At 46.0% G+C, this 63,233-nt stretch overlaps 3 protein-coding genes, 1 non-coding gene and 1 pseudogene across 4 annotated transcripts; 2 read left to right on the forward strand and 3 right to left on the reverse strand.

The window, feature by feature from the left end:
• Positions 1-5,323: 5,323 nt before the first annotated feature.
• LOC136459238 (probable auxin efflux carrier component 9) lies at positions 5,324-8,184 on the reverse strand (annotated as a pseudogene).
• Positions 8,185-17,912: 9,728 nt separating this feature from the next.
• LOC136459239 (probable sugar phosphate/phosphate translocator At2g25520) lies at positions 17,913-19,890 on the reverse strand. The gene is made up of 2 exons (XM_066459117.1): positions 18,558-19,890; positions 17,913-18,120 (listed from the first exon to the last, which is right to left on the reverse strand). Exon 1 carries the CDS (start codon positions 19,679-19,681, stop codon positions 18,602-18,604), a length of 1,080 nt encoding a protein of 359 aa, XP_066315214.1. The 5' UTR covers positions 19,682-19,890; the 3' UTR covers positions 17,913-18,120; positions 18,558-18,601.
• Positions 19,891-39,263: 19,373 nt separating this feature from the next.
• Positions 39,264-41,559, forward strand: LOC136459240 (cystatin-1). The gene is made up of 3 exons (XM_066459118.1): positions 39,264-39,574; positions 40,369-40,564; positions 41,282-41,559. The coding sequence occupies exons 1-2, from the start codon at positions 39,380-39,382 to the stop codon at positions 40,561-40,563; spliced, it is 390 nt and encodes a 129-aa protein (XP_066315215.1). The 5' UTR covers positions 39,264-39,379; the 3' UTR covers position 40,564; positions 41,282-41,559.
• A 1,913-nt stretch (positions 41,560-43,472) lies between these two features.
• On the forward strand, positions 43,473-43,586 carry LOC136462021 (U5 spliceosomal RNA). Its single transcript, XR_010760549.1, has one exon. It is a non-coding gene; the product is annotated as a U5 spliceosomal RNA (small nuclear RNA).
• Positions 43,587-50,854: 7,268 nt separating this feature from the next.
• LOC136459241 (cytochrome P450 98A1-like) lies at positions 50,855-53,677 on the reverse strand. Its single transcript, XM_066459119.1, has 3 exons — positions 53,158-53,677; positions 51,900-52,285; positions 50,855-51,757 (listed from the first exon to the last, which is right to left on the reverse strand). Exons 1-3 carry the CDS (start codon positions 53,654-53,656, stop codon positions 51,110-51,112), a joined length of 1,533 nt encoding a protein of 510 aa, XP_066315216.1. The 5' UTR covers positions 53,657-53,677; the 3' UTR covers positions 50,855-51,109.
• Positions 53,678-63,233: the final 9,556 nt, after the last annotated feature.

Here is a 63,233-nt window from a genome sequence, read left to right on the forward strand (position 1 = left end):
ATACAAATGCATGCATGCGTTGCGCACGCACTGGGACTGGCTAGCTAGTTAATGGAAATTAGCTGGGTGCTGACGCCACTAGCAACTCAACAAAAGTGAGTTGTGCGTGCTCGTGCTGGGTACAGCGCTGTGCTACTTAGGAGTAAGTACGATCAGCTCGTACGTTTAAACTGGTGATCCAAATTTTGGACGAAGTTTTAACTGCTAAATTGAATGTCCAGCCGTCTAGGTCGATCTGATTCGCCGCGGTGTCCCGACTGCAGGGTCCGATCGAGCCTGACCAATATGATCCAGCCAGGCACATGCAGCATTGCAGCAGCATGCTGCGTGTTGAATCACATGCATGAGAATGCCAGTATCGCAGAAACAGTAGGCGAACACCTGTATCGACGGTTTCAATTCGCTAGTTTCCATCTCTGTGGTGTGGCCAGCTGGTGTGTTTTTATTCGTTTCTTCGCAGACAATCAGGAATGAGATGTCAATCAGCCGGTTCGCGGGTTGGTGGATGATAAATCCGGCTGATGCTAGTTTGTTGTGAAAGAAAAATACTATATCATAGTTGATAAGCTTTGACTGAAACCAACAAACGAACAGGCTAAATAGCTGCTAGCGGTCAAGCTCACCATGGCATGCGAGTTGGTTGCATTAATTGGCACCTCATTAATTCTTGAAATCTTGTGTTTGTATTCAATGTCACATCAGATGGTCGGATACTAATAATCAAACTAATTACAAAAGCTGTGACTAATTTGCGGGACGAATCTATTAAGCCTAATCAATACATTATTAACATATGTTTACTGTAGCATCATATTATTAAATCATGAACTAATTAGGTTTAATAGATTTGTCTCGTGAATTAGTGTCAATCTATACAGTTAATTTTATAATTAGTATATATTTAATATTTTAAATTAGTGTCCTACATCGATCCGATGTGATCGGAACTAAACTTTAAACTTTAGGAGTGAGAACTTATTATTCCACCGTGCCGTGCCGCCGTAATCCAAGCTCCGCTTCCCCGCCGCCCAACGTGACGGCTGGTGGTGTGAATACCGTATCACCGCACCAAGTGCTGGGAAAATTGACTCCAAACGTTGCGATGCACGCAACTAACCGTGGAATGTTATGCTCCTGTTGCAGAAATGCTAATGGTGTGATTTGTGGGTTGTTATCAACTGTTTTTTGGCCGTGCGATGTCCCGTCACGCCGCACCATCTGCGTGCACGTGTGCGCGGAAATAAAAGGCCCGGTTCCAAGGCCTTTTTCCATCTACCGCCAGCCAGCCGTAGCAAAACACACTAGGCACGCCACGGCACGCCGCCGGCCGTTTGTGATCTGGTCTCGTGGGTGCGCGCGGCTTGCTTGGCAACACACGTACGTACGGCACGGGTCGGATGCTTGCTTGGACTGGATTAATTGCATCCAAACTTCTCATCAATTTTGACGTGTCTGGACATGGGTCACGCGCCGGGTGCACGCCGAGACGGCGGCCATCCTCAGGTTCTGGGTCCGGTCCCCTCCGCGTCAATCTCCCCTCTCTCACCTCCTGGTGTGGATTTTGTTTTTTTTAATATCTGAAGAATTTATGAACAATTTGACATATATTTCTCTGATATATGAAATCCATAAAAATAATTTCTAAATTTTTTTAAAAATTTTTAGCATATATTTGTGTTATTCCCGAATTACAGCACCCCGTCTAATAAATTACGCTGAAGAAAATCATTGTAAATATAGTAATAAGGTAGTGTAAATATAGCTATAAGACAGTGTAAGTGTATGAAAAAATTTGGTTGATGGGAGGGGCAAAAACAACCCGTTGTTGGCTAGACATCTCCTTCTATTGACATACATCATGGTACTAAAGACAAAGGGACATCCAACCGCACATTTTGACATTTCTAGCCCTCCAAACTCACTACCTAGAATTTTGATCCGTTTGGCCTCCTGCCTTCCTCCTTTATTCAGCCCCACCTTTCTCTGTTGCCTCCATCTATTGAAACTCGACTGCACCGTCCCTGTCCTTATGCTAATGTCCCTCCAATCGTCTCTGTGACGATGGTTCTTACCGCCACGCTAGCCTGTGTCTTCCGAGGTTGTCATCGAGATATGTCAATCATGGCCCTAACCTTTTGCCTTCATATGCTACGTACCTTGCTCAGCGATGTGTCCATTATCTTGTTACCCCACCCACCAACTAGTGCTTCCATGGTCACACCGGCCTTCCCTCATCAACTGGAGGATAGAGAACATTTGCCGGTGTCCAACCTTCAAATCTAACCGCCAATTCTCGAATATCTAACCCTAAAGCTCACAAGAAAATAAGCTCCAATTATCGAATGTCTAACCCTAAAACTCACAAGAAAAGCTTTAGTGGTCAGAGGCGGAGAAGATAGGTGGAACTCGCCATAGACAAAGGATGTTGGTATAGTAGTGAAAATGAGAAGCTAGAGAAGGAAAATTGCTCAAGATTTTAACTTCCCTAGAAACAATGGTTTGAGTTTTTATCTGTTTGCCATCTGCTACTATATATTTTCTTCAATATGAGTTCTTTTGTGTTATATTATTACTTTTTAGATCAAAGGTATTCACCCAACTTTATTAGAAAGCGTAAAGAACACCCCGATCCGATGCTGGGACACCAGCTTACAATATGGTTCTTAGCGAGTTGCCAACTACCTCAAATGGCAAGAGTTTAACTCTAACTAACATCTCAACAAAAGCTTAGACCACCTCAACAGCAGTTTAACTACGGAGTAAAAGACAGACATCAAAATACGTGAAACTCCCAAGGGATTTTAATCAAGGCTGACTACATCGACGTCGTGGCATTAGCTGATAACAGATTGATCATGCCCTCCGCCATTGGTTTTAGCTTCGGTTTAAGCAGTGGGCGCCAGGACTTGGAAAGCATCAGGGTTTTGTAGATGAGCGCCACTGGACATGATAAGACCTTCATATATCTAGGGGTCTAATTGTAATTATACTGAGGTCCTTGCGACTATATATATATATATATATATATATATATATATATATATATATATATATATATATATATATATATATATATATATATATATATATATATATATATATGAAAGTCATCCCTCCTTAATAGAGTGATGTGTTCTCCCTATTTTTTTCTACATCGTATCAGCCGCCTAGGTTCTTTTCCTGCCTCTCCTCCCTACACCGCTGCTCCATGGCCGCGCATCCATTACACTCCACGGTCGCGCATCCATTACTCATTTTCAGCCCAGTCTATGCATCCGTGAACCTCTCACTATGACTGCAGAGGGGTGTTATGTATCTATATATCTACTAGGGGCCTAATTGTAATTATGCTGAGGTTCTTGCGACTATATATATGAAAGTCACTCCTTCCTAATGGAGTAAGGTGTTCTCCCTATTCCTTTCTACGTACATCGATATACAAATTTGGCCCTTCATTGAATCATCATGGAAATTAGTTCAAGAGCAAATTATAGTCATTTTATTAGCAAGGTATAAACCAAGTGCAAATCTTTTCGACTTATATTACAGCAGAGAGCCTAGTAATTCTTATCTACCAACCATAAGTTTAGATGCATCTAAAATCAAGTGTCAGAAAAGTTTGTTTATGGAGCACTGTCAAATTCGTAAATGCAAGCAAAAAAAAATTCACCGTTGCTAAAAACAAAACGAAAATGATCTGCTTAGTTTCATATATCAAAGACAAGCTTATTAGTTATTGTCCCAAAAAAAGACAAGCTTATTAGTTATAACATGTAGACAAAATATAAAATGACATCCAGATCTAGTACAATTTGCAAGGCAATTGAATCAGAACCTATTTGTAATAGATATCAAGCCTTCTGCTGGACTAATGGAGCTGATGGAGCAAGTGAACCAGAACCTATTTGCGCATAAATGATTGTGAGATTGTGTTCAGAAATGATCACGAGCAAAAATGATTGTTTTAGCATACTATCTAGCATCAACAAATTAGTTCTACCATCGTCTTCTATGAATAGCGTTGTACAAAGCTGAAAGTACCTTTTGCATACACACGACTGGGTCAACAACGTTTTTGAGATGGAGGTGGAAGGAGATGTGGGCATTGGGAGCGCGTCAAGAATCATGCACATCGAGCAACCCTAACCTGCGGTAGGTTGAGGGAGATGTGGGCATTGAGAACACGTCGGGAATCCCTACCAAGTGGCAAGGAGATGCAGGGCGGAGGTGGAGGTGCTGATGCCTGCAGCTAGGGCGACGGAGCACTGGCAACGACAGCGAAGACATGGCGGTGGCGGTGGAGAAGGAACGCGCACGAGCATCGCCACTCGTGAGCGCACGGTCCTTCCACCATCCCACGCCTTGTGTGGAGATTTTTCTCTCCCCCATGGGTGCCACTCGTGAGCGCACGGTCCTTCCACCGTCCCACGCCTGGAGATTTTTCTCTCCCCGTGGGTCGGAGTGGATCGGACCGTGATACACGGCGATACACGGACTGCCAAATGCACATTTCGGACGAACGGGGGAGCTATCCTCGTTCCATGGGAGGCTGGGTTTGAAGGCTATTCCACGTCAATACACGGGTTTTCAAACGAGCCCTAAAGATTCTTTCTCTATAATTTAAGACATTCCAACAGACTAGCTATATATCCAAGAGAAAAGAATAGAGTTTGGAGCAACGCAAACATGACACTAGCTGTCAGCCTCACATATACCAAGATAGCAAGGCACATCGGCTAACCAAAATTTGTTGACGAAGCTCAAGGGATAGCATGTCAAATAGGATATCAATTGTATTTGCTAGTTTGTTGGAGGCCAGTTTTCTAGATCTTTAGCTAAAAGAAAAAGCAATAGCAAGTTAGATATCAATTATCTTGGAGATGCTCTTATAGTATGTGTTTGCCAACGATTTATTCCTTCAATTTCAAGAGGAGCAGAATTGAGTATCGCCCTACAACTTAATTTTCTTATCTGGGAAAATATTCAGTAGAAGCCTTCTACTCGGTGCAATCATAAAACCCCTTAGAAATACATACATAGGAGTTTAAGAAAAATGAAACTTTGCACATCCACGGTGCATCTATGGATACACATTTTCTCAAAATTTGAGATTCAAAACCAATCTCTAGAAAAAATCATATAAAAATAACAAATTCCAGGTGCATATATTAGAAGTTTTTTTTTTGGAACATAAGCTCTGCAACACGTACGGAGGATTTGTTTCTGTTGCATGCCTGCTCTATATACATTGAGATGTTTTGGAACATGTATAAGGTACCATTCCTAAAAAGAACACGTGTAATTCAGCTAGTCATAGTAGTAAGCTACCGTCTACTGCTAGCTAGCAGACGGTGATCAAATCTTATTGAGTTTTGGTAGCATCATCAGGAGCATTTCCTTTGCACCGTCTCGCGTCCATGTGAGCTGTGTAGCCACCAATATAATTCATGTGCCCGCTTCAGATTTTGCACATGCGATGGGGACCTTTTCTTAACCAAATCAATCCATCACAAATTCAAAGGCCCAACAGTATGTAGTACACAATTGTGACGGGCAGCGAGATAAATATCCCCAGAATAACCCTGCGAGAGACGAGACCAGCAACAGCAAGGTTAATAATTCGATGGAATTCAGCAAATAAGACCAGTAAATAGAATGTGCATTATTATTAATCCCACAGAGTTTTGTTAACAGGACAGTAAGAAGTGAGCGGTGAAAGGTACAAACCCAGTGCTCATGATGTCGGCGTGGACCTTGTACTCCTCCGCATACACGAATGAGGTCACGGCCAGTGGGAGAGCCGCCTGCAATATATTTACACGCATGTGCAAAATGTGAGTTTTCAGATATGCATGCTGCAACAGCTACTCCTAGCAGTGAAATAAAAAAAAAGTTTTTTAAGTTAAAAGGCTTCCGTGTGCACGCTGTTTGTTGTTGTTATCCTGGAACTGGTGTAACTTTTGTTTCGCTCTGATTTTCGAATTATATTTATCCTATTCCTAGCAGTATTGATTTCCTGGTAGCTGTTCTTCTTCCGTACCCAAATAAACAAGGTAATAAGAATTGGTTATTAACTAGTTTCAGGTCAACCTTATTACATTATTCGTTCAGATGATCACCGAATGTGGACACGATGTTGTACGAGCAAGTACTTCTAGCTAGAGGCCTAGAGGTACAATTGGAGCTGGCTTTTGCTTGCCTACCATGGCTCCGTTGCTCTGTCACAAGCCCGGCGTAGTATCGTCGTCGTTACTAGCACTGGTTGGCGTCTGTAACGGCACCACATTTATTTGAGTATGCCTTTTCTGTCATGCAACGGAAAATCTCGGCTGGGCAGACGTCATCAACTTATATCAAGTAAGCACGTTTCCGTTTTAAAGATTTTTCCTGTTATGATGCGATACTATCGAAATTTGTTTTTGCTCTTCGCTAGCACTAGAAGTGCGCTGTGCTTTAAATTTTGAATTTTTTGTTTGTTTGAACAAAAATAAATACGGCAAGGGAAAAAAGAAGGTGTACAGTTCCTGTACGTATTGGCTGTTGGTGGCTCACCTGTACGACAGCAATGTGCAGAAGGGTGCCGTGCATTCCTATGGCCAGCGAGGCGAGCAGCATGATGACCGGGCCAATCAGGAACTTGAGGAGCATGGAGAGCGAGGCGATGGTGTACCCGCATGGCACGAACCGCGACTGCCGTGCTATGAACGTCCCTGAAAATGATCCGTACATATAGGTTGGTGTAAGTCTAAGCAAATCGAAATTAATGTGTACTCCCTCCGTTCCAAGAAAAATTAATGTGTACTCCCTCCGTTCTGAAATAAGCTAGTGACGTTTTTTTACTTTTAGACTTCTTGTTTGACCGTTCGTCTTATTTAATTTAAGATAAACGGTCAAATAAGAAGTCTAAAAGTCTAAAACGTCATTTATTTTGGTACGGAAAGAGTGAGTTTAAAAAAATCCAAAAATTAATTGTTGTTTAATTAAATCGTGACCAGATTTAGTTTTTAGTGAGATTGGGACCTGAAGCGAACATGCTCAGCCCAACTGCGGTTGTGTAGATGATGAACAGAGAGTCGCCAACAATTTTTGGCATCGAGAATCCAATCCTGCAGAGGAAACAGATTAGGGCAATCATTAGTGAGCACGATTGAGAAATTTAGATATACAGTAAAAATATGAAATGGCAATAAGATACTAAAAATATGATATGGTACTAGCTAGATTGAAGGGACCGGAGACGCACTTGAATGCCATGAGAGACCAGATGAGGCCAAGGAAGCTGGCATAGGTATTCGGAATCTGGAGAAGCTTCTTCGTGGCCATCCACACGACGTGCATCACCGACGGCACCTGCGGCTGGACCGGCGTTGGCGGCGGGAGATCCACGGCCACCTTGTTAGCATCTCCATCGTCCTCTGCGCCCAGCTCCTTCGCGGCCGCCGCGCCGTCGACTGGTGCCGGTGGTCGTCGACGCAACCGCCGCCGCCGCCGCCACCTCCGTGATCTCAATGTTGACGACCACCTGGTGATGGCTACTACGGTCGGCGGCATGACGATGAATACTGCTTCCGCCGCTTTCGTCGACCATACTACGGTCGTGATTCTCGTCCGCCGTTTTCGCCGGCACGGCGGGGCTGATCTTGGCGGTGCCGTCCCGCGCCGCCATGAACTCGTAGAGGAAGATGACGACGTTGTACCAGATGCAGAACTGCATGACGACGATCTGCTTCATGAGCCCGCCCGACACGGACCCGTACATGCCGTCCAGGAGCGGCACGCCCATGATGATGGTGTTGGGCAGCGACGCCACCGAGAAGTTGGTCACCACCCACTTGATCGGCGACGACGAGGAAGACGCTTCCTGCTTCCCGCCGTCGCGGCGGCGACGGGCGGCGCGGAAGTGGGACCAGAAGGCCCAGGCCGTGAGCGCGAGCAGCATGACGGCCTTCTGCAGAGTGTCGGCGGCGATGAGCCGCTCGTTCATGTGGTAGGGGTCGTTGGTGGAGACCATGTGGAAGATGAGCACGGGGACGGCGTAGAGCGCCACGAAGTGGTTGATCCCCGCGCACTGCTCGTCGGAGAAGGCCTTGAGCCACCGCACCGACGCGTAGCCCAGCACCGCCGCCGTGTACAGCGGCGCCATCGCCTCCACGACGTGGTACACCGCGGATCCCGGGATCATGGTTGTCGCCCTTCAAATCCAGCTGCAAACAATCTAGAGATCGACAACCAAGGAACCTCACTAAACCCTCGTCGATATATATAGCTAGACTAGACAGAACGAAGCAGTAGTGCTTGCTCTTGCTCTCTCGATCTTGTGACTGATCGATCGATGCAAAGTGTGTTGTGGTATGTAGTGCGGGATGCTAGGTTTTGGCTTGGACGTGTATATATAGTGGACGATTGGCAAGTGTGTCCGGGCTGAGTTGACGCGGAATTCGATCGGTGGTGCTTGACGGACGACTCTGCAACTGCAATCTGCATATGGTGGTGCCAGGTTCGCAGGTTCGCCGATGGTTTTGGATCGCGGAAACGGACGTCAGAAAACCAGCAAGTAAAAAGCCAGCTAGCATTCAGCAGGAGTATTAGTGGTTTGTCGTCTTTGCTGTTTCTAGAGCTTTTTTTCATTTTCTGCTTTTGTTCCTAGGTTTTTCGAGATGTTGCCCTTGAGGGCACCTAGTTGGGTCGCCGGCCGTGGTGGTGGTGAGCTTGTGCTCCCGTTGTGCTTTGTAAACTGTTTTTATCTTTTCTTTCGTCTAATAAAAATCCGACAAATCTCTTGCCGTCTTTAAAAAAAAAAAGCCAGCTAGCTGCAATTACAAATGCATCCATGCGCGCGCACTGGGCCGGACTAGCTAGCTAGTTAATGGAAATTAGCTGGGTGCTGACGCCACTAGCAACTCAACAAGCCTGTGTTCGCTTGGTTGACTATGGACTATAAGTTAGAATAATATTTTTCTCTTACACCAAACCAACCAACAATAATAATCAACGATCGTTTCAGGTGAACAAAAGTGAGTTGTGTGTGCTCCTGCTGGGTACAGGCGTACAGCGCTGTCCTACTTCAGTAGGAGTAAGTGCTATCACTTCGTACATTTTAACTGGTGATCCAATTTTGGACGAAATTTTAACTGCTAAATTGAATGTCTAGGTCGATTTGATTCGCAGGGTCCGAGGCTGACCAAAGATCCAACCAGGCACATGCAGCAGCATGATGCGTGTTGAATCACATGCATGAGAAAGCGAATATCGCAGAAACAGTAGGCGAACACCTATATCAACGGTTTCAATTCGCTAGTTTCCATCTCTGTGGTGTGGCAAGGTGTGTTTTTATTCGTTTCTTCGCAGACAGTCAGAAATTAGACGTCAATAGCTGCTAGCGGTCAACCCCACCACGCCATGTGTGTTGTTGCATTAATTGGTACTACCTCATGCTCTTTCCTTCGCAAAATAAATGGTGCTCTCTTTCCGGAAAGTCAAACGCTTTTAACTTTGATCAAATATATACAAGAAAATATTAATATTTATGGTAGTGTCTAGTTATCTATCGACAGATTTTATGTGACCAAATCTGTCAGATTTAATATAAATGTGACCAAGTAGACAGTTGTAGCACAAATCCTAAAGCACAATCAAACATATAGAAATCTGACAGATTTAGTAAAAAAATATGTCAACAGATAAATAGTAAAAGTCAATATTTATAGTACATAATTAATATTATTAGATAGAATTGTTGAATCTATTTTCATAATAAATTCATTTGAAGATAAAAATGTTGCTAATATTTTTTTTATAAATCTAGTCAAAGTTGAGAAAGTTTGACCGACATGAATATCATATCGACACTTATTTTGAGACGGAGGGAGTACACCTGTGGAGTCTTATACTGTGTCACCGCACCAAGTGTTGGAAAATTGACTCGAAATGATGCGATGCACGCAACTTGCCGTGGAATGTTATCCTTTTGTTAGGCCATTCTCAGAGTTTCATGTGGATTTTATTTGCATTAAATAGGTTGCCACATAGCTATTTTGATGATATGACAATGTATTTAAGAAGAGAGAGAAGAGAGTTTCATTTATATGAAATTCACTTGACACGATTATCAACTCTCTATGAGTCATGAAATTAAATGCCTATAAAACTATAAAATAAAACTTTGCATTCGAAGTTTCATTTCGGTCTATATGTCTTGGAAACAATGCCACGAAATAGTTCAAAGCTAATATTAGCTAAGTTTGGTCTAATCAATGGAATATTCAGCTAATAATCGGACTAGTTAAAATATTAACATGATATGTTTGGATTTAAGGAGCTAATTATTACTTTTTGGTTTTTAAGTAGAGCAGAAGAATGGATGGAAATTTGGAAAGTGGGGCAACACACAGATGCTCTAGCTGGCAGCTGCTACTCTGCTAGCGGTCAAGCTTGCACGAAGGCATGCGTGTTAGGTTGCAATAATGGGTACTCCCTCCATCCCAAATTGTAAGTCATTCCAAGAATCTTGGAGAGTCAAAGTATCTCAAGTTTGACCAAGTTTATATAATAAGATAATAACATTTATGATACCAACTAAGTACCAATAGATTCTTTGTTAATTATATTTTTATAGTATACATATTTGATGTCATAAATCTTTGTAATTTTTTTTATAATTTTGGTCAAACTTGAGAAGCTTTGACTCTCCAAGATTCTTGGAATGACTTACAATTTGAGATAGAGGGAGTACTTGTGGAGTCTAAAATTCTACATTTATGTTGGCATACATCATGGTACTAAAAATAAAAGGGTTAACCAACCGCATAATTTTAGCATTTCTAGGCCCCTTAGGCTCAGTACCTAGAATTTTGATCTATTGATCACCGATCCAACAACTCTAGTTTGTTCTTTCTTCGGCCTCCCGCCTTCCTCCTTTGTTCAGCCCTGCCCCTCCTATTGAAACTCGACCGCACCCTCCTCGTCCATATGTTGAAGTCCCTCCAATCGTCTCTCTGATGGTTCTCGCCACCACGCTTCCACGAGGTCGTCATCTAGATACGCCAATCATAACCCTAACCATTCGCCTTCCTATGGTACCTTGTTTGGCGATGCGTCCATTATCTTGTTACCCCGCACACTAAATACTGCATCCATTGTCACACCGGCCTTCCCTCATTGTCGTTGCTCAACCTTCAAATCTAACCGCCAATTCTCGAAAATCTAACCCTAAAACTCACATCAAGACTTTAACTTCCTTAGAAACAACGGTTTGATTTTTTTATATGTTTGTCATCCGTTACTACTCCATTCGTCTCCAAATAAATCAATTCCTAGATTTCGACTCTATAGAAAAGAGTAACAACATCTATGACATAAAATAAGCACCCTATGAAAATATATTCTATGGTAAATCTAATGATACTAATTTGATACCATAAGTCTTAACCTTTTTTAAGAAGTTCAGTTCAAAGTTTAAAAAGTTTGACTTAATTAAGACAACTCTAGCAATCTATTTATTCAGGGACAGGAGGGAGTATATATTTTAGAAGATAAGAGTCTGTTGTGTTATATTATTAGATTAGTATAGGAGAATAATAAACCAGACGAACATTAAAGAAGAGGGCTTGTCAAGAGCAAACGACGCCACTGTTCATTCCCTACAAACAGGACTCCTGTACTGTTACACTTACAGGAGCGAACAAAGCCGGTACGTCACCTACCAAAAAAATGCGTTGTCCAAATTTTTCCCCACAAAACCCTACAGGTTATGCGTTTTACTGTGTGTCCCAGGCTCCCGGCCATTGCGAGTGCATCGCCGTTCCAAAAGTTAAATCAAAAGCAAGCGCCTAGAACTTCAATTTTGTGTACTCCAGTTTGTAATCATTCTTGCGTGACCAGAGTAGTCGGCTTCCTATAACGATTCTGCCGAATGGTCTTGCATGCCCCCCGTGAATTTGTCACGAAACTTCCCCGGCCCATTACTATTATGCTACTACTACCCTACTTCGTCGATCGACCAACCGTTGCTGCTAATAGTGGCACGCCAGTACTACATGAGTTGCAATAAACAGAGAATCGTGCATATGCAGGTGCGAGCCGACGTGTTTTCAACCCAAAGTGCGAAGCCAGGCCAGGCCTAAGCCTTTTCCCCTTGGCGCGAGAGCTGTTTCGCGAGCCGCGCCCCAGTTTCTCCCCGGCCGGAATAAGAGGTCAGCCGGCGCCGGCGGCCACTTGGGCACTATGGCCGGCTGCGGCTGGGTGCGTGCAACGGGTCCAGTCCGTCGGCCGTAGTACGTACGTCGCGAACCAGCCGCCAGATGCATATGTGCCGCACCTTTTACGGTCTGCCACTGCCAGGACCACTTTGAGCTCAAAAATCGGGAGTGCCAAAGAAATAAACATCAGCCGGTTCACAGCATCTGCCTCTTCACCTTTGCTTTGTGAATGGAGCACCCCAAACAGCAAAAGCTAGCAAAAAAAAACTAAATTATTTGGGCATCTCGCTGCTAGTACCTCATCATCATCATCACCGTCATTATTCCAAGTACGCAAAACTGAAGAGAACGCTTTCTGTAAAAGGAACTTTCGACGGAACTCTGCCTCTTCTCGTCAAAGCGAACCATGGCATGCAGGTGCGGGCCTTGAACGGAGCTGATGGATTCGTACTCGAGAAAAAGAGTCGGCGACCATACTGAACCCTTGGGTTTGGAACTGACGATCGGGTTTGGAATGGAATCTACTACTGCTACCATCACGCTGCAGCATTGCTTGAACGGGCCGCGTTAAGCGTGCTCTTAGTTGGACTTGGATCATGAATGGGCAGTTGGCAGCAGTAAGGCAGGGCCATGGTGTCCTTTCGGGTTCATTGTTTGGAGGCCCAGATCGAACAGACGGCAACCTGGCCTCCTTCTGGGCCACTTATCTTTTATGGGCCTCCAGGCTTCAGCTATGGTACGTAAAGCCTGCAGAGAAATCGAAGGCAGAAGAAAACCACGATGCTTTCCCGGGGTGCACGCAAGATCTCGATTTGCATCAACAAGATCTCCTCTCTCCCGCCGCCCGCAGCGTCGTCCCGTTCCGCCGTGGTCATGGTCTAACCGCACGGACTGTTAATACGGCGCAAGGTAGTACAATTGTACAAACCGTCAGGCAAGCTGGCAGCGGCGTTCGATTATTGCGGCCCGAACGCAACGGGGTACAACGCGGATCATGTGAGCTGGGTCCGTGCAACTGCAAGCGCCTTCCCGAGCTACGCTTCCGAGTACGTACAAATGGAATTCCTGCATTCTAAGAGATCTTGTTGATTATGTGCCACATGAATTAACAAGCTACGAACCTAACCGAGGCCCTGTTTGGATCAGTTTCGGATTCCTAAAAACCAGTTTTTGTCTTTCGTTTTTAAAATCTTGATTCTGAGCCAGAACTGGTGGGGTGTTTGGCCCTAGTTTTTAAGAATCTGACTTCATTTATTTCTCTTTGGGTCATAAGAAACTAGCAAAAACTGGATATCGACAGCTTTCATGTTTTTAAGAATCTTGTAAAAACTGACACAAAAAACGGGTCTGTTTTGATCCCACCCGGTTTCCAAACGTCACCTCGTTAAAAACTGGTAAAAACAGAAGATATCAAAACATGGCACGAAGTGTAATGTAGATCAACGGGAGTTCCTGCTGTCATCAGAGTAAGGCCGCGTTTAGTTGGCAAAAATTTTTGGTTTTTGGCTACTGTAGCACTTTCGTTTGTATTTGACAATTAGTGTCTGATTATGGACTAATTAGGTTTGAAAGTTTCGTCTCGTGATTTCTCATCCAACTGTACAATTAGTTTTGTTTTTCGTCTACATTTAGTACTCCATACATATGCCGTAAGATTCGATGTTATACTTTGGGGTGAAAATTTTTTGAATCCAAACCGGGCTTAAAGTGTTCACTAGCCAAACGCGTCGGCAGGAACGTTCTTCGAACTATTGTTAAACAGATGTACTGTGTAAGGTTCTCCGACGGAATTCAGGCTGCAGACTATCACTTGACTAAACTACTGTCCTGTGCTAAGTTTGGTACCAACCAGCAGCTGCAGAGGTTCAAAGCAACCGAAACTTGAGAACCAGAGAGGAGGTACTGCAAGTGAGCCTACCGTCTGTTGGTAGTGGTATATATAACTGTGTTGAGTTTATCTCCTATAACTAAAAAGAATAAAGCGTGGACATTTTTTGTGCAACATTTGTTTTGGTTCGTCCATCTACCCACCCCGTGCGATACCCCACGTGATAGAAAAAGAAACTGCCATCACTACGATCCCCGTCCGTTTTGAAGGAAACAAATCGATCATCTGGGGCCACATGCATGGAAGGAAACAACAATCATCCATGGAAAGAAACAATAATCATTTACTCTTTTTTTCAAATAGTGGTCATCATTTCGGAGCCCTTCATGCAGTTTAATAATGGCTGGTATATATATATATATATATATATATATATATATATATATATATATATATATATATATATATATATATATATATATATATATATATATCTGTTGAGTTTACCGTCTGCCCACTCCGTGCGATACCCCACGCGATAGAAAAAGAAACTGCCATCACTACGATCCCCGTCCGCTTTGAAGGAAACAAATCGATCACCTGGGGCCACATGCATAGAAGGAAACAACAATCATGCATGGAAGAAAACAATAATCATTTACTCTTTTTTCAAATAGTGGTCATCATTTCGGAGCCCTTCATGCAGTTTAATAATGGCTGGGGGGCTAGGTTTGCGAGAACCTACTCTTAATTGGGTTGCGAGCTAGGGATGTAGCACTTCAATGGGTGTCTTGGTTGAGTTCTACAATTGCCAAAAATTAATGGTGCCGATAAGATTGTGTAACTCGGTAGTACCTTTCTTTTTTTCAAAAAAAAAGGAGGGCATATGCTACTTATGGTCGAATCCATGTTCTTTTTGTTGTTTTGATTTGATGCCCACAGCCCACAGTCCACATGTTAACTTTCAGATGTGTTTGTAAAGAATCAAAAGGAGTTGGCCTAATGCCAATATTTCTTGTCGTCTTTTTCATTCTTTATATTTATATTATGTAGTGTGCCCGTGCGTTGCTACGGGATAACTAACAATTTATACTAAAAACACACGGATCATACGATAATATAACAATACTGTAAAAATTAAATACCAACGTTAAAGTGTCATTTAATCCAAAAAGCAAAGTTTATGAATTTAACACATTCACCGAGTGCGTGGCGTCGTAGGCTCACAAACTCTACTTTATAGACGTTTCCGTGATGCGGCTAAGATAATGTTTTATATTGGCAAGAAGAAATCTCCGATATCCATTTCTTTCATTGTAATCCATTTATCTGGACAATGTTTAAGGTGAGGGCACGGTTCCAGTTTTTAGTAGCTTTGCGATATTGTCCGAAGCTATGAGATGATTGATGTCTTGCAATGATCCTTTCATTAATTTAGTTTTCTATCTATATTTAATTGTTTATTCAGTCTATTTTATAGGCACGCCGGTAGATAATGGATGATAAAATTCAAGCATCCATAATTTATCTCTTTGACTTTGAGCATGAGTTTTGTTTTTATTTTTTAATTGATATATTGTCCTTTTATTTTTACCATAGCGTTAGCACGGGCATGCATGAAAAACGAAGATGTCTTTACACTGCAGAAATCTTTCAAGAAGATCATGCATATATTATTCTTATATTGAATATTATATATATAGAATCACCTAAATATTCTAATTAAATTATAAAATTTTGAATTAGGATACGAGGTAAGACATGCAAACATATATTTCAAAACTACCTGTAGAGTCCAAAGAACTTAATAAATAAATCATTCTAGAGGCAATGCAAATTCTCTCTAATCTTTCATTTGGTGTAGTTAGTTTATCATAGTACCCGCATGTATTCATAGGAAATAAATCGTGGATAAAATGTGGACATTTTTTGGTGCGACATTCCAACATGGTCCATCGTTCTGACAATATCCTTGAGGCAAATCACATAAAGAATGAGAGTCCCTCTATGAGATTACTCACAAGAGACTCATACTTATATCTGATCATGGTAATGTTGAATTACTTTGCATCAAAAGCATCGGCAATGATAAATGGGGACATAGGTTTTAGTATGTATAGTGAAGGAAAACTCAACCTTGGCCTTCTCAACAGCTTTTCTGAGCCTTTGCAGTGCTAATTTGTCCTTACTCAGATAGTCAAGAGGTGCACCATAAAATTATGCACCACTAAGAAAAGTATCAACATTGGTTGCCTTGACCTGAAAAATATGTCGAAATTAAGAATTACAACACCTAATTCAACATCTTGGAACAAACATTCAAGCGGATACCTTATTCTACAATATATGTTTGTGTGGAATAGTCCTAAAGCCACACATATTTATACGGTGAGTATAACATACTTTGTTTTAAAATTTTATGAGAGATTTTGTATGACACGCAATATTATCCATGTGACAGGCACTAATATTTACATATATACTCGAACATGTGTGTACAGGATTATATGGAGATACAACGGAACTTATTCATAGATTTATTGGCGCATGAAAGATATGGACATCGGAGAATTCTTTCTGCCGATATAAAATATTATCTTAGCCATATCACGAAAAAGTCTATACAGTAGAGTTTGTGAGCCTACGACGCCGCGCTCTCCGTGACTGTATTAATTTCACGAACTTTGTTTTTGAATTAAATGTCACTTTAACGTCGGTATTTAATTTAATAGTATTGTTATCTTATCGTGCGATCCATGTATTTTTAGTACAAAAGATTTAGTTGTCCCCAAGCGAGACACGCACACGCTACCTAATTACCCTAAAAAAGTCAAAGCCTACCGTCTGTTGGTAGTGGTATATAAACGTATTGATGAGTTTATTACCCTAAAAAATTCGTAGCCTACCGTCTGTTGGTGGTATATAACCGTATTGAGTTTATTACCCTAAAAAATCGTAGACTTCACTGGCATAGCGACATCACAAGTCACAACCAGCACTGCAACAGTCAACAGACTACTGGGAAGCATCACACCACATGACGAGCAGAAGAACCAGACCCCGTTGCAATTCTCAGTAGAGTGAACGAATATATATAAGTTAGGGCCTCATTTTTTACACTACAAGGGAGAATCACCCAAAAGGGTGCTTCGTCTGTTTCTGATTCGTCTCCTTCTCATTTTGCACTCTTTTTCTTAAGAGAATCCCAATTTAGAATCTCTACCAAACATTTTCAAAGAATGTGATTGAGAATAACAAAAAAAAAAAGTATGTTTGGCTAGGAGAATCCAGAGCCTGCCAAACGTCTGTTGGCATCTTCACTCCTATAGAGTTCACTACACTGAATGATTGATTCCCGGCAACAAGGGATGAAATGAAATGAATAAGGAGTACCAAACAACTTTCTTCTAGCCCTGCATGTAGATTAAGGGGATGAATGCTGATGCTCCGCAAACAATCAATTCTTCAGATTCCCCGTTGGATTCAATCCAACCAATGGGAAGGAACAAAGCGTCCAATTTCAGTGCAGACACTTTGGACTGATTCAGGAAGCGTGACACAAGACATGTAGAAGAAACAGATCAGCTGCGAATTTCAGTAAGATCATTCCTTATACAAGATACAACCTCCGTATTATAAAACGTTTTGGCTTTTCTAGATACATTTCTTTTGTTATATATCTAGACATAGTGCGTATTTAAGTGCATAGCAAAAGCAATGTCAATAAAATTTGCAACGGAGGGAGTTGTAGATAGTACCATGTGATTGTCATTTGAATTCTGAAGTACTGATGTAGAGTTCCCTTCATTGAGTCAATACAGTACAGGCTTTCGGAAGGGACAAAAAATGGAAAAAGAATAGCGAAACAATAGTATTGGCTCCAAAAAAAAGAAAAGTGACATTGTGAGATCCAAGTTTCTTCTGGTCCAGCAGGCTGATATACGTCCTGATGTTCCCTACACAACAATTTCCTCAAGACACCCCACAAGAACAACCAATGGGGTTAGGCGTCAAAGCACCAAACCGACGTCGGCTCCGTGGAAATCATTCATGTATCAAGCCACCAATTTTCAGATGGTGTTTGCACCAGGTCTCCTGTCCAATGTCCCAAGATAATTAATTAGAGCAATAAAAACTAACAGCGGCACTGAGAATATAAAAGTTAGACATTGGATTCTTGTGATCAGTTCTCTGAAATTACACTCCTTTCGCACTAATGGATCCAATTTTTTATGTATTAACGAGACAAAACCGACCAATCATAGCAATATACATAATGCAAACAATTTTGCTCACTGTTTAAGTGGTAGTGACAGCTACAACTGGCCAAAAAAGATAAAAAAAATGCTCATATATATTTTTTTCACATGTTCGACACAAAGCTTGCATCTTTCCCGTGCTTATTTGCCTTGCTACCACCAGATCAAGTCAAAGACAAGAAATGAACAAATTTTGCATCAAACTTGTAAGGGTTTGATCTTGGATCACACATTTGGAGTACACTAGGCAGGGGGGCTGGGTTCAGAACCGACCGAATCGGGCGATGGCGGTTGGATCATGAGATCCGTCACACTCGCTAGGCCTGGTTGTCAGTCTTGCGGTCGCCGTGCGAGTCGCGCTCCTGCAGCAGCGAGCCGGCCTCCTCGTCGGCCTGCGCCGCCTTCTTCTGTGCCTCCTTGGCCTTGAGCGCCTGCAGCTTGACGTGGTTGTAGTACCCCACCCCGAGGAAGGCGATCCCGTAGCCGAAGAGGTTGATGGGGGTGACGGTGTCCCGGATGACGGACCAGGAGAAGGCGATGAGCAGCCAGTCCTTGACGACGCCGGCGACGTTCATGGTGAGAGCGGAGGTCTTGCCGACGAGCAGGAAGACGGCGAGGTTGAGCGCGAAGGCGCAGAGCGAGTTGGTGCCGAAGACGAAGAGGTCCGGCTGGAAGCTGCCGACGGCGCGCAGCCTGGGCAGCTCGACGAAGACCCAGGGCACGACGAGGAAGGCGAGGCAGCAGGGCGCGACGTAGTAGAGCGAGGTGATGGGGTTGAGAGAGATGCCCTTGGAGGTGAGGAGGATCTGGATGAGGACGAGGCGCGTGGCCTCGAAGGCGACTGCGGCGAGCTGCAGGGCGACGCCGCGGGCGTCGAAGCGGGCCTCGCCGTAGGCGGCAATGGCGACGCCGAAGGAGATGGAGAGCATGTTGAGCATGGCGGAGGACTTGAAGGTCTCCTTCTTGAAGAGCGCCCCGATGGAGTAGACGGCGACGGGCATGAGCGCCTTGAGCATCTGGATGAAGGAGACGGAGAGGTAGATGTAGGCGGAGTTAGAGAACCAGAGCGAGAGCGAGTAGAGCGCGCCGATGGGCACCACGGAGGAGACGTAGAGCTGCGACGTCATGGCAGGCGAGGACGGGAGGTCGACGACGCGGAGGACGCGGACGAGCGCCACGGCGAGGGAGGAGCAGAAGGCCATGTGCACCATGGTGAGGGAGATGGGGAAGGGCCAGTTGTACATCTTGGGGTCGAGGATGTACTTGTTGTAGACGATCACGGAGAAGGAGAGGATGATCCACACCGCCACGTACATATACGAGATCAGGACCTTGCGGATCACCGACTCTGACATGCCGCCGTCGCCGCCGCCGCCGCTGGCCCCTTCCTTGCCCATAGCTGGCCTCTGCCCCCCGCTTCCTCGCGCTGCTACGGTGAGGGGGCGCGGAGGCGGTGGATCCCGACTCTCGAGTGGGTGGGAGATCTGGAAGGGAGGGAGGAGGAGGCGGATCTGGGACTGGGAGGGCGGAGGTAGGTGACGGGGGGATTTGGACCGGGCGGGCAGGGGTTCTTGCAGACTTCGGCCGGAGCGGATGGGGATGCTGGCCACGTGGACAATTGCGTTGATGCTTTGATGGAACTTTTATAGGAGCTTCTGTTTAGTGAAGGGTGCTTTGACCGAACAATTTGGTTTTTTTTTTTAAGTTTCTCACAGATAGATCTCTGGCGGAAAGAATTCAGAAAATGGATCCTTAACTCGGCGCCATTGATGCTGATGACGAGCTCGGTGCCAGCGTCTCTGGCGTCGAGCTCCTGGGCACGGTCCATGACCTGCCAGGGGGCTCGGCGCCAGAGTGACTGACGCCGAGCTCCCTGCATTTAACCCCGGCTCAACCTTCTTGCCCGAGCGTTTTTTCTCTTCTTTCTCATCCCTCTCGGGTTTTTGTCTTCCCACTTTACCCTACCTCACGAATCGACATATTGGACCTTAAAAACCTTGATTTGATCTGTAGATCTTCGAGAGCAAGGTATCATCGCTCCCCTTCTTGTTTTTTCACATCGATTAGGTATATATTAGTCGGATTTTTGGACCTAAGAATCGTCATCACTTAGGGTTTCATTGTATCCCTCAATATATGTATTATACAACCGTAGGTTGATTCCAAGGCGTGGAAAAAGCTAGCAAACCTAGACGTATGTAGTTATGTTATGGGTTCATTGTTGTGGATCAAATGACAAACCCTAGGTTTAAGGTTTAATGTTAACTGCTTTCGGTTCTTAGAACGAAATTGGTTGTATTGTAGTTATGGTTCTCATTGATATTTATTTGTGATATTTTGATTTATGTTTGTTAAATTACATCCGTTTTGTTAGATGCAAGAAATGTTTCGGGAGGAGTTTTGACGAAAACGGGGTCGTCCTCGAGAATTATACCCCGACGCGTCTAGCAAAGATACCCCCGTCCCTCCTGACCTCTCTGTCCCTAACTGTGACTGTGGTTTCCCGGCCCATGTTTTTCAATCGAAACATCCGGATACAGCGGCGCGTTGCTTCTACACATGTAGTCGGTTTAATGTAAGAAATTGTTTGCACTATCCTTTTTCTTTATTTATGTAAGTATGCTACTAATATTTTGTTGGAATCTCGTTGTGTGGGACCATGAGAGGTGCCTTTTCTTTCAGTGGATCGATGATGTAGACAAGTTTGATCCTAGGTACCTCTTGTTCGACGATTGGTTTAGAGGGAGACATCCACGTGAGCACTTGAAGCGGTGGGTTCCACCCCCCTAACCCTCCTCCAATGACGGCTAAGGAGAAGCACCTAGCCACAGTTAGACGACTCGAGGAACCTCCTCTGTGCGATTGCGGAGATCGAGCTGTGATAAACCCTGAGAATACGTTGGAGTTTATGTGTCCAAATAAGCATGAAGTAAGTGCAAAGTGTATGTGTTGAAATCTTGAGCTATATGTGTTCATGTACTAATGTCTCATTATTTAGGTGTTTTCAATGGCGAAGTGTCGTTTCAAGGAGTGGTTGTATGGTCCTAAGAACCAATGGCCGGAAGAACCGCAGAGGGTTAAGGAAAAGAAGAAAAAAGGGTAATCTACAAAGCACCTCCTGTCATGTGCGAATGTGGTGTAAAATCCAACTATGGCCTAGTCCCTTCGGAGCTTGAAATATGTCATTATTGCGGCCATATGATTGAGTATGATGAGGTTCGTTATTTTTCTGGTAAACATGAAATCATATTTTGTTTGTTTTGCTAAGACATATATGATATAATATTTCTTCTGAACAGAGCACTAGGAAATGCAGTTGGGAATGTTATGATGGTCAAGCTAAGTTCTTGGATGAACTGAAGAAGAGGCAACTAATTGCACGGAAGAGGGGATATGGACCTGACTACGTCAACCTATTCGTTAAACATCACAAAGAAAAGATGCGTGAGTTTGCTAGACAGCGCGGTATTTGTCAACCTATTCGTTAAACATCACAAAGAAAAGATGTGGGGGCGGCGGCGCGCGCTCGGCGCGGGCTGGCGCGGGCTCGGCACGGGGTGGCAGCGCGGCGCGGCGCAGGAACAGGCACGGGCGCGGTGGCGCGGGCGCGAGGGTGGCATGGGCGCGGGCGCGGCGGTGACGAGAGCAAGGGCGACGGCGGCGGCGGGGCTAGGGCGCGAGAGGAAGAAGAAGAGAGGAAAGGCGCGGGCCCGGTAGATATTTTCGAGCTCGGCGTCAGGATCTACAGCGCCGAGCCCCCTGGCAGGTCATCGACCGTGTCCAGGAGCTCGGCCCCAGAGACTCTGGCGCCGAGCTCGGCGCCAGCATCATTGGCGCCGAGCTAAGGGTCCATTTTCTGAATTCTTTCCGCCATAGGTCTATTTGTGAGAAACTTTCAAAAAAAAAAAGAGGCCAAATTATAAAAAATTCGGGTGCTTTGACTTGTTTCCTGGCCCCAGTCGGGTTTTGGGTTCAGACTTCAGGGGCAGAGAGCTTCCTGTGTCGACCGGTGTGCCGCCGGGCCGTGGCAAGTGGCCTCGGAACGGAAACGGGCTTACCGTCGGTGCACCAAAATTTCTAACCGTCAAGTAGTTTTATTACAGGATAGGGATAAAGCAAACTCAGGAAAAGAAGCAAAAAAAAAAAAAGCTTCTACGACCTGACCTAATAGCGAAATAGGCAAGTTCACGAGCTACATTATTCTAACACATACTATTCTTAACCACCTCCAAACTACGGAGCTCCTCCATCTCAACTCGTGCTTCGCGAAACTAAGGACCATGCCACCGATCGGGCCTGCTCATTGTTCTTCAGTTTATCAGCGATCACCGTAGGCCATGTTCGTTTCTCTTATAATCTGTTTTTTCAGCTTATTTTTTCAGTCGAAAACGATGTTTTTCTCTCAAAACAAATCAGCCGGAACAGTGTTTCGGCTTGTTTTTTCAGCGAAGCGAATGAGGCTATAGTCAGTTTGAAGCACCACAGGCGTATCAGGCCATCGTGCAGCCAAAAACGATTCCTTCACGGCACGTTGCTTCTTCGGCATCCCTGCAGTGAAACAATAAGCGCCAACCTTTTGGAAGAAAGGATTTAAAGTACGTAGAAATAATAAAAACTTATTACGAATGATATATCCTAACACTTTAAATCCCCATAGTACTTCAAGGCAAAGAAAGTTTAAAGAGTGTCTTTAGAAAGTAGAAACAATATACTCCCTCCGTCCAAAATAAGTTATCTAGGTTTTGGAACACAAAGATGACACTGCTAACCCTATGTTCGTCCCTGCATCCAAATAAAAAAAACATTTGCACATGCCGCCATGGCCGCCACACGGCTTCACAATAGAGCGCCACCAACACCATATTGCTGCTCCATGCATCCTGCCAGTGCCAGGCTACCACCTTGAGCCCTCGTCGGTTTTTCTCCTACTCCCCCGTCTCAAAAAGACGGTGATGCTAAGACCAAGCACGAAACCAAAATGTGATTTGAAAATTACAAGAATACCCTATAACTGACTAACACTGACAGTCTACCATTACATTTCTGTAACAAGCAAGAGGACATGAACTTTCGGGACTACTCGTAGCGACAGAGGATACATTCGTTTTCAACCTTACCATATAGTAGAAAGTATATATGACATGCTTCTAAATATACATTTGTTTATGAAAATAAGAAGCTTCACTTTTCAAAACATCAGTTAGCTTTTTGTGTGATCGCTATATATACCTGCACCTATCCAAAACAACATACGAGTCTGTTTAAACAAGGGACAAGATGCCGGTCAATTTCTTCTACTTTGTTTTCTTATATTAATCAAAACGCAGTGCAGAGAGTATGCTGAGCTGCTCAAAAAGGGTTAAACATGGAAACATTTTGTCTTCCTGACAGAGCAAATCATTTCAAATCCTATCGTGGCCACATACAACCGTGCATTAGACACCCTCTTTAATTTGGACTTACTACTGTTTCTAGTGCTGATGTAGTTAGGCCTATTTGGTAGGTGCCGTAGTTTGTCACACCTAATCTGTGGTAAACTATGACTGCCATAGAAACTGTAGCGAGAAAGCTACAGTATGACGAAGTTTAGGACAGAGATGAGTTTATGACGTGTGAGACATGATGCTAAGAAAGTGTGGCACGTTATAATTGCGACAGTAACCAAACAGGTGCTGAAAAAACTGTGATATGACTAACCTTTGGTATGACAAGTTTTGGTCACTAATCGAATAAGTTATAGTGTATTACTTGATGCCTAGGTACTTTGACATTTCTTGCGCAAAAAAAGGTACTTTGACATTTCGGTTGTGTAGCTTGTTTAATGTTGAACACCAGTTAACTTAGGTGTAGTATTCCATTCCCTCTGTTCCAGACTATAAGTCACTTTGACTTTTTTGATACATAGAATTTAGATGCATAGCAAAATGGATATATCAAAACAATTAAAGCGACTTATAATTTGGAACGGATGAAGTATTTCCTTAAAAAAAGGTTTCCGAAATTCGGCTCAGTGCCTCGGTGGCACTAACATGCTTGCACAAGTTCTTTACAGGGAATTACAATCGCTTGCAGTGTGAGGGCCTGTTTGGAACGCAGGAATAAAAAATATAGGAATGAAAAAAAACACAGGAATAGAAAGTGAGTAGAGGTTGAAAACAGAGGATTGAAAAACGTAGGAATTTTGTGGGAATGAGTGTTTGGAATGGAGGAACCAAAAGTTTCAGTAAGACCATTAATACCACTTTAACAATATTTTTTGTATTATAATAATCAGCACCGTAGGCATTAGACAAATGATCCCATGCATTTGGACAATAGCAGTATCAAGAAATGAGCTAGTGCTCTTTTGTTTATCTCCTCTACGTTATTTTGCCTCGGTCTTATGCGAAACCAGAGCTCAGACTGGATGTATTTTTTCCTACGTTTTGTGAAGGGAACTGAACCTTTCCTTTGGAACTGAAACGAGCGTTCCTGCGTTCCAAACGCCGCCTGACGTCATCCAAACAGAGGAACTGGTTTCCTTCAAAGTTCCTGTGAAAATACTCCAATCCAAACGGGCCCTGAATCGGCAACCCTGTCATGCTACCCGCTGGCATTGCAAGAGCAACCAAGAACATACAATGTCCATGAGAGTTTGTGCGGCAGCCCCAGCGCTGGAGTCGACTCAAGATGCCTGCCACCGAAACCGGGCTACAGCACGCGTGGAGTACGTGTGCCCTGGCCGGCCCTCTTGGGAATGGGAAGGTCAGAATGGATGCCGCCAAAATCATGACGCACCAGACGACCCTCAGCCGGTTCGTTTCTTGGTTTCAGCCAGACTTATTAATCAATCAATAGTATTTTTCTCTTACAACGAATCAACACTAACCAAATTTATCAACTCACCCAGCGAACAGGCTCCTCAGCGCATGCGGTCGAAACTGGCGTCCAGACGTCCTTGGTTGGCCTGGTCTGACTTCCGCGCAGCCGCGCAGGGGTAATTGAACTTCCGGTGAGAACCAGAAACCCCCGTCCAGACTCCAGAGTCCAGACCATAATACAGGGGCCCGGCCGCCCGGCCGAGGCAAGTCGGATGTAGGAATCGCAACAGCAGCATGGGCCCTTCAAACGCCTCTCCTGTCCAATGTGATTAGCTGACAGGCTTCCGGCCTTCCAGGATCTCCAAAAATTGTGTGTGCCTCTCACAGTCTCGCCTAATTCCAGACGGGAACCCTTCTTCCACCCAAAGCGTTAATTAAGCGTGGACCTCATGGATCCGCCTCACCAAACCGGACCGAACGACGACGATCCCTCCTCCGTTCTCCCCACCGTGCCGAACCCAAGGAAGTGGACCATCCAGCGACGAACGAGAACGAGCGACACTGACACGCGCGCGGTGTTGGCAAGGCGCCGAGCGAGCTTGCCCGCGTCCGCGTGGAAAAACAGAGCCCTGTTTGGTGCGGTTCGGCGAGCTGGCGACAGTGACGCCGACGGCCTTGGCGGCTACCGCTACCGCCACCGCCACCGCCACCGCCACCGCGAGACCGTAGCGCAGTGCGGGTGCAGCGCAGCTGGGCGCAGGAAAACGATGGAATTGAGTAGGGCGAGCGAGGTTGGCGGTGACCGACACTGACCCTGTGGCGAGTTTGGTGAGCTCAGCGGATCTGCATTGCATGTGGTGGACCATACGGACGACCCCCGGGCGGGGCATCGTTCTCTGCTTGTTTTTTCTTTTTTTCTCCAGCGCTTGTGCACTTGTGCTGGCATATTCCCACGTGAACCAGGTACCCTTCCATGATTATTGGGTGAGACAGTGAGACTTTTCCCGAATCCGATCCCTGCAAAAGAGATGCCAGGCAGCTGCACCTTTGTGCCGTCCCGTTCGTCCTTCGTCGGAAGCTTCAATTCGGAGCTGCAGTGAACAGATCGAAAGCTTTTGTTTTGTCTTCACTTCTAGCATTGGACAGCCAATCCAAGTATCCAACACTACTACAAGATGGTGTGCGTGATTGAGAAATGGCATGCAGGGATCAATCGCACGGTAGGCTGTGTGTGGTTAAGGAAGCGTTGTCTGTCTCTGCCTCTCTGGTGAGTGGTAAGGCCCGAGATATGTAACGTGCGCAGGAGGGAAATGAAATTGTTGACAGCAGCTGAGCACCAAGATGGAGCTTTTTGTTATGTTCCAGCCACCGGCTTATGTATGGATGGATCCATTAATAACAAAGAAAGCTTCATGGAGACCTGGGGGGCAGCCGAGCTCTTTTCAGTTTCGCCTTGACGAGGACAGTGAACCACCACCCAGAACCTGCTGCTGATGCTGACTCGCTGCAACTGCAACACTCAATGCAAGTTTCCCTCAACAGTTCGCATGCCCTGTTTCTGTTGCCTGATGCACATCGCACGTCCACGACGGGGGAGTAATTTTTCCGTCAGGACGGGGGCAACCAACATGGCACTGCCCCATCGTTTCCCTTCACCGAAGGACACACACACACGCACTAGCTGGGTGGATTTGTCAGATGCTTGACTCTTGAGTCCACAGAGCTGAAAGGGACGATGGAACCATAACGAAAGCGATCGATCCTACTATCTCTTCTCCGAATTTTTCGAGAATTGTTAGCAAAAGTGAGCCCCCCTCCTTATGCCGTGCAGCGTAGGTAACAAGTGATGGCGCATCGTCAGTCAATCTAGTGTAGCAGACTAGCGGCAGCTTGGGATACCGTACAGCCCATTCGGCAGAACTGAGAAATAATCTAAAATACTGTTCCGACTGATTATCGTGAGAGGGAAATACCGTTCTATCTGAAACACTGTTCACGTGAACGGTGCTTCCGTGAGTGGGCTGGCCAGCCAGCCAAACGGATCAATGCTCATCAGTCATCTCAACTCTGTTTGTGCCACCGAGCTAAGCTGCACAGTGCATACAACAGCCTCAGCCATCAGGTCAATGCTCATCAGTCATCACAACCCTACAAAAGCTACAACTCTGTTGTGATCGCTGACTACAAATCCAAGCCTGTTTGTGGAGGAAATAAATCGAGTAGAGTAGAATCTAACAGAGCAAGACAGCTCAACCGTGCGCGCACGGCTAGAGTTCACTCGCCGAAGCCGGCCGTGTTCCTTGCATGGGGTGGAACATTTTATTTCTTTGTATGGAACATCTGCCATCTTCTGTCCGGAACAAATTTTCTTTTCGACCTGGAATAGAACTTTGATTCATGAGGCGGTGTCTTCCTTCAGGCGTGCAGTGCAGGCGTCTTCTCTGACGCCGGCGGCCGGTGGGGAGGTGCCCGACGGGTGGTGGCGGCGACTGGCGAGCGCACGTCCAAGCCTGCGTTTTTATTCAGCCTCAGCCAGCGACCGGTGTTCTTCTTATTCAGCTGGCAGCAAATTCATGGCCCAACTACGATGGAACGTATTGCAGCAGCCCAGGAAACACACGAGCCCAACTGCTGGGTTCGGGTGTCGTGCGTGCCCACGGGCTACATCTAGGTACTGGGCTAATCCGGGAGCTCGTGCCTGCTACTCTGGGCTGGGCTGGGGATGTTTCCGTGGCAGGCCGCAGGTGTGAGGGCCTCGCTAAGAAGGTGGTGGGATAAACAAAGTCATTTTATTTTTTTCCCCGTCATTTTTAAACAGGAATTTGGCCTTTCTTCAACTTTTAGAACCGTTTGTTTTACACCCAAAACGGTTTAGACAGCATTTTTGTTCCTACGTGGCACCATATCAGCCATGCAGGGATAAATCGGACTATCAGAAACCTAAATCAGACTACAGATTTTTTTTATAAAAAAATATCCAAATATTGTTTCAACTTAAATTAAGCAAATAAATATCTTACAATCCAAACCTTATAAACTTTGTGTTACCCCCCACCCCCACAAATATGAAATCAGTTTCAGATTATATTTAAAACCTCATTATCTTCGGGTGCACAGCTTGGACATATATTTGAATATTCTATGGTCTCATTTTTATGTTTATTTGCGGTGTTTGGATTGTAGGTATGGAAAAGATATTCGTTTAGGATAGGGATATAAGCTTATCGGTTTTCGTTGTTTCTATCCCACCACTAGGGCTAGAGTCTGAGGGTGAAATCTCTACAACTAAAAAGATTCAAATGGATTCGTCTACCTGACCGTGGCGAAACCTTCCGCACAATTTTGGAAACCGCAGTCACATCCATCCCTTCCATGCAACCCGGATTTTCTCCCGAAAATAAACACAAGGAAATGGACCCGGGAACCATGTATAATCGAAACCGAATAAAAAAGCAAAAATGGAAGGCCAAGGACCCGACAATCACGTATATCATTGTTTCGTGTGAAAGGAAAAAAAGTCTTAGCTCTGGTTTTTCAAGGGAGAAACTAATTTGAGGAGGAAAACCAAATTATCCAGACCTGGCTCTAGTTTTCGTTTTTCTCGCCTTTGCCCTCTCACGACGCCGCCACAAACAAACTGTCACCGACTAGTTTGTGACCATGAGTGTGCCGAAGACTGCGGCACATTCTTCCCACTATGAATTGGCCCGCCCAGTCGCTTACGGAAAAAATTATATGCTTCACCGTCGCATAGCGCATCGCATGTGACGCCTCCCCTTAGAGTCTCGCGTGGTCTACGGGTCCCACTAGGCAGTGCCACGATCACCAGTTTCCTCGCGCAGTCTACAGGTCCTCATGTGGTCAGCTGATCCGTGTTTCAAGCGAGTAGTTAGATTTCCATTTTCTGGAGAAACAAATCATCAGATCGAGCAAGTGGCACATGTGTCACGCAATTATGCCGTGTCGCACGGAGGCGCTGTGTGACGATGTCGCATAGAATTTTTCCCATGCTCACCGTTGCCAATATGTCAAGAGTCGAGACACTGTTGCCGCCAAAACCACAACAAGGTGATCCCTAACCCTGATCTTGAGGCTGCTGCTTCCATGACCTAGAGACCGAGAGGAGCGGGCTAGGGAGTAGGGACGATGATAGAGCTACCACCGAGATTGCATGATAATATTAAATATGTCCTTACCAACTGAGATTTCCTAACAAGACAACATCGCTCCAAGGAGGGGTGATGGCGAGGGATCTGGAGTTTAGGATCAGATCCGTAACCTATTGTTGTAATTGATCTTTATTTGAATAAGATTTATATAATCTGGATGGGTGTCACTGTCACACTCGAAACATCGTTTTTTTATTATGGTACAATATTTGTGCAAAAAACAATTGTGTCATGATGTTATTTTTTGTTCCTGTTGCAATTGCAACACATAGACATGACCCTATCAGATTATGATTTGTAAAGTGAATAAAATGCTCCTACACAAAAGAATATTCCATATAGGAAAGGATGGTTTTGTTGTTTTCCTTCTATTTCCTTTCCCTGACCCATGCCCATAGATGCCAAACGTTGGAATGTGAAACGATGTCCAATCCAAAACCTATATTCAGATACTTTCCCATTTCAATTAGGGTCTACTTGAAACGTAGAATTTTCATAGTAATTAGTCATAAAAAATGTTAAAAGAATCAATTCATTTTACCAGAAAACATAGAAAATAGAAGAAAAAAGCCCTGCATTTTGAAGGACGTCGATGTCAAAACGCCACCGTAGTTGCTGTGGAGACATGACATATGGTGGGCTCGCCTCGCTGCTGGCCCTTTCGGCGAAATACATCAGTCATCAGCTACTTGGGCTGTCTGTGGAGGTGGACCTGTCGCTGGGCACTTTGGGCCACACTTTTCATGTGTTTGGCACTTTGCTAACGCTGCTATGTCTAGATTAAAGTTAGAATTGCGTTTTTTTTTCTAGGCCCGAGGAGTATTCCTCTTCCTCACATATATATATATATATATATGGCCAACGGGCCGGCACGGCACGCCGTGCCTCACGGGCCATGCCTCATAGGCCCACGGGCCTGATCTTCGGCCCAGGCACGGCCCTATGGGCCGATTTTCATGTCGACCCGACCCGTGAAGCATGGCCAGAATCACAGGCCGTGCCAGCCCGCGGCCTGTTACTCTTTGCATTCATAATTTCACAAATAGATAACAATTCACAGTTTCATAATTCATACATTCACAGTTCACATCAATACATCATCACAGTTTCTTACATTCACAAAATCAAGTGCAAAACTTGTCCGATACAGTCACATTTTCATACATTCACAGAATCAAAGTCGAAATGTCCGATATATTCACAGATCACATTTTCATACATTCACTGATTCACAGAATCAAAGTCCAAAGCCGTCAGACAACAGAAATAACCAAAATGAGTTGTTTAGTGCAATGCTGCCTCATTAAAAACATTTCTAGGTAAAACTCACCCTTGTGAGAAATCCTAGAAAGGAAAAAAGAGTGCAGCCAGCTCTTAATTAACCATTGTTCAAATGATAGACAAATCTTTCACAGTAAGTGAGTCACACACACCCTTTTACAGTCACAGATCACACACACTCAGGAGGCAAGTCTCAACCTTAGTACCTCACTAAGTACCAGGAGCACCACCAGCAGGTCCATCTTCATCAAGGTACAAGTTCTGAAATGAGTCTTCAAGTTCTTGGTTGTCAATAGCATGTTGTTCCCTTTTTTTTCCTAACTCCCAGTCTTTTAAGCAGGTCAGCATCTCCACAGTCTCTGGTGACAAGCGTCACCGTCGTTCCTCAATTATCCTACCTGTCAAACTGAAACAAGACTCCGAAGATACAGTAGATACAGGAACTGATAGGATATCTCTAACCATTATAGACAGGATTGGAAAGGTTAGCTTGTGGTCACGCCACCACAGAAGTAGGTCAAAATCATCCTCATAAGAAGTGACATTGTCACTGTCTAAGTAAGCTGATAGCTCAGAAACAGTAGAAGTAGATGAAGATGAAGTGGCAAGGAGAGGGGAAGGACCAACAACACCTGATCCACAGCCAAAGATTTTTTTCCCAGGCCTGCTTTTTTCTAACCTGTATGATGTGATGGTTGTGCAACCCTTTGAGACCTAGCTGCACCAAACTTGCTCTCATATTTGTTAAACAGTTTATACAATTCAATTTTGACATCAGCATAGTATGAATTGTACTCAGAACTAGTGTATTCACCAAGTAATTGCAACACATTAAAGAAACCTCTCATTTTAGCTCTAGGATCAAGAATGAATGCATATGAATATAATAGAGGTATATCCTGTCAATATTTAAGGAACTTAAGCTTTATAGGTAATACACTAGCTCTTAGATTATGCTCTTTTTCACATGCATGCAAATAAGAAGCAATCTCTAGGATATGGTGCAGAACAAGTGGACTTGTAGGATAATAAACACCAGACAGTACAACAGTGGAGTCATAGAAGAGTTCTAGGAACTCCAGTAACTTCTTAGCAAAATACCAATGATTTGTAGTCAATAATTGTGAACCATAATGGGAATTAATGAACATAGAAAATACATTTTTGTATAGAACCAAGTGTTTAAGCATCAGGTAAGTAGAATTCCATCTAACATCTATATCCAAGCCAAACTTTCTAGGTCTAACACCCTTAGCATTACAGTATTCCTTGAACAATGCAATTCTTTGATTAGAGGAATTTAAGAAGTTAATTACAGTTCTAAAATCTTAAGTGTAAGGTTTCAACCTCTTTAATCTAGATTTTACAATGAGATTAATGATATGACAAACACAACGTTGATGTACAAGACTGTACTTACGGTTACTAGGATCCAAAGGATCAGGACCCAAGTAATAAGCAAATAGAGGTGTCAAAGTGTTTATAGCCCTAGCATTAGAAGAAGCATTGTCTAGAGTGACAGAGAAAATCTTATCAATCAGACAATACTCCTCAACCATAACAGCAATTCTTTCAGCAATATTTTCACCAGAATGTTTAACTTCAATCAGCCTAAGGCCAATAACCCTTTTCTGTAACTCCTAATCAGCATTCACATAGTGAGCAACAACACTAATATAGTCATCCTTAGCATTACCATACCAAATGTCTAAAGTCAAAGCAACAGAAGAAGCAGCAGGCAACACAAAATTCTTAAGCTTATCACGGCGTTCAATAAACAGCTTACCAAGATCTCTAGTGATGGTCTATCTAGAAACCTTGGCAAACCTAGGGTTACGAGCAAGAACAATATAATCCTCCCATGCATGTGACTCACCTATACCTAATGGAAGGTCAAGCCTAGCAATCAACCTACACAACTCAGAGCGAGCAATAATAGGATTGTAGTCCCAGTTATGCACAAATCCAGTAGGATTGTAAGAAAGCCTAGACTGAACCCTAACAGCATGATCAACCTTTTTCCTACAAGATTTCTGATGCCTAATCAAATGGCCAGTGCCAGCAGAAGATGTAGCAGACAATCTACTCTTACACATTTTACAGATAGCAGCAATTCAAACCTTTTGACCATTCACAGTCTCATAGATCTCATCAAAATCAACCCAGACACCAGATTTACGCTTACCAAGGCATGAGGTACCATCTGTGCTGTTGGAGCCGACCGGTGTCCCTATCACCGTCGTCGACGGCACCAGCTCCGCCCCTCCACCACCATCGCCACCGTCCTAATCGATCAGAGCAGAGCCGCTACCGACATCGATACCCAACAACGTAGCAGTGTCATCACGGATGTCGTCGTCGTCCTCTAGGAGCAGCCCTACTACGATCAGATCATCGTTGCTAGTGAGTGGATAGACGACATCATCGTCATCCGCCATGGCGACCTTGACCGCGGACGGCTTATCTCCAGCACCGTTCCTCAACCGTGCGCGCGGCCACCGTGCCCGGTCTATGCCACAGGAAGAGGACGACGAGGCATCGGCAACCGACCTGCACGGAGGAGAAAAACAGAGTCAGAGAGATAGAGCCATAGAGGTACAGATCCAGAGTCAGTGGAAGAGACACAAGAAGTGGAGAAGATAGATCTAGGGTTAGGGTTAGGGTTAGCGGAGTACCTACGCAACTGGAGCCCAGTATCTGAGATGATGAGGGCCACCCAGAGGAGAGAGACCGATTAGAAACGATGGCGAACGGCGGAGAAGGGACGGACGGGAACACGGTCACGAACTCACATAGTTCACCGAGAGCGAGAGAAGAGAGAGGGAGAAGGGAGGAGAGAGGGAGAAGGGAGGAGAGGCGGATCGAAGTCACCAGAGTCGGGGACGACGGACGAGATCAGTAGATCACGAGAGAGAGAGAGCTCAGATTCATCAGATCATGGATGCGGTCGATGCGGGCGAGAGAGGGAGCAGAGATTGCGCCGCGACGAGCCGGCGAGCGAGTGGGGATTAGGGTTAGGGTTGGGAGCGGACTGCGGAGCCGGCCGCCGATGAGGCCGAGGCGACTGGGTGAGCGGGGCTCGGTTGCGCCGCGGCGAGCGAGTGGGGAACTGGGGATTAGGGTTAGGGTTTGGAGTGGAGAGCGGAGCGGACGAGGAGGCGAGGCGACTGCTGACTGCGGAGCGGGCGAGGAGGGAGAGTGGAGAGGTGAGGACTGAGGAGGTGAGGCGACGGGCGACTGGGGGACTGGGGAGCTGCTTATATGCGGGGGCGGGGCGTGGGCCGCGCGGCGCGGGACGACGGCGGAGGGGCACTGGCAGGCCGGGCCGTCACCAGGCCGGCTGCTCTGCAGCAGGCCGTGCCGTGCCGGCCCACGTGCCTGGGGTCAGGCCCAGACACGCCCTGCTGCTCTGGGCCGGGCCAGCCTGGGCCCGCTAGCCTCCGTGTCGAGCCTTGCTTGGGCCGGGCCGATGGACTCGGACTGCATGGCCAACTATATATATCCTCACATGCTGATATTGATGCTGCCGAGTGCTGACACAACGTGTTTGTACATTTTCCTTGTCATACGTACTATCAAAAAAAAAACTCACACAGTCGCCAGCAGAAGAATGACACAGTGCAGTGATGTGGTACGTGATGGTCCGGAGCCAGCCAACCACTTGACGACGCCTGATTGCGAACCAAGAAGATAATAATAATCTACGAGTAAGCTACAAGAGGCCAGCAGGGGCGTTCGTGAATCTCGTGACGTGTCAGCACACGATCAATGCATCGTCTTGACCTACGCACAGTGCACTGGATTTGGTCATTTGGAACTGCTGGACTGCCCGGGCACCTACCACTGATAAACAAAGCATATCCGCTCTGATTTGCAGTCCTCTCGACACTTTCGGCTCCCGGGGTTCATAGAACCGTGCAGCGAAACGATTCTTACTGTGAATAATTAGCTAATTTATATAACCTTTAATCAGCTGAAACGATTCTTGGATGGAACACGTGCTAACCGAACAAGCCCTTAATCAGTGTCGGGGTGGATACCCCGTGGGCTGCGGCCGTGGACAATATAACACTCCTACTTATACAATTGCTACACGGCAGTGGCGGTGGAAACTGGAAACACAGCCGTGGATTATTACTGCTGGCTAGTTTGGGGTGAGAGAAAAATACTGTTCTGGTTAAAAATTTATAATCGTTTACGACAAAGTGAACAGGCTGACAATTGCTCCGTGACCATGATAGCGTGCGGTTTTTTTTGGACCGGAGGACCTGAAAGACGCCTTTTTCTTTTCCTTAGTACTGTACAATTGTGCGTTCTCCAACTCCAAGGTTAACAGGGCTGGTCATTGTGTCACGGTCAACGCAAGCAACCACAACGTGATGAACGCAACTACGCAAGCAACCTATATACGCTGTGATGGAGACATCCTTACATGCAAAACCAGACCCCTTGCATGTAAGATTTGCAAACAGCTAATTCTTTTAGTAAATTATTATCGTCACCAAAGAATGATATATATATGTTTTCTTTTGCAAAATGTTAACAACTACATCGTACTACTACTTTTCACGGCTAGATTTATATATTTTTTGGTTTAATAAGACATCAAAAGAAACTAATGAACCATCCAATTCTAGAGTTTGAAAAAATGGCATTCTTAGAATGATCTTATCCCTGAAGTTTCTAAGATAAAACCTAAGATCTTGTTCACAAAAAAAAACCCCTAAGACCTTGACATCAAAACATCAAGTGTCTACACTTGGCAACAAGGGTGCCCTAGCACAACCCACTAACCAGAGCCACTCAATTAGCTTGATTGCATTAGGGTATGAAATAGCCGAGAGCCAAAATCACAACATGATGGGTAGACTTGCTCTAACCTAGACGATTACTATTGGACGCTTCACCTGTCTCGACTGTATGATTTTTTCTGATCTATTCACTAGCTGGCTACCTTATCCTCTCACCTACACTACTTCCTTATCCTCTCTCTCTCTCTCTCTCTCTCTCTCTCTCTCTCTCTCTCTCTCTCTCTCTCTCGTCCCATCTCGTGGCTCTATCACTCTCTCTTCCCTCTCTCCACGAAATCACAAAGCAAACCAGCTCGTAAGACTTAGCCGACCCTTATTGGTGAACATCGCTATCAATTCAGAGTAGCGCATCCATCAGTTCATGTAGAGACACAAATCAATGGAAATCAAGCACGTTTTTTACTTTCCCATGATATACCGAGCAAAACGATTATAGTAGAAAAAGCTATGAGGGACGTTGAGTGGAGTGTGAGAGGAAAGGAGAGTCAAGGGCCTAAGGCAGTCTTGACTAACTGCGTGAAAAAGGAAATCAAGCGGGACGGCTCCTTTAGATCAATGCATCAAAAGCACATGACATCATTTGGATTTGTCCTACTTCTCAAATCCTATGGAATGGGAAATAATTGTGGAAATTACTCAGATGAAGTGTTTGGATGCGTCATAGTTAAAGCACATGGATGCATGTCAGAGTTAGATGTTCCTTAGCTAGAGAGAGATAAAGAGAGAAGGTGCATTATTTAAATCTGAAAGGGATTGGAAACACAAGGCCACACCTATTGCTAGAATTCCTCCAAAAAACGGAGGAAGTCTTCCTATGCTATGAAATTCCTTTGCACAAGTGTCGCTATTGCAAGGTAACTCATATAAGTTTCTTCCCTTTGGATTTTGAACCCTGTAGTTCACTTCCACAATTCCTTTGTTCGAAAGGAACAACAAATGACTCATTGTAGCTGGTTATTTACTCCGTTTTGTCGGATAAAAATAATGTTACGACCAGAGAGTGTAGATTAAGATGGTCCGAACACCTTTTCTAGACGGAGGTACTCTAGTATTAATCTACAACTACAAGTAACTTGGTACTATAATTAGGGGGGTATAGTTTTGGGCCGCTCGCGCCGTGTGTGAACGCACTTGACCCATACTTGCAAATATTTTTAATGAAAAATACATTCCTAATTGCAAATAACATGAATTAGGTTATGTCTGGATATTCTAATTAAGGGAAATGATAATGAAATGGAAAAATAAGAATAAGATCTCAACACAGCTATCTACCTAAAATCTACTATTTAGATAGTTTATTATGCAAAGGCAATAATCACTATGACATAGGAAGATCCAAACATACCCACTTTTTTTTTAGAATCTAGATTTTGTATTCTCAGTATAAAAAATCAAACCCAAATAAGCCCTTAATTGCACAAAAATACACGGTATTCTGCATTTCCTTTAATCACGGCTCACATGATAATTACAAATTGATTGGTAAACAAATACTAGAAAAGAATTACGAAGCCTTGATCGTGTACACGAAGATAGAGAGCTAGCAAGTGCGATGACTGACAGGTGGCTGCTTCTTGTTGCGAGCTGCTAGTCCGGTTGAGCACAAGATAGGTCCAATGTTCTAATTCCCTGTTGCCTCCGATCCATATATCTCCATTGTAGTAACTGGATGTACAACAAACCGAACGGAATTCCCTGTTGCCTCCGATCCATATATCCCATCGTGACAAGCATAACCTTTGTTCTTGGTCAGACAGCCTGTTTGCTTGTTGGTTTCAGCCATGACTTATCAGCTATCCAGCAGTGTTTTCTTCTCACAACAAACCAACATCAGTCGGACTTATCACAGCGAACAGGCCGAGAATATGACTACCGGACCGATTGCAGAAGAGGGTTTTTAAAGGAGCTGTCGTTGCTCCAGTTCAGAGTAAAATCAAGTCAAGAAGATCAGTTTAACTCATGGATTCAGAACCTGGTTTAAGCAGCTGTCTAGATTTAATTTTTTTCGTTTCTTTCTTTGTTTCTTAATTTCTGTTTTTTCTTCCTTCTCCCCTTTCTTTGTAATTCCCTGTGACTTCTTGGCTGTGTCTTAATAAATTTCACTGTAGGTCCCTCCAGATTCTTCAAAAGAAAAAAAGAATATGACTACTATATATGAGTAAAGATATGATCACACCTAATCACTTAATAAGCAAGAATTCGTAGAGCTCCAGCTCATCCAGAAGCCGTCGTTGATACTCATCTAATGTAGTCATCTTCATCCATCAAGCATTCAAGCACGTGGCGAGCTCCACCGATCTTAACCCAATGCAGATCTTTTTGTTCGGATGAACCTTCACCACGAAGAAATATAAGACACTGTTTGTCTTCCCATATAGCAACTCGATTCTGATCGCTGCACTGTGGAAATTTATTTCAACTTTTTATTTTGCTAGTTTGGAGTTTTAAAGCGATGATCAGCAGAATAAAACATAATCGAAACGTTTGGTGAATTTTTCGCTTTTCGATATTATATAATCCAAAAACGTTTGGCCGGTGGTTTCTATGGCCGCTGATGCCGTTTTGTTGTGAGAGAAAAATATTGTACTAGGATGTGATGAAATTCTAACATTTGTATTAATTGAGAAAAATCTTAACCCAAGTCAGCCGCGGTGAATCCACCGCCGTCCAGCGTCAACCCCACCGTTCGTAGGATTCTTATTTTTTTAATCTTTTTTTATTCAATATTTTAATAATAATTGATTCTATTTTTTTTGGATCCGATCCTTTTGGTCATGTTAGCGCCGTCGGCGCACGTTAGATGATGTTTCTGACGTGGAAATTGTTGTCACGCCACTTCCGCACGTCTGACAGTATTGTTCTGTCGCGTCACCGGGAGTGACGTGACAAGACCGAACCTTTGAAAAATCATAACTCTTTGATACGATGTCGGATGAAGATGAAATTTATATGAAAATTATAGCTCTCTATGAGATCTACAACTTTATAGTTTTGAGTTTTTTTATCCAAGGACGTTAAGATGCTTAAAAAATAATATAAAATTTTAGGAGCGTAATAACCGTGTACAAGTGCTCGTTGGATTAGAAAAATAATATATTTTTTGTATTTTGTCAAATAAATATACTTTTTATATGAAAGTTGTAGAACTTTTAGGTATCATTGTTGTAAATATCATTGAGATCTTCAACTTTGATATAAAAAGTACCTTCATGTGACATAGTACCAAAACAATATTTTTTTTAATACGATAAGCACCCGTACGCGATTACTATGCTACTAAAATTTTATATTATTTTTTTGAGCATCTTAACAACTCTATATTTGAAAACTCAAAACTATAAAGTTGTAGATCTCATTGAGAGCTACAACTTTCATATAAAAAGTATCTTCATTTGACAACATACGAAAAAGATATTATTTTTCTAGTGCGACAAGCACTTAGTACACGGTTATTATGCTTCTGAAATTTTATATTATTTTTTGAGCATCTTAACATCCTCTAACGAAAAAACTCAAAACTACAAAGTTGTAGATCTCATCAAAAGCTACAATTTTCATATAATTTCATCTTCACTCGACATCGTATCAAATAATTATTATTTTTTAAAGGTTTTGTCTTGTACAACTGTGGCGTGACAATATTTTATACATCGGAAACGCCGTCTAACGTGACATATGTTGCCGCGCCCATGTATATGGCGCAACAACGTTATTTAGTCGCGGCAGGCAAAAGGGTCGAATCCGCAAAAAGTTTTTAGGAGTAATTATTATTAAAATATTGAATAAAAAAGATTAAAAATAAAAATTCTCCCCGTCCGTAACGCGGTCAGTATTTGGAACGTGTGCTACGACTACGAGGGCGTAGCTTCAGCGGACAAGGGTAAAAATGTCTTCCCTTCCCCTTTCCCTTTCCAAATCCCGTCGCCACCACAACATCGCATTGACAGATCGTCGTTCATCCTATCCTCCTCCGGTCCTCTCCCGGGATCTCCTCCGGCTATAAATTTCCGGCCCCAATTCGCCCAATCCAGATGCGCAAACATCGAATCGTCTCACTCGTGGCTGCCCTGCTCGTGCTGCTTGCCGTCGCCGTATCGTCCAGCCGCAACGCACAAGAGGAGTCTATGGCGTTGGCCGGTGGCATCAAGGACGTGCCGGCGAACGAGAACGACCTCCACCTCCAGGAACTCGCCCGCTTCGCCGTCGATGAGCACAACAAGAAGGCCGTAAGCCCTCTACCCCTTTTCTCTGTACCCCCTTCTCTGCGACGTGCCCGGGTTCTTCTGCGTGGTTGTGCGGTGCTCACGGCTTTAGGGATCATATGAATGAATTCCTAGGTAGCAGCTGCCTCGTTTTGGTCTAATTTGACTCTCTGTTGGCTGAATTGCCGAAAGTATACTTGATGTCCCAAACTCTGTAAATCTGAACAGCTTTACGGAGGCATGACGTTGAGCAATTGCGATACAGATACAAACAAAGATTTCCTACTGACCTGATGATTAGTTTTTTTTTCCTTCAGAGGTTCAGTAGGTAATCTTGGTTATGCGAAAATTTCTGATGCCCATTGAAATTCATGTGGTCTTGGATTCATGAGTAATCACCTATCACCACCCAAGAGGTCACCTGAAATAACGATCAACATTACTAATATTGAACTTTGAAGCCTAGCCAAATCAAATATTAAATTTTTTGACAGGTTTCAATCTTTTATGGTAAAGATACTCAGTAGAGGTAAAGAAATAAAGATTGTTCACGCTTTACCAATATCTCTATGCAATCACAAAACAAATGGTACTAATTCACTGTTTCTATGTGTGTGAGGCGGTAATTTGTTGTACACGAGGACCTCTAACAGGATTGATTAGTCGGATATAGGTGTGCTAACTCAGTAATTGCTTTTCGTTGTTCATTAGCAAAGTAGTAGTCACTTTAGCCTTTGAAAAGATATATGCTAATGTTTTGGTCCGCGACAAATGCGAAATTTTGGATTGCAACTAACCTTTTGTGTTGCCCTCTGCAGAATGCTCTTCTGGGGTACGAGAAGCTTGTGAAGGCCAAGACACAAGTAGTTGCTGGCACGATGTACTATCTCACTGTTGAGGTGAAGGATGGCGAAGTCAAGAAGCTCTACGAAGCTAAAGTGTGGGAGAAGCCATGGGAGAACTTCAAGGAGCTGCAGGAATTCAAGCCTGTTGAAGAGGGTGCTAGCGCCTAAGGTAGATTTGTGCATATTTTACATACTGTCTGAAAACTATGTTTATTTTACATCCTTAGACCTTGGTGGCTTAGTGATAATACAACGAACAGTTCTTGCCATAGTAGAATTAGATTGGTCCCTTTTTTCAAAGGAAGGGCAGGAGCTCTTCCATTCATTTAAGGTAGAAAGAAAAAACAAGGTTACAGTTACAGCCCAAATCCTCACAAGTAAAGTACAGCACTGCAGCACACCAGGATCAGTACCGAAACAAAAGGACCCTGGACATGGAGAAGCAACCAGGCTATCTAATGAAAAGCACATATTGGCCCGTGCTACAACATCATTTGATGAAAGTCTTTATGTTCCATGTGATGTAAATTGCCACGGAACAATTTATATTAGGCTTAGACAATTTAGATTGGTCCTCCGAAACAACCCTGTGGATGAAGATTGCCACGGAACAATTTATATTAGGCTTAGACAATTTAGATTTGTCCTCGAAACAGCCCTGTGGTTCATTTTGTTCCCTTCTGTATGAAATTATAAGCAGTTGGCACAGAACTGGTTTGTTGCTTGGTTTGTATAGCAGTCAGTGATACAGGCCCAATTCTGTTCATTGCTGAACAATTTATGTTCCAATCCTTACGAGAGTTTTATATTAGGTTTTTAGCTGTTCACCACTCATTGGGAGTGTTTTATCTGTCATTATACATTGATCAAAATCTACAAATTGCAGGATCTCTCGTCTCCACGTGCAATTTGCTGCCTGAAGCGCAAAACAAATTTACAGAATAACGAGCTACTTCAGAACATGCTAGATCATGCTCCCTTGTGTAATTTCATAAAAAAGTACAGTGCTCTTAATGCAATATCTTTAAATTGCCGTGCCCTGTGTAATATCATGAATAAGAGTTGCTATTATGGATTCTAAAGGTGTATTAACTACCCTACATGGCAGAATTCCCATATTACTTTGCTGAAGTCTTTGTTGGAATATACATGGCAGAATTCTCATATTGCTTTGCTGAAGTCTTTGTTGAAATGTTGCATGCAGAATTTTTTGTCACATGACAATCCCATCCTATCTCAGCTTAGACAATTCAGATCATATCTTGTAAACCAAGCAAGCGCCTGGATTGCAAAGTCAGCTACACCAGATGACCTGAGAGAATATGCTTGTGATGAGCTCGAAGCTGTTTGAGTGCCCTAGACTTCAGGATAATCAAAAGTCTTGTGTTCGAATCCGGTTTGTTCTTCGCTTAGGATGGGTGTGATTGTTGCGTTTGACATCTATAGCTCAGAAGACGAGCTATCACACACGAAAATTTGCGGGGGCGCCTGATCTACTTATTAAAACTGTCATGAGTAATTTGGATTTTTGGTAGAGTGACTTCCGGATTTGCTGCTAGAAAAATTAAAACCTGAACAAATTGGCTTTGGTTAAATCGGTTTAACCACAATACAGTCTACTCATTAATACAGTCATGAGTAATTTGGATTTTGGTAAAATTACCTCCTTAACTGCTGCTAGAAAAATAAAAACCGAAACGAAATTAACTTTGGTTAAATTGGTGTAACGGCAATGCATATCCAATGACAATAACGATTCACAGTAAATAATGAGATGCATCGTGGGTTTCTTTCCCACTTTCATCACCTTGAACTCTCAAAATAGTAATCTAGGTCCTTCAACTTTTCTTGTAGTTCATTTGAAGTGTGAATTGAGATCTATGATTGGTTCAAGTGAATCTAGAACGAATCACTTGAAAAGTTAAGGGATCCAGATGATCGGATCACTTTGAGAGCTGATGGACCTAGACGAGAACAAAAAAAAAAAGGACCCACAATACATTTTACTCATAAATAAATACTCCATGGTAATAAACTTTGAAAATTATTACTTTAATTCAAATGTTGTGTCATGTCAATATGGTAATTAAATTTAATCACTATGTTTTTTTTATAAAACAACAATGCTACACATGCAATTCTCCCATTCTTTGACCTAGCAAATTCAACATCTTGAGTGCCATATTGCAGATTGAACCTAGTGTTTGTCATTGTACATTTGTACTAACTCTTAATTTTTTTTTATATATTTGAGTCAACAAACTTGTATGGCCGTGTCTTTCAGGCCACCAACTTACGGATTTTAGTAATTTGCGTCCTTAAATTTGTACAATGGTATCATTTTCATCTCTAAACTTGTCCTAAACTCTAGGATGAATCCAAATGGGCTATGACCCGCTCCATGCACTGACGTGACATGTCGATTGCGTGTCGGCGTGGACTCAACATGTGGGATCCACGTGTCAACATCTCTCTTCTTGCTCTAAAACCTCCTCCATCCACACTACGCGCTGGTCAGGGCTTCCCCAACACCAAATCTAGTGAAGGCTCATTGATCTAAAGCAGGCGTCATCCTCTCGGCCATCTTGGTTGGAGCCGACAAACTATAGGAACCTGTGAAGTCGTCATATGCGGGAGCGAGATCCACAAGCACATAACGATAGTGCGCATGTTCGCTTGGTCGCAAATGATCGTAAATTTCTAGCCAGAACAATATTTTTCTCTCACACCAAATCAGTCAGCAGACCCCCAGCCGAACGGCTGACTAGTGTTGGTACGTGCCGCATCCAGCCGTCCGTCCAAGTTCTCTCTCTCTTCTGTTTTTTTTAGGGTAGCAACGATGTGGAGTCAAGGCTGAAATGGCCAGTGAGCAAGCAACGTTCAGCCTGGGCATCGTTGTGGCTGGGCCGCGGAGATCCACAGCGTTGGCTATTGTAATGGACCATCCGTTGGTCCGTTGCAGTACATATTGACGGTGTCACTTTGCATTTTAATCCCACATCGTTTGCTGAAGCGAATGCCAACAGCAAGCCCTGCTATTTGTCTGAGCCTATGATAACATAGAAAGATCAAGCAGCTGCGCAGTGGACGCAAAGCGAACTATTCTTTCGTCTTTTACTAAAGAAATACCGTGTGTCTGCTGCAATACTCTTACTCTTATTTTTGGAGGGTCTCCTCTCTCTTGAGAGGATCCCAACAAATCAAACCAAAATTTCATCTCTCTTGTCTCTCCCATCACATTTATCTTCCTCACCTTAACCTTTGAGAAATAAAGGTTTCCTCTCATGTCCTCAACAGATCAAAAGAAATTTAGGTCTATTGTCTCTCCCATCAAATTTATCTCATAGGAATCAATTTATGTCCACCAATCTGTTGGGATTTTAAAAGAACAGAGACCACCAATCTATTCTCAGAACACAGCCACTGATGCTCTGTGATACAACTAAACTGTATACACGTTGGAAGGAAAAACACATAACTTGCTCTCTGATTAACTAAACTATGTACACGTTGGAAGGAAAAACACATAACTTGCAACCGAGATAAACAAAATACTCATTATAATATGGACGATCCATATCCTATCCATCATATTTTCATGGCACCGGCACCTTAACAAAGCAACCATCGCTGATCTTGGCGGTGATCTGAGAAACCTGAACACACAATCTAAATGTGCCCCAAAATCAAACAAACCTACAAGAACAGAAAAGAGAGGGATTGGGGCCTTACCCTGGAGGGACATCTCCTGCGTGTCGCGAGCGAGCGGGCAAACGAACCTGATCAATATGGGTCATTAGGCTAGTCTCAGTGAGGGTTTTATGTCCCTATTTTCAAGACTATGTGTTGGAAACAATGTAGATAAGTTTCGTCCCCCATAAAACTCATTGTTAGGATCAATGATTAGTACCTCTGTGTGTGTAACCCGTAGATCCGGGGAAGACCCTTCTCGCCTTTCACTGTTGCGGCACAGCAGCAGCGTAGACGCCGGTGTAGGGGTAGCTCCGGCTCAGTGGCGAGACGGCGGTCTGGTGTAGACCTGCAGGGGAACGACGGCGGTGGCGGGGCACATCCCGTCGCTGGCAGCACGACCTTTGATCGGATTAGGGTTTTCTGTAGGTGGGTGTGGCGGCTCCTTCGAACCTCGTGAGCTGAGCCCAGTTCTCCACTCCTCTATATATATGTGCTGTGCGACAGGGGCCCACCAACCAGTTAGGGTTGGACGCCCCCGATCAGGACGCAGAGGCAAGGGCCCAATAGGCCGTTGGGCCTATCGGTGGAGATCAACTAACATTCTCCCCTTTGATCTTATTCCATCTTTCAATTTCATATAATTTACTTTTGTTCATTCCATTATAGATTAGCGCATAGAGCATGTCTCATCGTCACGGTCCATTGCCGATAGACTTAACAGCTACAACACACTGCTCTGTTCTGAAATAGATACTTATCTTTGGGCATTCTTTTTGGTCCAGGAATTTTAGGCTTCCCCTTAAACCCATGCTAGCTACATGTTCTCTGAACATGTTGGGTGGTGAGCCTTTTGTAAGCGGATCCGCGAGCATCTTTTCAATACTTATATGCTCAAGACTTATGACTTGATCCCGGACTTTATCTTTCACAACATAATACTCTATGTCAATGTGTTTGGCAGCACCACTTGACTTATGTTGTGAGTATACTGTACTGCCTGATTATTATCGCAGTATCACTTAAGTGGTCTATAGATGTCGTCAACCACCTTCAAATCGGGTATGAACTTCTTTAGTCAGTTCACCTGCCCGTTGCCTCATAACACGCTATAAACTGTCATACATTGTGGACGATGTAGTGACAGTTTGCTTTGAGCTTTTCCATGAAATAGCTCCCCTTTGCGAGATGATAGAAAATCCACGTCTAGATATGCATTCACTCTCGCATAATCAGAATCTGAATATCCCACCATGTGGAGTGAATCAGATCTTCTATATGTCATCATGAGGCCTTTCGTTCCTTACAAATAATGCAAGACTTTCTTTACTAATTTCAGTGTTCTATTCCAGAATTGCTCTGGAATCTACCAAGTAAAACCCGGTAACAAATGCCAAGTCAGGGCGCGTACATACTTGAGCATGTTGCAAGCTTCCGACAGCTGAAGCATATAGAACCACTTTCACTTTATCGATTGAGCTCATATTGGTTCCTGGGGCATTGAAAATCCCCATATCTACCGCCCTTGACTATAGGAGCAGGTGAGGGACTACATTTGTGCATACTGAATTTCTTTAAGATCTTTTCCATGTATGCCTTTTGTGATAGTCCTTATACCCTTTTTCTTCTATCTCGGTGAATCTCGATCCCTAGAACGAACGAGGCTTCGTCAAGATCTTTCATATCAATTTTTTTGTCTCGAGTAGTAGACTGACATCACTACTAGCAAGTAAGATATCATCTACATACAGGACAAGGAAGATAAACTTCCCATTCTTAAACTTTGTATTGACACAATTGTCCTCTACATTCTCTTTAAATCCAAAATTCTTTATTGTCTGATCAAACTTCAAGTACCACTGTCTTGAAGCTTGTTTTAATCCATAAATGGATTTCTTTAGGCGGCATCCCATTCGTTCTTTCTTTCCATGACAAAACCTTTCGGTTGTGCCATGTAAATATTTTCCTCCAAGTCTCCATTGAGAAATGTCGTCTTTACATCCATCTGATGTAATTCTAAATCATAATATGCCACTAATGCCATTATGATTCTAAAGAAATCCTTACATGAGACTGGAGAAAATGTCTCATTGTAATCAATCCCTTCTCTTTGCATAAAGCCTTTTGCCACAAGTCACGCTTTATATTCCTCTATATTCCCTTGAGAGTCAAGTTTTGTTTTGTAGACCTATTTTACAGCCTACTATTTTGGCTCCTTTAGGAATTATTTCCAAGTCCTAAACTATATTGGCATTCATTGATTTCATTTCATCTTCCATGGCCTCAAGCCACTTTGATGAATGATCACTTCTCATGGCTTCTTCAAATGAGGTGGGATCATCCTCCATTTGAAATTCCTCAGTGTTGTACACTTCATAATCAGCAGGAATAACTGATTTTCTAACTCTTTGAGACCTTCTAGGGGCCTCCACTTTTGGCACATCTTCTGTTTGAGGCTGTTGCTGCTCCCCCTCATGTGTGGCAATAGGTTCTATAGAATCCTGAAGAATATGTTTCTTATCGTCATTCATTGTTGCCACAAGTGGGATAACAACAGGTGCTGGCACCACAGTATCTAACACTGTCGGTGCAGCTATAGCAGGTAGTGAGAAAATTGGCTCATGAATCATTGGAGTGGGCGCTTACACCCGCTTCACTTCAAGGTCAATTTCTCGAGCTACCATGCTCCCCCTCATCAATTCGTCCTCTAGGAAGACAACGTGTCTCGTTTCTACAAACTTTGTATGTCTCTTTGGACAGTAGAAAACGAAAACCTTTTGATTTTTCTAGGTAGCCAAAGAAATGGCACCTTACTATTTTGGGATCTAACTTCCCAATATTTGGGTTAAATACTTTAGCCTCAGCAGGGCTCCCCCACACACACGCAAGTGGTTTAGTGAGGGTACACTTTCTGTCCATAACTCATACGGTGTTTTGGGCACCGACTTACTTGGTACTCTTTTGAGAATATGAATGGGGTTTTTAATGCCTCCATCCACAGGCTCAACTGTAAGGTGGAGTAACTTATCATACTGCCCACCATATCTATCAGGGTACGATTGATTCTTTTAGCTACTCTATTCTGTTGAGGTTCACCCAGTATAGAATACTGGGCTACTATGCCATTCTTTTAGGGTATGCCGACCGTAGTACTCTCCCACGGTCAGACCTGACTATCTTAATCTTTAATATCTTAAATTTATCCAATGCTTCTGTTCTTTCTTTGATTGGATAAATATAGCCATAATGGGAGTAATCATTTGTGAATGTTATGAACGGATCATAACCATCCACACTCTTTACAGGAAAGTTGACCACAGATGTCTGTGTAAATAATCTATAAAATTCCTACGCTTCGTTTGTTATCTTTCTTAATCTTCTTTACATACTTTCCTTTTATGCATTTCCAGCATTGTTCTTAATTTGAGAGCTCTAATGGAGGAAGAATATCATTCTTAACTTGTCTTTCTATTCTCCCCCTCGAAATATGGCCTAAACGACAGTGCCATAATTTCGACAACGCATCGTGAGCTCTCTTATGCCACCATTTCTAGAGTAACACTCTGTCACTAGCTACTTTATAAGCTGGGTAGCATATGTCTTTGAAGAGCCAGTGAACTGACTCTTTATTCTATCGAGGTACTCGGTGACTGTGTCACACTCTGGGATTGAGCCCACAATTGCAGGTTCAATCATGTTCTTTATCACAGCCAAAACATTTCTTGTTGGCAGTGACCCACTTCCTATGCACAAAAGTCATAGGACTATCTTTTGGGATTCAAAATCTCTCTCTTTAGTTGCTCAAGTGGCATCATTCTCTTTTGTCTCCCTCACCGGTGCCACAAACTCAGTGGAACATGGTGAGGTGACTACCCAGTCCACCTTAGACAAGATGAAAACTAGGTCAAAACTTTTCTTATCATAAAAATAACACCATTTGCATGCCTTGATTCCAACGTTGGTCAAAATCAAAATATACAACTATTCTTATATACTAATTCTACATCACCGTTGGGCAGAAATAGAATTAATGCATAAATCATTAACTTTTACAACTGTTCTCATACACTAATTCTACATCACCGTTGGGCAGAAGTAGAATTAATGCATAAATCATTAAAATTATCAACTTTTCTTATACACTAATTCTACATCACCGTTGGGCAGAAGTAGAATTAATGCATAAATCATTAAAATTATGATATTGTTATTAACAACGTTGGTCAGAAAATAACAACATCATAATCATGTTAAATCTCTTTTTCTCTAATTAAATACCACATTGGTTCAAAATAACTGGAGAATCAACATTTTCTTTGGCTGTGGAAAAACTCTCTTTTCCTTGAATTTTACCCACAGGGAAAATTGCTTTTTCTATTTTCTTTAATCCATTAATCAATTTCTAGGAAATAAACATTTACTAGAAAAACTTTCTTTTTCTCCACTTAAATATCATGTCGGTTCAAAATCACTGGAGAATATACTTTTTCTTTAGCAGCGGAATTTTTTTACTCAATTTCTTGAATTTTACCCATAGGGAAAAATACTTTTCTATTTTTCTTTTGAGCCAATTTGCATTTTTCAATTTTCTGGAAAAGAAAAAATGCAAAACTGGACTCAAACTTTACTGTTTTGGCCCAAAAACCGCAGAAACGGCTCGGCCCATTTCTTTTCGCGCGCTTAGGCCGCACCCAGGCCGCAACCTGGGCCTGGGCTGCGACTTGGCCCATTCAATCTCGGCCATCCATTCACATCCGACGGCCGAGCGCGCATCTCGCTCGTATAAAAGCCGACGCCACGCGCTCGTGAGCGAAACCCTAGCTCATTCTTTCGGCTGCTTCCTCTCTCTTCTTCGCCGCTCTCTCCTCTCTCTACCTCAGCGCAGCGAGCACAACGAGCGACCGAGAGCGAGCGAAGGTGACCATGGCACCGCCGCCGGCCCCCTCGCCGGCGTGCGCGCACCCCAGCGGGTGAGCGCGCCGCCGTCGAGCCGCCTGGCCGCGGTGACCCCTTCGGATTTGAGTTGCATTTTCTTTCTTTTCTTTTCGCTTGTTCACCCGAAAAGGGGTTCTAGGGTTAGGGTTTGTATCTTTTGATTTCTTTTCCTCTTTTGGAGTTCATCCGAATGGCTTTCCTTTTTCCCTTTCTCCATGCGAGTTAGGGTTAGGGTTCGGTTGAACCTGGATTCTTTTCCCTTCTTCCCCTTTCCCCTTCTTCTTTTGGGATTAACCCGATTTGGGATTGGGGTTAAAATTAGGGTTAGTCTTAGGGTTTGGCCAAATCCGAATCCACTCTTCTTCTTCTTCTACTGTTTCTCTTCCCGTTGAAGGCTTTTACGGGTTTAGGGTTCGGCTTGAAGTGCCGATAGCCCTTCCTTTCACCCAGTTAGGGTTAGGCTTGGGGAACCTTTTGTAACATCATGGCCCAGGGCTTAACAGGATTAATAGGATACTCATACTAATAAGTTGCAACTTCTTTTCCGGAAGCCCATATGCAAATAACTCCGAGGTTAAGCGTGCTTGGCCTGGAGCGATGGGTGACCGACCGGGAAGTTCTTCCCGGGTGCGCACGAGTGAGGACAAAGTGCGCAGAAAAGACCTGTGTTGGTCTGTGAGGGCAGTCTATATCCTAGAGAAGCTGTCAGATGTAAGCGGGCCCGGCCTCGGAGAGGCGGGACGTTACACCTTTATCTGTTCAGATCCGAAAGGAACTCTTTTCTTTTCTTAGATCCGAATTGGATCTGTTCTGTTCTTGGGTTAGGGTTCGGCTTCGTGAGCCGAGGGTCCTATCTCTTCTCTGATCCGAATGGATCTTGTTTTCTTTTCCCCCCACGCAGTGGCGGTGGTGACCGGTAGACAGTGACGTCCGCCACCCCGGTCTCTCTTTCTTTCTTCTTTTACCCGGTTAGGGTTAGGGTTACATAGAGGCAACCTAGCTCTGGTACCATTGTTAGGATCAATGATTAGTACCTCTGTGTGTGTAACCCGTAGATTCGGGGAAGACCCTTCTCGCCTTTCACTGTTGTGGCACAGCAGCAGCGTAGACGCAGGTGTAGGGGCAGCTCTGGCTCAGTGTCGAGACGGCAGTACGGTGTAGACCTGCAGGGGAACGACGGCGGTGGCGGGGCACATCCCGTCGCTGGCAACACGACCTTTGATCGGATTAGGGTTTTCTGTAGGTGGGTGTGGCGGCTCTTTCGAACCTCGTGAGCTGAGCCCAGTTCCCCACTCCTCTATATATATGTGCTGTGCGACAGGGGCCCACCAACCAGTTAGGGTTGGACGCCCCCGATCAGGGCGCAGAGGCAAGGGCCCAATAGGCCGTTGGGCCTATCGGTGGAGATCAACTAACACTCATTTCATCCTATAAAACTTTTATCATCTTTCTCTTTATATATTGCATGGCATGTCAACTTATTTAATGCTATGACTCTCGTGAAACTGGCCTTAGTGCAAGAGCATTTTCAGTTAGTCAGATGGCATGAGAAAAGGGAATAAGTTAAAGAAAATAGAAATGGAGAGAAAAGGAGCGGAATCCCTTGAATCAAAACAATTCGCAGCCACAAGGTATCTAAAGCCGTGTGAATTGTGTGTTAAAAGACGCAAGACTTATGCATTCAACGTGAAATATCAAAATTTATCAAAATAAAACCCCACATTTTCCAAAGGGGGTCTTATTCAGCGTTCTGTTCTGCATAGCTTCTGGCATATGGACCAGCCAAAGGCCCAGAGCCAAGATGGTAATGTCGAGGAGGCTGGTGCATATCTGGGAGGTCTCAATTTCAAGCTTTACACTGTTTTCTGCGACGTACTAGTAATAATTGTAGTTTGCAATGCTGAAATTATAAATTACTACCGGGACAAAGTGTATGTCCATCGAGGAAGTTCTGCAGTACACAAAGTACTCGTACACGCACAGCACCAGAAAAGAGAGAACGGTGGGTGCTTACAAATCAAATCTGCAGCGACATCATCAGCTTCCAAAACCGGGGAATGCAGATGCCAGGACGCTGGACGTAGACGGCTCACATCTCAGAAGGGACACGCCTGTACAGCTCCTCCTTGTCCAGGCGCGGCGTGGCGACGGCCTGCAGCGGCGTGGCCATGAAGGTGACGAGCCCGGGAGACTCCATCATGCTCACGTCCTCGGGCCGGGTCCCCTCCGGCAGCGTCCACCTGAAGTGGTGCAGCATGTGGCCGATCATGGACGCCACGAGGTTGATCCCGAGCTGCGCGCCGGGGCACACCCGCCGGCCAGCGCCGAACGGCAGCACGCGGAAGTCGGCGCCCTTGATGTCGATGTTCTCCTGGAGGAACCGCTCCGGCCGGAACTCGAGCGGGTTGTCCCACACCGCGGGGTCGCGTGCCACCGCCCACACGTTGACGACAACGTTGGCGCCCTTGGGGATGTCGTAGCCGGCGATCTTGACGCTGGCGCTGGCCCTGTGCGGGAGCATCAGCGGCGTCGGCGGGTGCAGGCGGAGGGACTCCTTGACGACGGCCTGCAGGTAAGGCAGGTTCGGGAAGTCCGTCTCCGACAGGACCCGGTCGCGGCCCACGACGTGGTCCAGCTCCTCCTGCAGCTTCTCCTGCACCCTGGGGTTCCTCAGCAGCTCCGCCATTGCCCACTCCACCGAGATCACCGTCGTGTCGTTGCCGGCGGTGATCATGTCCTGGACAACACAACCCACACAGCAAGCCGGTCGATCGATCGGCCGGTCTCATCAGTCAGTGAATAATCAAGCACACAAACAGATGACAGATCAACACAGAAGAAAGATGGATGGGCCAGGCAGGCACCAGGCAGTTGCGTACCCAGAGGAGGCCTATGACGGTGTCATCGCTGAGATCGTACTTGTCCCTGAGAGTGAAGAGCGCGTCGACGAAATGCTGCTGGGCGCCGCGCTGCTTGAGGGCCTTGGCGTGCTCCTCCATGATCTTCACGGTGAGGCGGTCGCCGTGGGCTTTGAAGACCTGCTCGTCGACCGGGGCCAGCCACCGCAGCCACGGGATGTGCTGTGCGATGGAGAGGGACGCCCCGATCTTGATGCCGTTGTGAACGATGGCCTTGAACTCGCGCCCTTGCTCGTCCAGCTCGCCGGCCGCGTTCACGAACCGCTTCCCGAAGGCCAGCCGCGTGATGTTGTTGAAGGCCACCATCGACAGGTGGTTCTTTACCACCAACGGCTTCCCTTCATTGCCTGCGTGTAGTAGGAAAAATAAGCAAAGCTTCAGTTTCTAGGGGGGGGGGGGGGGGGGGGGGGGGGTGTGGCTTCGATTTCATTGTTTTTGGGTTTGGTTTTGACTTAAAAAAAGCTGGTATACATGTTTCACAGGGATTTTGATTAAACCAGTGGAGAAGCCTCAACAAAAAAACATATCAAAGAAGACCTTAGTCTTTGTAATTAAAAATAATTCTCTTTAAAACTTGTACTGTTGACCAAAACCTTTTAGATTTGACAAATCATATATTGATAGGGAATGATAGGTAGGCATCAGAACTACCAATACCACATATTTACCTTTATAAATGATTTCGTAATAAATTACTTCAAAAAATGATTTCGTAATAATACAATTTCAGTATTTATTTAGTTAAAGAGAAGACATGGGGATGGGGGTAGGTAGAACTAGAACAGTTTACTTTTCATATCTGGGGGGTACATCTCAGTTTTGTCTGGAGCGACAGCAAAAGTTTTACCGCAGAAACAAAAACAAGTTCGCACTCTGCTTAATAATGAGTTGTAGTAAGGCAAACACTAAGATTTCTATTTTCTAAGAAATGAACTAGATTTCGAAAAATCAGTTTCCACAAAGCAAACATAGTGTTAATTAGTCATTATATAAGCAGCTGGCTGTCTTTCAATCCAGCTGGAAATTAAATTACCAGCAGCTGAGAGAAAGGCAAGAGTAAAGAAGAGCAAGTAGAATAGTGGTAGTAATTTCTTGGTGGTCTACGCCCCCATTCTTCAGCACTAATTCAGCATCAAACGATTCGTATTTTTCTCAAACAACGAATCAGTGTAAGCATCAGCGTAAGTCAAATTTCAGCGAAGCCAACGGGGCTTATTACGAGGCGTGGTGACGGCCTTGTACACGGACTCCACCATGGCGGTGACCTCGTCCTCGCGGATGGGCCTGAGCGCCTTGAGGCGGCGCTGCGTGAAGAGCTCGAGGTTGCAGAGCTTGCGGACCTTGATGTAGTGAGGGCCATAGTCGGCCCAGATGAGGTCCTGTCCGCCGCGGCTGAACCGCTCGCTGGAGCGGTCTCGGCAGCGGTCGGCGAGCTGCTGGTCGTGGGTCTTGAGCACCAACTTGGCCAGCTCCAACGTGGACACCACCACCGTGGGCGAGGTGCCGAGCCACACCGTCATGATGGGCCCGTACCGGCCCTCCCACTCCTGGTAGCACCGGCACCGCACGGGCTGCACGTCGAACAGGTTGCCGTACAGGAGCCGGTTCAGGAGGAGCAGCGAGAAGGGGACGAGGGCCGCCAGGGCCAGCGCCACCGAGAGGAAGGAGGCCGTCTCCATGGCTGGCTGGCTGCTGCTCCCGGCCGGCCGGCTGCGCATTGCTTTTATGGAGTTATAGCCGGAGTGGTAGTTGGGTTGTGGCAGTGCCGCCCGTGGTTGGTTGGTTGGCGCTTATGCACAGCCGAAAGCCTGTTCGCTCGCTCGTATATGATCATGGATTATAAGTTAGTGTAATATTTTTCTCTCACACCAAATCAACCAGCAGTAAATAATCCACGATCGTTTACGACGAAACGAATAGGATGAGATGGCTTATCGACACGGCTGCACGCTGATGCAAGATGTAGTAGGAAGTAAGTGTCCTTGCCCTGTTTGTTTGGACTGGTTTAGCTTATAAGCCATGGCTGAAAGTACCGTTGGCTGTTTGGTGTGAGAGAAAAATACTGTTCGTTGGTTGATAAGCTATGACTTATAAGCCAGATACGAGCAAGCGAACAGGCTAATGTCTAAAACGCTGGCTTCTCAACGATAGTGTTGGGTTCATAAATCCAGGGTCCCTCGCAGACCGGCTTCCCCGCAAAGGCTCGGCCCAAGCAGACAGCGCGCAACTCATGGGCCGATCTAAGAGTCTAAAACAACAGGCCAGAAGGACGGTCCAGTCACCGACCAGAAGGTCTGGGCGAGGAGGAACAGCGCCCGCTTGTCGACTTCGGGCCACCTCTCTGACCGGAGCGCTCACTTCGGTCTCCAGCCGCCTTCGGGCGGTCTCTCCGACCGAAAGGCCTGGCAAAGCACTTTCTCCGACTCCAACCCCACGTCTCCGACCGGGGTATGCAAAGACCCTACTCACTGCTCTTCTCCGACTGGTGCAACCAGAGCCAACTGGGACCAACCGACCGGGGACGCCCGCCCGAAAAGGACCAGGGAACAAACGGAGAAAGCAAGGCAAGTCGCTCAAGTCAAACCATGATACCGGGGACCATACCCTGTCACCTGCAGGAACAGTACTCTGCAACCGCCCTAACACAAACAGTATAGTAGGCGTCGACATTTTCCTCTATAGTATTGTGGGCGCCGTTAACTCCCATACGGTAAGGCCCCCACGTGCCTCTGGGCATCGACAGTGTTGTGGGCGTCGGGATTTACCGTACCGAGTGAATATAGTGAAACTCCTCACATGTCTCTGAGCATCAACAGTATATGCAGGTGCCGACATCTGCCATACCCAAAACAAGACGACGTAACCTCCCACATACAACCGACATCCAACAGTGTTGTGGACGCCTACCATCCTCCTGTACCCGCTGGCGTGGGCAACAAGACTTAGAAGCACACGAACTCTCTCTCTCACTTGTAAGGCCATCCCCTTCATCTATAAAAGGGGATGTGCTCTCTCCCAACATTCAAGTTGATTCAAGTTCATACAAGTTAATCCAGATCGATTAAGTTCACTAGCTCACAACCACAGAACTGTTAGGTTCGGACCTCAAGCACACGCTTAAACACTTAGCTCATAGAGGAGCTCCTGTCGCTCTCGGTCCTTCCGACCGGAGCCGACCGGACCTCTCGTGCACCCCATCTTTCTCCTTCTCGTTTGTAACCCCACTGCAAACTTCGAGCACCTAGGCTCAGGAATAAAGTCACCGATCGACTCAAACTGGATGTAGGGCACGTTGCCTGAACCACTATAAACCCTGTGTCATTGAGTGCTAGGCCACCTCCGATCACAACGTATGACAAAACTATAAATATTTACTTGTTGGTCACTTTCTGCACCGACAGTTGGCGCCGTTCGTCGGGAAGACGCTGTACGTTCAACACTTTTTGGTCATCGGATGGCCCACTTTTCCACCACCCTCGCCATGGCGGGCTTTGGCGATTCGATTCACTTCGGCTCACCGGAGTTTTCCGCGCTCCCACCTGTTGGGATGTGGGTTCCACCCGTCTTCGAGCCATCCCAGGCCTTCCTCTTCGGAAGCCTGGACTTCATCGCCGACCGGCTCGGCGTACTACACCTCCGTGAGGAGGCACTCATTCCGGCACCCGTCGGAGGGGCGCCCTCCATCGACTCTGAAACGCACGACTTCAACGATGCGGCATCTGCGCTTCATTCCGAGCAAACTCTCTGCTCAAACCTCGCTGTAAGTAATATGCGTATTGTTATTTACTCTTTATCTACTATCTCCCACCGATCATTCGGATGGACCGTACTGCCCGCGCCACGAACACCGTACGTTTGGTTCCCCTACGGCCTCGCGCCCCCCATGGATGCATACACTCAGGTGCTTCGAAGGATGCTGGCGCCATCCCCCCTCACATCCAAATTTGTGGGAATGGCGAGCTACGCTCCTGTCACTCTCTACAAACTCCCGGATGACGAGGGTGAGAGCGACGACTCCAGCATCGGCGACGTGGCACCTCGCAAATGTCCGTCCCGGGAGTGCGCTATGGCGGACACTCTGGGACAGCCGCCGGTGGTTGTGGAATCTGCGCAGACTCACACCCCTCTGGACCTGCATGCAGGGGCCCTCACGTTTGCGCAAGCGCACACCGAGGAATTATGACAACGGCGCTAGAACCAGCCGCCGCCTGCGCCGATGCATTTGGTGCAGCACGTTGCGCCCCATGCGCATGGCCCGATGGGTGGCGCCCGGGGTCGCACTCGTCAAGTCCAACACGACATCATGAACGAGGAGAACGATCTCCCACAGTTCGCTTGGGCTGGCCAGAACATCGCTGCTGCGGCAATGCTTCTGCGCGGTGTTCCTGAGCCTGTCGACCCCCAGGAGCGGGTAGTCTACCGGAACTTATGGGTTCTAGTAGATGCAGCCACTGTTCAACAGGCGGAAAGCTCCGCATCGTGACTCCGGCACGCGCCCTCTCTCCCCACTAGGGGAATAGGGACGCGCCAGCCGAATCTCTCCATCCGCTCACCGCTACAGCCACCAGGGGCGGCTCGGGGGGCGGCAGTCGCACCATGATCTAACCTAGCACCTACCCCGCACCGACCATCGGTACACGAGTGGCCCGATGCGCGCCAGGACGCTCGCAGCATCGTTAGCAACCGGCATCAGGCCCGACATGATGATGATGTCCACCGGGCGGCGGCAAGAGCAGGCGACATGGATCTTGGCCGAACCATCGAGGGGAGCGTTGAAACGCGCCCCAGGCACGGTCGCCGACCGGACGACCGGAGTCCCAGCCCTAAGGGTCTAGGGCTATGGGCCTTTGACCAGTGTATCTGGAGAGCGCCGTTCTCACAACGCTTCCGACCGTCCACAAACATCACCAAGTACACCGGGGAGACAAACCCCGGTATTTGGCTCGAAGATTTTTGGCTTGCCTACAGAGACAAAGGGGAGGATGATGACTATTTCATCATTCAGTATCTCCCCATCTGTGTGGGGGAACATGTTCGGGCATGGCTTGAATTCCTCCCACACGACATCATCCATGATTGGGCGGACCTCAAGAGGGTCTTCATTGGGAATATCTAGGGGATGTATGTCCGCCCTGTGAACTCTCCTAGGACCTCAAGAGTTGCCAGCAGGAGCCCAGTGAATCCCAACGGGTCTACATCCGTAGATTCTCTCAATGATGCAACTCCCTCCCAGATGTTGTCGACGCGGACGTCATCAGTGCGTTCCTCTCTGGGATGACCCATGAGTCCCTAATCCACAAGCTTGGATGCCTGAAGCCTCGTACCACCCGCGACCTGCTCGACGTCGCCACTAACCACGCCTCCAACGAGGAAGCAGTCGGAGCAGTCTTCAACGGAGGTCGAGACAAAGGCAAGGCCAAGCGCATGGACCAAGACGAGGGCCCCTCCACACAGAGGGGTAAGAAGAACAAAAAGGACCGGCGCCGACCGGACAACACCGCGTTGGTTGCCGCAACTGACCGCACGGGCAAGCAGCCCCAACAGGGCCTGCCTGACCACTTCAATAAACTCATGGATAGCCCATGCACCAACCATGCCTACATGCCTACCCCATCAAGCACCTCTACAAGGACCATGAGCTCCTCAAATGTTTCCTACGATAGGCCAGCAGGCCGAAAGAAGGGGACGGCAAAGAGGCGGCTGCCAAGAAAGGAGGCATGGCGGGCAAGGACGGAGACGGTTTCCCTACAGCCGATGAATGCATCATGATCTTCGGCAGATTCGACGTCATCTGGTCTAAGCGTCAGCACAAGGTATGCTATAAGGAGGCGTGCGCCGCCGAGACGGCCGTCCCCTCCTTCCTCAGCTGGTCGGAATTTCCGATAACCTTCGATTAGAGGGACCATCCCTCCCACGTCATGAGACCGGGATGCTACCCGCTCATCGTCGATCCCATCGTCCGCAAGAAGCGCCCCACCAAGGTGCTGATGGACGGAGGCAGCGGCCTCAACATCCTCTACGTCGACACCCTTGACACCATGTGCATCCCCCGATCGAAGCTCCGCCTGGTAGGCTCTCCCTTCCATGGAGTGATCCTGGGAGCGCAGGCATACCCGCTCAGGTATATCTACCTACCCGTCACATTCGGTAGCCGAGCCAACTTTTGCTCGGAGGTTCTCACCTTCGAAGTGGTGGACTTTCTAGGATCCTACCACGCCATCTTGGGGCAGCCTTGCTACGCCAAATTCATGGCAATCCCCAACTACACCTACCTCAAGCTGAAGATGCCAGGACCGAACGGCGTCATCACCATGAGCAGCGCCTTCTGCACACCTTCATGTGCGACCGTGAGCACTACGAGCTCACCACTATGGTCGTCAATTTGTCCGAGCTCCAACGACTCGGGGAATCATCGCTCCTGGCAGTCCCAGATTGCAACAAACCAACCTCCTCGATGGCCTTCCGACTGCTCGAGGAAACCAAGGCGGTGGGAATCGACCCCACCGACCCAACCAAGATGGTTTGGATCGAGACCCAGCTCCTAGCCAAATAGGAACGCGAGCTCATCGACTTCCTGCGTAACAACAGTGACATCTTCACATGGCAGCCTTCTGACATGTCGGGCATACCATGGGGGGTCACGGAGCACGCACTGCGCATCATCCCGGGCTCAAAGCCCGCCAAGCAGCGCCTGCGTCGCTTCGACGACGAGAGGCACAAGGCCATAGGCGAAGAGATAGCCAAACTCCTGGCAGCTGGATTCATTAGAGAGGTATTCCACTCCAACTGGCTTGCCAATCCTGTTCTTGTTAAAAAGAAGACCGGGAAGTGGAGAATGTGCATTGACTATATTGGCCTCAACAAAGCGTGTCCGAAGGACCACTTTCCTTTGCCACGCATAGACTAGATAGTCGACTCCACCTCGGGTTGCGAGATCATCTCCTTTCTGGATGCCTACTCAGGCTATCATCGGATCACGATGAAAGAGTCTGATCAGCTCGCAACCTCGTTCATCACCCCATATGGTTCGTATTGCTACGTAACCATGCCATTCGGCTTGAAGAACACTGACGCCACTTACCAAAGGTGCATGCAGTAATGCTTCGCTGACCAAATCGACTCGCTCGATCAGCCTGACCAAACCAAGTGGCTAGGACCAACGATCGCTGTCTATGTTGATGACATAGTGGTCAAAATAGCTCAAGCCTGTGACCTGATCGCAAACTTGGCCACAACGTTCATGGACCTCCGAAGGTTCAACATCAGACTGAATCTTGAAAAATGTGTCTTTGGGGTTCCAAAGGGGAAGCTGCTAGGATACATTGTGTCCGAGCGCGGCATCGAGGCCAACCCCGAAAAAATCATAGCCATCTCCAACATGGGTCCCATACGCAACGTCAAGGGCATGCAAAGGTTCACCGGCTGTCTGGCTGTCCTAAGTCGATTCATCTCCTGGCTCAACGAATGGGGGATGCCACTCTACAAGCTCCTCAAAAAGATAGACACTTTCGTCTACACCGAGGAAGCCCAGCAGGCCCTGGAGAGCCTCAAAGCGTCCCTGACGTCAGCCCTGATCCTCATCGCTCCCGAACGAGGAGAACCCCTTCTCCTCTACATCACGGCTAGCAACCATGTGGTAAGCGCCACGCTGGTTGTCAAAAGGGAGGATCCGGGAGACCAACTTAAGGTCCAGCGGCCCCTATACTTCATCGGCGAAGTACTCGCCGACCCCAAGGTCCGGTACCCCTAGGTGCAGAAACTCCTATACACCGTGCTGATGGCGACCCAGAAGCTCCTGCACTACTTCACCGACCACGAAGTCACGGTCGTCACTTCATACCCACTCGGGGACATCATCCGCCACCGCGACACCGCAGGATGGATCTCTAAGTGGGCACTCAAACTCGTGGGCCATGACATGAGGTAAATCCCCCGTACCGCCATTAAATCTCAGGCTCTCTTGGATTTTGTCGCCGAATGGACAGAGGTACAGCTACCAACCCCGGACGTCACCCACGAGTACTGGACAATGTACTTCGACGGGTCCATAATGGCGCCCAGCTCAGGGGCTAGAGTGGTTCTGATCTCCCCGGACAGGAGTAGGCTCTGCTACGCCATCAACCTCCACTTTTTAGCCTCAAACAATGCCGTAGAGTATGAGGCCCTCATCAATGGACTACGTATCGCCATCAAGCTCGGTGCTACGTGACTCTACGTTCGTGGTGACTCGGAGCTAGTTGTTGATCTGGTCATGAAAGAGTCCTCCTAGAAAAGCCCCCTCATGGTAGCATACTGCCAAGAGGTGCGCAAGCTCGAGGACAAATTCCAAGGGATCGAGCTACATCACGTCCCTCAAAGGTACAACGATGCCGCCGATTTTCTTGTGAAATTGGCTGCCAGAAGGGATCCATCCCCAAGCGGGGTCTTCATCAACGACGTCCACGATCCGTCCGCCCACATCCTAGAAGGTCCAATACAGACACACCCGATGCCCAGCCAGCGCTCGGGGGCTCCGATCCTAGTACCTCCATGACGACGTCACCTGCAAACATCGCCGTATTGGCACTCGATCAAACCGACTGGTGAGCGCCGCTACTCGCCTACCTCCTCGAGGAGGTTCTCCTGCGTGAAAGGACTGAAGCTCGACAGATTGCTCGACGCGCCAAGGCCTTCGTCGTGCTCAGTGACAAGCTCTATAAACAGAGTCCGTCAGGAGTGCTCATGAAGTGTGTCCCCACCAACCAGGGGAAGCAGCTCCTCCTCGAGGTCCATGCCAGGATTTGCAGACATCATGTGGCCCCAAGGTCGCTGGTCGGAAAAGCCTTTCGCCAAGGTTTTTACTGGCCCACCGTGCTACGAGATGCAGAGGAGGTCATCCACAGGTGTGAAGGATGCTAGTTCTACGCTCGGCAAACCCATTTGTGGTCTGGGGCCTTGACATGGTGGGGCCCCTCAAAAAGGGCCCAGGCGGCTTTGCTCACCTACTTGTAGCAGTCGACAAGTTCACCAAGTGGATAGAGGCCAAGCCCATTACCAACATCCGCTCGGAGGAGGCAGTCAAATTCTTCCTCGACATCATCTACCGGTTCGACGTTCCTAACTATATCATCACTGACCATGGGACTAACTTTACTGGAAAGAAGTTCCTAGACTTTAGTGATGGATACGGCATCAGGATCGACTAGGCCTCGATCGGACATCCATGAAGTAACGGTCAGGTCGAACGTGCCAATGGCATGGTCCTCCAAGGACTTAAGTCACGCATCTTCGACCGACTCAACAAGTACGCCGAGCGATGGGTTATAGAGGTCCCAGCGATCCTCTGGAGCCTAAGAATGATCCCAAACCGATCGACAGGGTTCACACCTTTCTTCCTAGCCTACGGAGCTAAGGCAGTGCTGTCCTTCGACCTTGACCACGGCGCCCCAAGAGTGAAGGCTTTCGACCGCGACCGAGCCACGAAGGCTCAACAAGACACAGTCGACCTGCTCGAAGAGGCCCAAGAGATGACCTTCATCCGCTTCGCTCGCTACCAACAAACCCTCCACAGGTACCACAAAAGGAAGATCAGAGGGAGGATACTCGAAGTCGGCGATCTCGTACTCCGAAGGACCCAATCAACGATGGAAAAACACAAGCTCTCTCCACCGTGGGAGGGGCCCTATACGGTGACCGAAGTAATCCGACCGAGCACCTACCGACTGGAGGACAACAACGGCAATGCTCTCACCAACACTTGGAACATTGAACAGCTATGTCGTTTTCCCCCTAAATTTGGTCTAACCGCTTTTTAGTCAACACTTGCCCCTGTAAAAGCACCCCAGCCCAAACACTTTCAGCCCAGGTCTCTCGGGGGCTCCATAAGGGTACAATACTGAATACTACCTCTCATTTTACTCTCTTTTTTACTATCACATGGTAAACAACTTCGTCCCCGAACAGAAACGCACTCATTTTCCTTTGATTGCCCTACATAACTTTTGTTCTTACTCCTAACCGAACGCACCCCGCCACGATCTACGATTACGAGTAGCCGAGCCCCGTGGGCCATGCCCAGGCTCTTAAAAAAGCTACAGCCTACGGAACTAATGGGCAGGTACAAAAAAGAAAGGACAAAAAACAAAAGATATGCTAGGATAAAAACAAGGAACGAATAGTGATTCTGTCAAAAAACAGTACTGATGTATTCATTGATACAAAAAATTGTTCACACAGGGACTCGCCCACGAACTCAACTATTACATTTTCTACTGCTACTCCAAATACTACTGCAGCCGCTCGACGACATCGCCTGAACGCCAAAGGAGAAACCACGGCACACGCCGTCGGACATAACCACCTCCGCCGGGGCCCCGCCCGGTTCCGCTCCCTCGACTTCGGTGAGCGTAGCGGGTACCTCAAGGGACCCACCCAGTTCCACTCCCTTGACTTCAGCGAGCGCAATGGGTACCTCAAGGGCGTCATACCCATAGATGCTCAGCAGAAGAGCATGGAGCTCCTGACCTTCTCATGCAGTCGAGGCAGGTCCTAGTCAGGGATGCTGCTACCTAGGTATGGTCGCCATGGCTGGAAGGGATCTCATCAAACTTTATGAACTGGCCAACCTGAGCAGCTGCAGGCGTGGAACCCTCCACCGGCATGATCCTGAGCAACTTTCCCTCCGACAAGGCTCACCCGATGAAGATCCATCGGAGAAAGTCCACACATGGCTCCATCCCGAAGAAGGCCTCGCAGATGAATCCAGCATCGCCCCGGGCAGCCTCCAGCTCAACATCGCACTCCAGATTCACGAAAGGATCTGTAAGTCCTCCCCCTCGCTCACCCCCTCTCTCACTTAGAAACCGCCACGGCATACAGGCACTCTCAGTGAGAAAGAAGGAGGAGAGACAATAGTTGGAGAACAGGCAAAGGACTACGACGGAGAGCCCTCTTCCTCCCCCTATTTAACGAAGAAACACGGCAGCCGAAGAGGGGCAAAAGATCAGAGCAAAAACTCTCCCCTTTCCCCCATTCAATACGGATGGGAAACGATGGGACACACCCTAACCAATGGGACGCACGTTGGCCGACGGAACAACACCGGGTCAGATGGAACATCGCCTGGCGAGACAAAACGTGGCCTGGGTATGGCCCACCACTATCGCATGACCAGGCGCGAAAACCAAAACATCACCACACGCAGGCAGCTCTCCACATCCCTAGGTGGGACTTGGAAAAACCCAAAATGGGATCTCCGCCGGGAGAGACCATCAGGCTTCCTAAGTTGATCAAACGGCTTAGAAAAACACACCGAGA

This window comes from Miscanthus floridulus, chromosome 6 (assembly GCF_019320115.1).
Source record: "Miscanthus floridulus cultivar M001 chromosome 6, ASM1932011v1, whole genome shotgun sequence".
NCBI classification, from domain to species: domain Eukaryota; kingdom Viridiplantae; phylum Streptophyta; class Magnoliopsida; order Poales; family Poaceae; genus Miscanthus; species Miscanthus floridulus.

Coding starts and splice junctions, on each gene's coding strand:
- LOC136459239 (XM_066459117.1), bottom strand. CDS start 19,681: ATGGGCAAGGAAGGGGCCAGCGGCGGCGGCGGCGACGGCGGCATGTCA.
- LOC136459240 (XM_066459118.1), top strand. CDS start 39,380: ATGCGCAAACATCGAATCGTCTCACTCGTGGCTGCCCTGCTCGTGCTG. Junction 39,575..40,368: donor ATGAGCACAACAAGAAGGCC/GTAAGCCCTCTA, acceptor TGCCCTCTGCAG/AATGCTCTTCTGGGGTACGA.
- LOC136459241 (XM_066459119.1), bottom strand. CDS start 53,656: ATGCGCAGCCGGCCGGCCGGGAGCAGCAGCCAGCCAGCCATGGAGACG. Junction 52,286..53,157: donor CAAGGCCGTCACCACGCCTC/GTAATAAGCCCC, acceptor TACTACACGCAG/GCAATGAAGGGAAGCCGTTG. Junction 51,758..51,899: donor CCGTCATAGGCCTCCTCTGG/GTACGCAACTGC, acceptor TGTGTTGTCCAG/GACATGATCACCGCCGGCAA.